General features: G+C 43.8%; 1 protein-coding gene across 1 annotated transcript; it reads right to left on the reverse strand.

The window, feature by feature from the left end:
• Positions 1-669: 669 nt before the first annotated feature.
• On the reverse strand, positions 670-52,736 carry SHMT2 (serine hydroxymethyltransferase 2). The gene is made up of 12 exons (XM_069972277.1): positions 52,600-52,736; positions 42,162-42,335; positions 40,142-40,221; positions 38,615-38,815; positions 37,000-37,081; positions 26,286-26,408; positions 22,337-22,476; positions 15,665-15,830; positions 6,871-6,970; positions 3,907-4,062; positions 2,852-2,959; positions 670-868 (listed from the first exon to the last, which is right to left on the reverse strand). The coding sequence occupies exons 1-12, from the start codon at positions 52,630-52,632 to the stop codon at positions 741-743; spliced, it is 1,491 nt and encodes a 496-aa protein (XP_069828378.1). The 5' UTR covers positions 52,633-52,736; the 3' UTR covers positions 670-740.
• Between the last annotated feature and the right edge of the window lie 19,353 nt (positions 52,737-72,089).

Genomic DNA, 72,089 nt, shown 5'->3' on the forward strand with positions numbered 1-72,089 from the left:
AAATGAAAAATTTGATTGAAATCGTCCACTTTCATCAACTTTAAATCAAAGGTGTATATGCACCTTTAGTCACACAGCAGTTTATTTAAGGTGGTTGCAAACAATGTTGCATGCATCCGGCTGAAGCTATACTATATCCGTAACATGATAAATATCTATTAGTAAGGAATGAAACGTCTGCAGCACAAGGGGCTGAGCTTTCAAGCATTTCACAATGATTCTGTACATGAGGCTTTTTAAGCACTGTTTTCATTTTCCATTGGAGGTACGCTATATTTTCAATAATAGTAGTCAATAATGTTTTTCATGACTGATCATATAAAATACCAAAATAATGCAAAAAGCCTTATTGAAGATCTTAAAAAAAGACTATGGCTATGTCGTACATAGCAAAGTCTAAAAAAAAAAAAAAAAAAAAAAAAAAAAATGACTGAGGTGGTACTTGTTGACAGGTCTTCATTTCACATAGGATGGAGTTCACACAATAGAGGTTATTGCTTTTATTCAGTCACTAGACATTGCAGTCTACACAATCTGTCCATACAGTTCTAAATATTTAGTTCTTGCATGTTAAAGTGAATCTGGTGGAAAAAGTCTGCGTCAGAAAAAAGCAGAAAAGTAGAAAAAGATTTAGAGTATGAGCAATGCATAGTAAGTAAGGGAAAAGCATGTCCAAAGTAAAAGGTACTGACAAGGTACAGACAGCTGAATGAAGTAGCCTTCTTCCTAGAAACAGATAGTTAACGTTCCTCAAACCCTGGCATAGGGAAGGCACGGGCAAATTTCTCTACACGCTGACGGAGGTCAGCTATGCGCTGTACTGTGTCTTGGTCTTCTAAAAGGAAGTTCTTGAAGTCTTGCAATTTGGCTAAAAGAAAAAAAAATGTTTATAGAATATTGGTGCAATGTCGTAGGCTTACAAGGCTTACCCATGTGCAGTAAAACATTTCCAAATGAGAAGCTCTTTGAGAAGACAAGAAGCCCACCTCTGATCTCAATCCCCTCCAAGAAGGCAATTATCAAGTTCAAGCAAAGCCACAAAGTATCACGTAGATACTGGGAAACACAGGAAGGCAGACCATAAGAGGTCACTCGTTTTATTAATCTCTTAACCTCACGTGAAACATGCGTAAAGTTGTTTAGTTTCCCACAGAAGAATTTGTTATTCCATGAGTTGAGAAAGTGGCTTTCAATGACCCGCAGGAACCTAGGAACTACATGTTGGCTACAGAAGTGTTTAGATTTGCTACTAGTAATCTTCTAAATGATTTATTTTCCCTAATGTAATATTCACACACTAGCCACCCCAGAGTATCTATTAACTAATGTTAGATACAATAACACCAGTAGTTATACAGTATAATTGTTTATACATGCACACCAATTACTTAGCTCAACCATTGTGTTATGAATTATCTTAATTAAAACTTTGTACAACAAAAATACTTTAATAATAAATCCCAGCTAGAGGTTAGCGAATTTACAGTAGGAAAGAAGCCCTTTGTTCCCATCTGCATTCTGCAGATCTGCATTCTGCTCATCAGGCTGCGGGTTTTGAAGTCTGCCCTGCTCCATGCTGCTCCTCCCCCAGGTGCTGGGAAAAGATGGATCTAGTCCTGGGAAACGTCTCCCAGGACTGGATCTATATTTTCCCAGCACCTGGGGAGGAGCAGCACGGAGTGGAAAAGACGTCAAAACTCGCAGCCTGATGAGCGGAATGCAGATAGGAACAAAGGGCTTCTTTCCTACTGTAGATTCGCTAACCTCTAGCTGGGATTTATTATTAAAGTATTTTTGTCGTACAAAGTTTTAAATTAACAGACTTCAAACATGTAACACTGCAATGTAATCAATCACGGTCATTAAACAAGGGTCGTTGTTGCAACCTGCAACAACAGCCATTGTTTAATGCTAAAATACAGTGTGAGCGTGGCCTTATAATAAATCATAAAAATACACGAACTGAGTATTGTCATGATTGTACTGACCCAGCAAATCAAGAAAACAATTTTGACAGCACCCTTAAACAATGTAACAAAGAAGCCCTCACATTTCCAAAAGTGCATCTATTTTTTTTATTTAATTTCACCCTTTTCTTTTTAGTTCACAATATATTTTATGGGGGAAAAGTACACATGGTCCTATTAAAAAAAAAAAAAAAGCTCAGCAAAAAAAAAATTTGGCTTCTAAAAGGGGAGGAGGACAAAATGAAAAAGTATGCAGTGCATAAGAAGTAGAATGATCTGTGATATGAACTTACATATTACAAGTGCATTGGTTACTACTAAAAACAGGCAGCAGGTTTGTTGGCAGACAGCTCACAGTTACTACTACTAAGATCCCGTAATGTAGTGAGACAGCTGGTATTTCCCTGCATGAAATGTCAGAAGTACTTGGTCTAAAGACTAAAATACATAACCCCATGAGAGGTTGTATCTCAGGATCACAGCAAGGTAATGTTATGTAAAAGAAATGGTTCTGAACATTTTATTTACAGAAATCTATACATAGACTACAAAAAAGTTTCCAAAAAAAATTAAAGGGGAAGTCCAGGATAAAAAAAAAACCCTGATAGTCTATCCACAAGATAAGCTATCCATAGTTGATAGTTGGGGAGCCATTACCTGGGTACCCTGGAGATCAGCTGTTTGGTGCAAGCACTACAGTGAGAACAGCGCTGGAAGCAGTTGGCTCTGTTCTTTGTGTAGTGGTGACACCAGGGTACTGAAGCCTCAACTCCTATTTACTTCAATAAACAAATGTTGGGACTGGGCAACACGAAGGGGGATTGTTTTCAGCCCAGCCACAAACACCTTTTGTACAGTGTGCCATTATACCACATATCACCCACCTGTCTTGCTTTTCACATCAAGACCAATCTTGATTCCATCATCAATAAAATCAACCACTTTTTCGAAGTCCGCCTCTTTGAAATTGCGGGATGTAAGAGCGGGGGCACCTTAAAAAAAATAAATATGATAAAAGATTCCTTAAAGCTTTGAATAATGCATACTTAGTTTTATGAAAAAGATGCAAATCTAAAGCATTTCTCATTATACACTTTAGGAGGACCATGTGTGAGTTCTGAGGCTGCCATCACTCTTGTGTTTTGGAATAAAGCAGCTACTGTACATTTTTCTAATCCTCTGGAGAATTAAACTGGCCATGTCATCACCATGAACGGTGTCATGTTTCACAAATAATTACAAAAAAAATGTATTGCTCTTTGAAAAGAGTATCAGACCAGGATTCTCTCTTTGATTGCTCCATGCTAAAGTTCAGATGCCCTTGTGCCAATAGGCATTTTCAGCAGTGCACAGGGGTCAGCATTGGTACTCTGGTCAGCAGCTACAGAATGTCAAATACAGGAAGCTATCAGGCCCTGTATGTTCTCACACCTATTACAACCACAACCAGTAACACCTTTTTCAAATATTCGTCCTACAGTAGCTTCTGTGAGGAATCAGATCAGACAGGCTATGGTCTACTCCCCACATTCAATAAGGAGCGTTCAGTACTCCATGTCCTTGTCAGTGGTTGTCCTTCTTGGACCACAGGATGGGCTGCATATAAGTAAATGGTCATTTGTCTCTTGGCTGAGCACCACTGCATGCCTTCAACTTCTCTCCAACCCTAAGGAAATGTACTCAGAGGTCACTAAAAAGACGAAAAATAAGGAAACAGAGTGTCCAGCTGATCAATGCCAAGAATCAGTGGGGTCTCCATCAAAGTTATAAACATGCAGGATGCCTCTATGGCACATCAGAACTTTACAGAATGTCAGGGATTCCTCATCGCACTCTGACCCTTCTTGGACATTGTAACGCAAAAGGTAAATTCTGTTCTATATAAAAAAGAAGACCTGCAATATCTGGTGTCAGGGAATTACATAGAAAGCACACATACCCAGCCGTAGGCCACCAGGAGTAAGAGCACTCTTATCACCAGGACATGTGTTCTTGTTGGCAGTTATAGAAGCAAGTTCAAGCACCCTCTCAGCTCGTGCGCCATCCAGACCTTTGGGCCTCAGGTCTACTAACACCAGATGGTTATCTGTACCTCCTAAAAGAGAAGAAAACACTCATCACACTCTCAATAATTAATTTAAAAAAAAAAAAGTTATTCAAAGATATAAATAGAAAAATAGCAAGGGGAACAGATTGTAAGATTGGAAACAATTAGGGTCCATTTACACTGAAAGATTATCTGACAGATTATCTGCCAAAGATTTGAACCCAAAGCCAGAAACAGACTATAAACAGAGATCAGGTCATAAAGGAAAGCCTGAGATTTCTCCTCTTTTCAAATCCATTCCTGGCTTTGGCAGATTATAATCTGTCAGATAATCTTTCTTTCTGTGTAAATGCACCCTTAGGAATTACTTGCATCCCATTCACCAATGACGCTGCTTTGGCAGTGAAACAATTTGGGATAGGCCACTAAGATTGAAATAATATTTTAAAAGTATCATTGAAAGTAGTGCTTTCTTCAGCTGGCTGGCAAGTTCAGACCCTAACACAACAACAGTTAGTGTTGTGTTCACAATATTAAATATCTTTTGATCCACTCACAAATTTAATGTTAGAATTCAATAATTTGATAATAAAATATTAGTTTTATTAACCTGACAGAAAAGGCTGACTCACTAGTGGAAGAGTTTTACTAGGCTCTGCCCTCAGCTTTTCAGCCAGCTGCCTTCGAACTACATGCTGCCCTGCTCCAGATGTCTGGAAAAGCTGGATCCAGTCCTTGGAACCTGGAAGTTGTTTCCCAGGACTGGATCCAACTTTTCCAGGCAACCGGAGCAGAGCTTCAAGGAGTTCAAATGCAGCTGGCTGGCAAGCTGGGGGCATAGCCTAGCAAAGGACTTTGCTAGTACTGTAAATTTGCTCATCCCTACATTAGACCCTTATGGTTAATTTGCTAAACAGAATGCAAAAGTCACCACTGCTGTCTGTTTTGGTAACTACAGGCAGTGCCCACAAATAAATTCTAGGTCATCTACTTTTATTGCTCTGTGATGTCCTGTTTTTCTGCTGTTCTGGTTGTTTGCAAATCAGTTTGAAATTACTGTCTCTCCCACTTTATAAGTCTCAATGGACAACCCAAGCCCTGGAGACAAGTATAAGCTCAGTAGGGGGTAAAGATTGGAGGATAGTATCCTTGCACTTGCATAGGCCTGTTAGCAATCTGCTTAAGGCCCTATTCCACAGAAAGATTATCGTTCATAAACTCGCTCCAACGACCGCTCCTTAACAATAATCGCTTCGTGGAAGAGGTGTAAATAGGCAAATAACAAAGGTGGAATCGTTATATTGTCGTTCAAAATTGTTTTTCAGCATGTCGAAAAATTTGCTTATCAGTTCGTAAAATTAGAAATCTTTCAGTCGTTTGTAAAAAGGTTAAAAACAAGTAGGTGTGTCATATGGTCATGATCACCCCGCAAACGTTTTAAACGACCATGTAACGACCACAAAATAATCGTTTAACTACATATATCGTTTACATTTCCACGTGTGTTATGTGTTATCGTTGGCTAAAAAAAAAAGTTTAGTGATCGTTAACGAGCGGTCGTTGGAGCGAGTTTATGAATCGTTCTGTGAAATAGGTCCTTTATTCGGTGAGTTAGGGCAAAAGATTTTGGGGTAGATCACTCTATAGTAGCGGATCTACCATCCAGGCAAGTTGGAGAACTTCAACTCAAGTAAGTAAAATCAAAAGACCGCTTTAAAGAGGAAAGGAAAAAAAAGATGAAAAGGAAGTAGGAGGGAATAAAGAGAGGAAGGAGGGAATGGATGAATGCGTGGACTGTTTTTTTTGTTTTTTTTTTTCCCTCCTTCCTGCTTTTTTACCTCCCTCTCATTAGCAATAAGAAAAAAAATAAATACCCTCTAAAGCCCCTATTCCACCAACAGATCTGACGACAGATTATCTGCCAAAGATTTGAAGCCAAACCCAGGAACAGACTATAAACAGAGAACAGGTCATAAAGGAAAGACTGGATTTCTCCTCTTTTCAAATCCACTCCTGGGTTTGGCTTCAAATCTTTGGCAGATAATCTGTCGTCAGATCTGTTGGTGGAATAGGGCCTTAAAGCTCTGTAGATCCAACTGACCCTCCATAAGATATGAAGTAACTCTAGCCTGAAAGTGGAAGGGGCAATGAATAGGAATTGTAAAACTGACCGACTTTGTGGAGTATTGGTTGACCCTAAGGACTCTTAAGAGCCCCAGCCAGAAAGGTGTTAGTTGTAATTAATAAGAATTTACCTGACAGATCATGTAATTATCCCTATAACTAAGATAGGGATATTACACTCGCAGCTGGTAACCCATGGGGGGGTTATTCAGTCAGGTTTTTAGTAAGAATAACACAGGGGCACAACACAGAGCTATAAGAAAAGATATCCCGGAACTAGTATTTCATGAGAAATACACATATTTACTAAAACAGACAAGTAAGGAGAGGTAACAGGTAAGGATGAGCAAATATACAGTACTAGCAAAGCTAAGCTCTTTGCTAGGCTTGGCTATCAGCTTGCTGCCTTTGAACTCTGTGCGGCTCCGCTCTGGGTGCCTAAAAAAAAAAAAAAAAAAAAAGAAGAAGATGGATCCAGTCCCGGGAAACTGGGAGAAGTTTCCAAGGACTGGATCCAGCTTTTTCAGGCACCTGCAGTGGAGCGGCACAGAGTTCAAAGGCAGCAGGCTAACAAGCCGATGGCTGAGCTTAGCTAAGCGATTTGCTACTACTGTAAATTTGCTCATCCTTAGTAACAGGTCTTCTTAAAAAAAAAAACAACTAGATTTCTTGATGAAAATTGTAAAAATACTTTCAGGACAACATGATCCACCTTGTCCATATTTACTGTACCTGAAACCAGCGTGTAACCCTTCTTGAGCAGGGAGGCAGCCATGGCCTTAGCATTTTTCAGGACCTGCGCAGCATAATCACGAAACATCGGAGAACTGGCCTGCAGTGTCAAAGAAAGATTGGCTTTTATCATTATTTATTTACCATATATAATGCAGAATTATGCAAACAGATGCTTAAAGTCAATCTAGCTGCAGTTTAGATGGATCTAACTCCAATACTGATCAACCTTTGGTGCACTGAAGGTGGACCTATACCCCTAGTGCACTGATCTGTCCACCCACCGGCTGCTGTAGCACGCTTCCTTGTGAATATTAATAAGGTGCTCTGCAGTGAACGGAGGCAGAGTGACATTTATACACAATTATATGTTTTCATAAGAGGCCATGCTGCTGCACCAACCTTCTTGCACCAAATCCCCTCATTCACATATTAAAGTGAATCTGTCAGTTTTAATTCAGGTTTCAAACTGTTGACACTGTGAGATCAAGGAGACACATGGTACCCTTCATATATCCAGCTGTGCTTCCAAAACATGCTTTGATTGTCTGATGCAAAGACTCAAAAAGGAGGGGAAGGGGGAAGGGGGGGGCGGTAGTACGGAGGTGTTTCTTTCTGCACTTAAGGAGCTCAAAATAGCCTCTTTGCAACTTTAGTACTATAGAATAAAATAATTTTTCTAGACACAAACAACAGCCAGGTCTCCTTAACATAACTCTAGCAGGTTAGATCCTTCTAACCTGCTTATAGATTTACTTAGACAAAGTTCATATGAATGTCATTGACATAATACAGGTGAGAATGGAGGATAAGGCATCATTCACACATGCACAATTTTTTCCCTTCTGGTCCATACATTATTATCTGCAATCTTGTCCCCAATGCACAAAACAATTGTCCATATTTGTACCAAAAGTTGTACAGTGCTACTTAAAAGTCGAACTGGTTAAAAAAAATGCGTAACCCCTAAAACGTCCATCCTTTTTGCAGATGTAACGCATGTTGCAGATACCAGACTTCTATTGGCCAATCCCTTCAGCAATTATGATTCATAATAGGACATTTCCAATTCATGACAGATGGATCCATAAAACTATGGATAGTATGAATTGCCCTATATAAATCAATGACCACTAATTTTGTCCACAATCCTGGACCCGCAAAATATGGACAAAATTACGGAACTAGTGAATAAGGATTAAGATTTTTAGCTGAAACTCCTAGGCATGGTTTTTCAACAATATGGGAATGCTTGCACACCTAGGTACAGTTATCTCATGGGTCACTAGGAAAGGTACATTCCACCAGCAATATTGGTTTTTTTTTTATGCAGAAATGCCCTTTAACCATTGCAGTCACTACTATGAAATACATACATTGCATCGTTATATAGGTTTCTTTAATATCATTATTAAACTGGAACTCCTTCCTCCTTCACAGGTATTCTGCTTTACTAGTATATCAACATAGTAGCCTAAGATTGTGTCTTTTACATCTATGTATTATTCTGGCCTCTTCATTAAGACACGGGTTGTGCCTGTACCTGCAGTCAGCAATTAATGGTTTCTAAGGGTGAGGCAGTTGTCTGGGTCCTGCAGTATTCTCAAGCGCTGTCACTAGAAGATTAATAACTGCATTTTCAATTGGAGTCACCTGCTCTGTGGTTATCGGTCAGCAGGTGTTTCACGCACAACAAAACCGCTATCCCATTCAGCATAGAAAAGGGTTATTAAAAGATGTGTTTGTGTGTGTGTAAAAATTATGTTATTTATATAATTTATTTATATTATTTACTTACTTATCTAACACACACATTATATATTATATATATATTATATACACACACACACACACACACACATTATATTAATATATTTGAATGTAATTATATATATAGGAGAACACTTTAGTTTAAAATTAAATGAGTTAATCTTCAGCTGGGTCAGCTATTTGCACAAGCATTGAGCCTTTTTAACGTTTACACTGGTTCAAATAACCAAAACTATTTGTAATGCAGTCCAGACATTAAAGGGGTTTTCCGATTAAAACTTATTTGTCCCCTAGGGGGGCAATGTATTAATGGAGACTCTTGGAGTGCATGGAGTACTTCATTGAAATTTTTTTCACGGATATCCCTGAGCTCAGTAATTACTGTGTTTTGTTGGTCTACTTTTCATTGCCCCCACTAGCCAGAATCTTGCTCCACACTGATGTGGGGCAAATACCCTGAAACAGCTGTCTGTGGATGGATGCCTGGCTTTGGTAAACCCTTGTCATGTCAGATTACTCACAACAGAGTTATACTTTGACACAAAAGGGGCCACCCTGGTGTGTCCTTATTTATGTTCCAATACTCACAACCGAGTGTGGCTACCTATCAGGGTGGTTTGGTGATCTCCCCATCTGGAGGCAACCCTTGGCAACAGGCTAGGGATATCTGGCAATTCTCGTGTTTTGAGACTCGCAACCGAGGCTCCACTGACCCCTTTTTTGCATATCCCCTAGGGGACGAGTATGAGACTGCGGGTGGCCCAACCTCTGTACCCCCTTGTGGATCGGTACCTGGCTCCTTTAGTATGAATGGAGCTGCAGGTCAGCCTGCGACCCACAGCTCCATTCATTCTCTATGGAGCCACCAGAGAGAGTCAAGTACAGCATGGCTCCATAGAAAAAGGAGCCGTGGGTCACGCGCAAACTTGCGGCTCAGTTCATAACAAAAGAGCCGGGGGGGGGGGGGGGGGGGGGGTGATGGTGGTTGGGGGGTTTGAGATCTAAAAAAAACCCCAGGGAGCATGGAGGTCTCCACCTCGCTATCCCCTATCCCGTGGCTAAGTTTAAATCGGAAAACCCTTTTACACATGCTGAAAATCCCTAAATCAGTGTTCTTAGTAACGTTGAGCGTTTTTTTATCCAGCCGGTGAAACCATCATCCGCCACACGTATCTTTTCCTAAACAGGAGATGTGCGGCCAATAATGTATTTAAATGGCTGCTCAAACAATACAGAAATCAATCATGCGGCCCAGCCATGCATTTAATGGTGCCTTGTAAAAAAGGCACAGAAAGCAAATGTCGAGCTTGCTGGTCTGGCTTGAGAAAGGCACTGATGGATTGTAGTGCCCAAATGCGTCGCTGTTTTTAATAAATTTATTTTTTGCTAATATTATCCTGGCTGGGAGTCAAAATTACTGGTAGCCATTATTCATTCTACCATTGACTACCCTGTCTATACCTGCGCCGCCATTGTGGAGGATCTAGTTTGGTTCCTGAAGTTCACTAAGGACCTGTCTGTTGCTGAGCTTGCTGGTCAGCACTAGTTTGCAACCATACTTGGCCGCATATCAGCGTGTAAAATAGCCCTTACACCTCCCCTAAAAATAAAACAAACCTAAACACTGAGGAGGCTACTTATTCTTTTTAACTGATTGCAATCAGATACTAAAACAAATTTTTATTTTTTCTAATCTCTATTTTCTAATCGGAATTAGTTTTTTTTCTTTTTTATTAGTAGGGGAAAGCCATTTTACCTAAGCGGTTTTAACAGAATTTAGTGATAAGCTATACTGCAAGCCACACAATGAACATTGCCAGACCCTATTCTTTGTACAGGACAGGTTTCTAAATATGCTCTGTGACCTGTGCAGAACCCTTCCTACATCGGAGGCTGAGCTGTGGAAATCATTTATTGTCATCTCTATCTACTGGTATCACCTTTCACTATAATGCTGCAGACGTGACTTTCCAGCAGTCACATCTGCATCAATACTCAAATAATTCTCAGAATTCACAGCTTAGTTCTAAGCCTATTGGTCAGAATGGAAATTGCAAGATTTTAGGATTATTTTACAGACAGTAAAATGGAAAAATCAGAAGGAAAAAAAAAAAAAAAAAAAATCAGTAAAACAAAACAAAAAAAAAATTATATACACACACACAAACCATTTTAGTTAAGGTTTTAACATTTTTTGGGAAAAAATATATTTTAAAATGTTTGTAAACACCTTTAAAAAAAACAAAAAAAAACAAAAAACACACACACACGACACATTAAAACGCTAAAATTACAGTGTGGCAAAAATTATGTATGGAATTGACATAGAAAGGCAGCAAAATTTAAATTCTATAATTAACCTATAGACTGGAACACAGATCAATCAAGCAAGTTAAAGATTAGTCATCCTATAGATAGTTTTAGATGAAAAGAGACACAAACGGCAGCACATATATGATGTAGTAATTGAATTCAAAGGGGAAAGTGATGCAGAGTGACAAGAAATGAAATAGAATGGCTGTCACTTATGCTCTGTTGGTTATGACAAGTATTAAATACAGAGGTAGGGAGAAGCAACTCAATCAAGGATCAACTTAACAAGTTATACAAAGTATACATAGTAACATGGTTAATAAGGTTGAAAGACGACAAGAGTCCATCAGGTTAAACCTAGGGAAACCCTACTGTGTTAATCCAGGGGAAGGCAAAAACCCATATGAGGCAGATTACAATAGCCTCATCACAAGGAGAAAATTCCTTCCTCAATCCAAATGGCAATCAGAATAATCCCTGGATCAACATATCACCAGAAATCTAATGCCCATAACTTGTAATATTATATTTTTCAAGAAAACCATCCAGGCCTCCCTTGAACTCATTTAATGAATCGGCCATGACAACATCATGTGGCAGAGAGTTCCATAGTCTCACTGGTCGTACAGTAAAAGAATCAGAGTCTGTGCTGATGATAAAATCTTCTTTCCTCTAGATGTAGAGGATGCCCCCTTGTCATGGTTATAGACCTAGGATTAAAAAGACCACTACAAAGATCTCTGTACTGTCCATTCATATATTTGTACATTGTAATTAGATCGCCTCTAAGAAGTCTTTTTTCTAGCTTAAATAACTTTATAACCTGTCTTGGTACTGTAACCCACCCATTCCCTTAATGACCTTTGTTGCCCTCCTCTGCAGCCGCTCCAGTTCAGCTGTGTCCTTATATACCGGTGCCCAAAACTGTACCCAGTATTATATATGTGGTCTGACCAGTGATTTATAAAGAGGCAAAAACTATGTTCTCATCTTTAGCATCTATACCTCTTTTGATGCACCCCATTATTTTATTAGCCTTGGCAGCTGCTGCCTGGCACTGATCACTAAAGTTGAGTTTACTGTCCACCAATACCCCCAGGTCTTTTTCGGAAGCAGTTTTAACCAGTGTTTTTATTATTTAGCACATAACTGTACTTATTATTTCTACGGCCCAAGTGCATAACCTTACATTTATCCACATTAAACTTCATTTGTCATTTCTCCACCCAACCCTCCAGCTTCTCCAAATCCCTCTGCAATATGATATCCTCCTCCTCTGTGGTGATAACTTGACCCAGTTTAGTATGCACTCATGCACTCTCAAATAGTAGGTTGTTGAGCATGAAGGTACTGGCCCCTGGATGCCGGGGTATCCATAACAAAGAAAAGCAACAGGATGCCTTCAGCTCATGTAAAATTGTTCAATTTTATTGTAGAAACTTCATTAAAAGAATCAGCCGACAAGTTTGAAGCCAACCTGGCTCTTAGTCTGTCTCTATATATGTGTTGTACAGATGCCATGACTAAGTGTTGATATATGTTTTTTAACCTTGTCTATGTATTGTGATTTATATTAACGTCACTGAAAACATACAAGCTTCACACTGGCTTACATGATGCAATATAACCACTATATCACTTGTGTTATTGTAGAAAACTATAAATGTGTGCAGAACTCGTACTTGGAAAATCAAGAACACCATTTTCCAAGTACGAGTTCTGCACACATATTTATAGATTTCTACATTAACACAAGTGATATAGTGATTATATTGCATCATGTAACCCAGTGTGAAGCTTGTATGTTTTCAGTGACGTTGATATATGTTTTAACCTTGTCTATGTATTGTAATTTATATTAACACTTAGCCTGTTTCTATATATGTGTTGTACAGATGCCATGACTAAGAGCCAGGTTGGCTCGAAACGCGTCGGCTGCTTCTTTTAATGAAGTTTCTACAATAAAATTGAACAATTTTACATGAGCTGAAGGCATCCTTGTTGCTTTTCTTTAGTGTCATCTGCAAAAATGGAAATTCTTTTCTGTAGCCCCTCTACAAGGTCATTAATAAAAACATTAAAAAGAAGTGGACCCAACACTGACCCCTGTGGTACCCCACTAGTAACTAAAAGCCAATCTGAATATGTTCCATGAAGACCACCCTCTGTTTTCTATCACACAACCAGTTACTTACCCATTTGCATATGTTTTCCTTCCCCCCTAGTCCCAGCATCCTCATTTTATGGACCAACCTTTCATGCGGCACAGTATCAAATGCCTTTGAAAAGTCCAAAACCACATCCACAGCCTCCCCCAGGTCCAGTCTATAACTGACCTCTTCATAGAAGCCGATCAGATTAGTCTGACAAGACCGATCCCTCATAAATCCATGCTGGTGCGGTGTTATAAGATTATTTTAATTAAGATAATCCAGTATAGCATCTCTTACAAACCCCTCAAATACTTTACCCACTATAGATGTTAGAATTACGGGCCTATAGTTTCCAGGATCACTCTTTGGCCCCTTCTTGAGTATTGGTACCACATTAGCTATGCGACAGTCCTGTGGAACAATCCCTGTCATTATAGAATCTTTAAACATTAGGAATAAGGGTCTGTCTAACACAGATTCTTGCAAATCTCTAGGATGGATACCTACTGCAATTTTTGCTTCTTTTATTTGTTTTTTTACACATTCTATTCTTCTGTCTATAGTTGCTCAATGCTTCCCCACTACCTTCTTCTCGTCTTAGCAGTCTGAATGCTTGTTTCTTATCATTTATTGCACCCCTTACAGCTGTAGTTAACCACATTGGTTTTCTCCAATTTCTATTACTTTTATTCCCATATGGTATGTGTCGTTTACACACTTTACCCAGGATGCTCTTAAATATGTCCCATTTCTCTTGTGTACTTTTACTTCTGAAGGCATTATCCCAGTCTATGTCCCCAAGGTCCTCTCTTAGTTTTTGGAAATTAGCCTTCCTGAAATGTAATGTTTTTGTAGCCCCTCTACTAAGCAATTTATTGAAGGATAATTGAAAACTTATTATGTTGTGGTCACTATTACCTAGGTGACACCCCCCCCCCCCCCCCACACACCTCTATTTTTTATATTTTGTCTGGACGATTGGTTGAAAACAGGCCCAGAAGTGCCCCCCTTCTTGTTGGTTCCTGCACTAGTTGGGAAAGGTAATTATTAGAGATGAGCGAACCGGGTTCGGCTCGAGTCGATCAGAACCCGAACGTTCGGCATTTGATTAGCTGAGGCTGCTGAACTTGGATAAAGCTCTGAGGTTGTCTGGAAAACATGGATACAGCCAATGACTATATCCATGTTTTCCACATAGCCTTAGGGCTTTATCCAACTTCAGCAGCTACCGCTAATCAAATGCTGAAGGTTTGGGTTGGGATCGACTCGAGCATGCTAGAGGTTCGCTCATCTCTAGGAATTATCTTTTAAACGCTTCCTTTGCTGGAGTTGAGGTCTCCGCTTTCCAGCTTATATTTGGGTAGTTAAAGTCCCCCATAATAATGACGTCACCCTGCTTCGCTGCCACATCTATTTGTCTTATAAGGAGATTTTCTGCTTCTTCCACTATACTTGGAGGTTTATAACTCACTTCTATTAGAATTTTATTATTCTTCGTCCCTCCCCTTTTTTCTACCTAAAGAGAATCCACATTATCATCACTTATATCCTCCCGCAGAATGGGCTTAAGGCAGGATTTAACATACAGGCAGAACCCTTCCCCTTTTTTTTATTTTTATGGTCATTTCTGAATAGACTATAACCCTGGATATTACCGGTCCAATCATAGCTCTCATCCAGCCATGTCTCGCTTATGCCCACTATATCATATTTCTCTTCCACCATTATGAGTTTTAATTCCTCAGCTTTATTAGTGAGGCTTCGAGCATTAGTATACATACATTTAATGTTTGTCCATATTTCCTTTCCTCTTATCACTAGTGACTGTTCTATCCCCTCCTGCCGCTCCATCCCCAGCTCCATAATCTAGTCCCAGCTCTCCATCTACTGTCTCCACTTACTATATTGCAGTTGCCCTTCCCCGTCCCTAGTTTAAACACTCCTCCAACCTCTTAGCCATCTTCTCCCCCAGCACGGCTGCACCCTCCCCATTGAGATGCAGCCCGTCCCTACCACAGAGCCTGTAACCGACAGAGAAAGTCGTCCCAGTTCTCCATGAACCCAAATCCCTCTACCCTACACCAGCTCTTCAGCCACTTATTTACCTCCCTAATCTCCCGCTGTCTCTCAGGTGTGGCTCGTGGTACAGGTAATATTTCGGAAAACATCACATTGGAGGTCCTAGTTTTAAGCTTCCTGCCTAAGTCCCTGAAATCGTTTTTACGGACCCTGCACCTATCTCTAATTTTATCATTGGTTCCAATGTGCACCATGACTGCTGGGTCATCGTCAGCCCCTCCCAGTAATCTGTCAGCTCGATCCGCAATATGACGAACTCGAAAGCATTCTTTAGGCACCCCTCAATGGATTAGTGCATATGGACATAGAAGGTTCCTCTGCCTAGTAATAGTTTCATGTAAATTGGTGTTCTGTCATACCAAATAACAGCTAACAGCCAAGGGTTTTGGCAGAAGATTAAAAAATGTTGATATGTGCACAAAGTCCACAATGTTCTGGTGTCCTTTTCAAAGTAAGTGTTCAATCAGCTTAGGTTTTACCTGTTTTAGTGCTATGGCTACTGCTGCTATTGCATGGTTATGAGGACCTCCTTGGATTGAAGGGAACACTGAAAAGTTGATTTTATCTTCAAAGTTGTAAGGAATTTCTTTTCCGGTTTTCTTATCCACTGATTTCACACCTTTACGGAAAAATATCAGTCCAGACCTAGAAAATAAAAAATAAAAAAAATACATTGATAATAAAAAAAAGTTGATATTCTATTGCTTACTAGACTTTATATATAGCTATTATGGAGGTGGGGTGAGGGAGATAGGTTTGTGTGTATAGCAATGTTGTGCAGCAGCTTTGGCCAGGGAACTGGCAGACATGCTGTAGGAGGGGAGTAGGGTGGGAGAGGATTACACACAAGAAATATCCAGCATACTGCTCTTACATAATTTCTTTAGGGTGTACTCACATTGCATCTGCAGACTATGTCAGAGACATACACCTAGAACTCTATATAGAATAGCATTGTCAGCTATAAGGTTCTAGGTAACTGTATACCAAGGGAGCAGTCTTTTGGAACAGGACAGGTCAGTAAAGTAAAGTGTTATGCATTTGTTCAGTGGATGTGTGGTTATGATCTTAAAAAAAGGGGGGTAATCCCAGGAATAACACCCCATTAACTTATGGTTCTCTTGAAGATAGCCTTGTCCAAGACTTCTCTCTCTTTATAATTGGTTTGGGTCCTAGTGGATGGACCTCAACTAATCGAATAATCATCAGCTATTCTGTGGAAAGGTCATACCTTATATTCTTGGGATAACCCCTTTATAGAGGATAACTAGTATTAGAAACAAATGTCCTATTATGTAAAAAAGCACCAGTTTTGCCCTCAGTGTATGTGTGGTATTGCAGCTCAGTTTTACTGAAGTGCATGGAGCTTAGCTGTGATACCACAAAGTGTGGAACTGTTTTGGAGTAAAGCAGCTGTGTGTCTCTAATTCTGCATAACCCCTTTAATTTCTGCTAGCCATTGCAGGAATGAGGAAAAAGCCCATATAAGATGTATATATAGTCATGTTTGTTATCACTCAGCTTTCCTGAACACCTGAGTAGCACCATAATTTAAATACTTTATAGCCATCTTATACACCCCGTAAACAGTGCAGCATTATTATAAAAAAGTTTCATAAACTATATTAGAAAAAAAAAAAGTTACATTTCACATAGTTTCCCAGAATCACGTATAAAATCTAACTTTTATTAGATATGCATTAAAAGTAAAAAATGTATTAAAACAAGTGTTCTACACATATGAAATCGGCACTTCACAACAGATCTAGGGTGTTGACCCTCTGATAGACTGGTATACTTAGGGATAGATTAGCCCAGATGTATAAAGATAAAACCAGACTTCAGAAAAAAATTGCGATAAACAGGTATCTCTATCTCAATCCAAGTCATCAGGAGACCTTCACAAAACACAGTGGTTACTGTTTAGAGAATATATAGAATTGTTGTGTTTAAATAAATAGAAAAATCAGATAAATATAGAAAAGGGTAGGAGACAAGTGGGGATATAGTGTGTATACTCTGTGTGTGCGTCGGGTGTTCACCCTGGCCCGGCCTCCGATAAGCACTTGGAGCGACAGGTCAGGATAACCCCAAGACACAGACAAACCACACACAGTCAGGAGTACACTTTTATGGCTGCAGTATTACACGTCAGAAACTGTATGTATGACCAATAGGGACAGCAATGACCCTCAGAGACAGTCCTTTGGGGTTCAGGTTAGATACCACTATCCTATTATGTCACAAGCCACATGCAAGTACTAGAGGAACATCCAATCCTGGAAGATGAAAAGTCTCATACAGCAGGTACAATCACAGAAACTGGCAAGTGCATGAATCATATATACTGACAGTGTTTGCCAAGACAGCCATGATGATAAAAAGTCACAGTGCAGATATGGTGCACTCATCCCCACAGGAATTACTCACTACCCCCAGCGTGCCCAGGATGGTTATTCTGGTGCCCATTTCATATGTGTAGAACACTTGTTTTAGTACATTTTTTACTTTTAATGCATATCTAATAAAAGTTAGATTTTATACGTGATTCTGGGAAATTAAATATAATTTACACGTATTTGGACCGTGGTTATTGCATGCCCATACGCATGTGCATCTGCATCTGTGATTTCTACATTTCACATAGGCAGCTGTGCTGGTATATTCTTTTGATTTTTTTTTTCAGGCTTCATAATAAAGGCTTTAAGTTAAAAGAAAGATCTACAGGAGCCTAATGACAAGTGAAAGCATGTACAGCCAGTCACTTTATAATATAACACAAAGAGGCCCCATTTTACTACCTACATATTATTTAGATCAGGGATGGGGAAACTTCAGCCCTCCAGCTGTTGCAAAACTACAATTTCCATCAGGCCTGGACAGCCAAAGCATAGCTTCGGCTGTCAAGGCATGATGGGAATTGTAGGTTTGCAACAGCTGGAGGGCCGAAGGTTCCCCACCCCTGATTTAGATCAATAATAAAATTGCAAAAATAGGACCTGACCCCAGGTTCATTTTACGTCAGACAATGATAAGAGAAGGCTTTGACCACCAATGCAATGCACTCTATATATAAGACCGTAAACATTTTCGCTGCGGCTCTTCACTTTTCAGACATAAGGCATTTTGTAAAAGCAGTGGGTTGCATCCATAAGATCTCTGGAGCAGAGAAAGGGTGAATGAAGCCCAGCGTGAGGATTAAGGAGTCCTGCTGCTCAGTTTCACAGTGTTTCCTGCTTCACGCTCAACTCCAGGGTGTGAAACTGACGGAAGCAGAAGAGGTGGCAAAAAATAATACAAAAAAAGAAAAAACTCTGCAGATCGGGAGCAAGCAGGGGAGGTGAGGGCAGTGATGTACGTGAGCCGGGTCCCTGTTTGTTAATTGCTTTGATTGGAAGGTGAAGAGAGCAGCATGAAGAAATGCTGGCAGTGTTCTCACCACTGCGCAGACATTATAATAACTGAAACTACCGGGCAGCACACAGCTGACGGCAATATACTGCTACCTGTTATTATTAGAATCCACTCTTGTTATAAGACTGCAATTAAATAAAAATACATATACTAGTGGCTCGCCATAGAAAAATACAGAGAATAGGTGCGAGAACTGCTATTGACTTCCATGAGAGATGATGATGATCCAGCTGACTATATAAAACTAAATATATCCTTATCCCATGAGAAGCCTTACATGCCCAGTTATCTAGTGTCCTGCACCCAAGCTCAAGGATGGGAATGCTACTGACTTGTTATGCTCTAAAGGTTTGCATTTCGATTCAAAATTCTAAAAATAATTTTTAGGTGTGCTCCAAGAAGTGACACTATCTAGTGATTTTCTCTCTTTTAAAAAGGACAACTCAGGCGCTGATTGTAAAAAAAAAAAAAAAAGAAATAAACTGAACTGAAGCTCCAGTTGGTGTCTTCATTTTTTCTTCACTTCAAGGTTTGGGCTGTCCCATGATGCACTTTGTCTCCTGTGATGTCTAACTGACTCTTTAGAACTGTTAGATGGATTACGGCTTGCTCAGCCAATCAGAGCTGAGCAACCTGAGTCATTTGACAAAGGGAGGCTGGCCTAACAAGGCTTAGACCAGTTTTCCTCTTGATGATGTCATGGTCACAAAATGGCTGCCACAGAGCAGCCTGGGGTCAACAGTCATTAGGTAAGAATGAGCTCACTTCACTTCCTGGTGGGGGGATGAGGGGGAAAAAGATAGGGAAGGGGGGCAGATAGGTCATTGAAGCATTTTACAAAGTTATATAACTTTGTAATGTGTTTCAATTACTGGGAAAAAGCTTTTCACCGGAGTTGTCCTTTAAAAGGGAACCAATCACACAAAAATTGGCTATAAAAGCTAAGGAAACATGCTGGTAGATCAGCCAGCACGCTTCCTAACCATCCCCCTGTCCCCCCGTCCCATGAACATACAGCCCGCAAAGTTAGTTTATTAGTCTACCGGGCTCTATGCCTTGCCGACGCCTTTACTAAGCTGCGCATGCGCAGTGCAGCCGGAGAAGACGCTGCGGTACTTCGCCTGCGCTGCGTAGTACAGCAGCGGCTTCACCCACAGTACTGCGCATGCGCAGCTTAGTAAAGACAGGCCAGGCCGATGTGCAATGCCCCCCTAATGACGTCACCATGCGGCGCTTTCTACACACGCCCAGAGGGGCGTGATAACAGCGCCGGAGCCAGCCCAGGACAGTGACTACTTGAAGAAGCCACCCGCCCACCGTGACTACTTGAAGAAGCCACCCGCCCACCGTGACTGCTTAGATGGTAATTTGCATAGAGCCCGGGAGACTAATAAACTAACTTTGCGGGCTCTATGTTCATGGGACGGAGGGGACAGGGGGATGGTTAGGAAGCGTGCTGGTAGATCAGCCAAGTTTCCTTAGCTTTATAGCCAATTTTTGTGTGATTGGTTCCCTTTAAGGTCACGTTGATAGATTACAAAAGGGCCAGTGCAAGATTCCCCACATGATTTTACACACTGAGATTCTGTGCATAGATGGCAATCCACTCTTTACTCCAGGGTAGAATCCCCAGAAGAGGTTAAAGGCAAAAGCCCAGGGTTGGGCAAGAGTGAATGCGGTGCGACCGACTGTGCTGTCTCCGGGCCCCCTGTGCCACTTCTGAAACCTACTTGACTTGGTAGTGACAGCCCGCTTCAGTCATTGATCAGTAGAGTGGGCTGTCACTGACCAGATGAGTCAGGGACGGAAGCGGCGGCGGAAACGTTCAGCAGGCGGTCCAGAGTCGCCTGAAGAAGGACCCAGGGGCTGTGTGGCAAGGTAACAATAGGTTCTTTATTTTTTTTCTATACAAAGCAACAAGGTGATAAGTGCCTTTTTTATTAAATGGCTTTCAAAAAAGGACTGTAAAAGAAGTACTGCGGTTTATTGGATAATCTGGTTATGCCAAGTCTATTGGGTGTTTCTGGGCACATCCTTACTGGTTTATAATGTTCCAGCAGCACAGGCTCACAAAGTGTCTATGGTGAAAGCATTTTATTGTATGGGTTACACTGGGTATACCTTTCAGCATGACAAAGGGTAGAATTTATTAAAGTGATATGCCAGTTTACCATTGCATGAAAATTATTTTTCCCACAAGAAATATCCAGCACAAAACTGTGTTGTACTTTGCTTACACTATATTTAGCATAAGTTATGCTACAAATCTACTAGAGCAGGTAGATTTCTAAGTCTGCTTCACAGTGGCACTGTAATATGGCAGCCATGCCACTGTTTTATTACACTGCAGCAAAGATTCAAACACTTTTACCGCTCACGGCATCATATTGATACATGATGCCAGGCAGGGATAGAGTCCACTAGAGCACCTACAAGTCCATAGGTTCTGTGTTTTACTGAACATGGGAATAAGCCCTAACAGCTTTCAAATATAACCAAGTATTGCAGCCAAACCAGAATCTCCCTCCAGTTGTCTACAGATGGTAGATTATGGTTTGGATGATTATTATTATTATTATTATAAATAACAACAACAACAACAACAACAACAACAACAACAACAACAACAACAACAACAACAACATAAAATTAGTAATGTTTCAAGGCTTTGTAAGGGGTCGAGTATTGCCTCACAGAGAAGCTCTCTAACAGCTGCCACTAGAGAGCCAGGTCTTTAGCTTCAGGAGGAGAGCTACTTTGCTTATAGCTATTGATACAGTGTCATTGGAAAAATAATACTACTTAAGTAGTGCTAGCGAAAGGGGTTGTTAACACTAACTTGCATCTCACAGAGAAAAAGTACAATGTTCTACATTCCTGCACTTTTCCTTGAATGGTCATTTGTAAGGGGCACAACTTACATTACTCTTAGGGCTCATGTTGTGCCATGTGAGATTGTTAATGCCTTATTTTGACTCTGTTTACCAGATAAAAAAAGCAAATGAAAAATGCCCATTTTCTTAGAAATACTGACTAAAGAATACAACACAAATAGACTTACTATTTCACAACCATTATGTGAAGACTGAGCATAAGTCAGATGGTCTAGGACAGTGCTTCTCAAACTTTTTCTATTGGAGCCTCACCTAATAGATTAAATGATGCCTGAGCCTCAGACTGACCAAGAGGATGCTGGGCCTCACCATCTGTGATGGAAGTCTATGCAAAGATTAAAAAAAAAACTATTGCTCAGTCTACCCTTCATTTGTCTTCTAAACTCTTTATAACATTAAATAAGCACAAAATGAGTCAATAATGTTCCTTAACCAGAGATGGTTAGGGAAAGAACTGTGCAGCTTATAGTCACTTTTGTGAATACTGACACCTCAGCTGCGCCTCACCAACAACTAGGGGGCGCCTCATTGGTGAGGCTCGCCTTACAGTTTGAGAAGCACTGGTCTAGGAGGAACAAGCATTCAGGGCACTGTAAGAATGTAATGTAAGGGTGCGTTCACACCTACAGGATCTGCAGCAGAAGTGCAGCAGATTTGATGCTGTGTTCAGTTATTTAAATGAAATCTGCTGCAGAAAATCAGCTGCAGATCCTGTAGGTGTGAACGCACCATAAACTATTATAGAAACCTGAAGATCACTTTAACACCACCACTTAACTTTGCCAGTGCACTATATCTTAAATTTTATATGCTTGATTCTAAAGACATGTAATTCACTTTTACCTGGCTCCTCGTAGAGTCTTGTGAGTTGTTGTGGTGACCACATCGGCATGATCAAAGGGAGATGGAATAACCCCTGCTGCTACAAGACCACTGATGTGTGCCATATCAGCCAGTAGGTAAGCCTTCACCTCATCACATATCTGTAAGCAAGAAGAGGTCATGAAAGATCTGCCTTATTATCATCTTACCTTATTTCTGAAAGCATCTGTATGTGGTCAAGATAATGTGCAGTACGAGAACATTTATATGGCTGCCAATGTTCATACATGTTGCTATGGCTTATATAGAAGAATGGATTATTGATGCCACCGCTATACATCTTAGATGTATACTTGAGCAACAATGAAGTAGGCCCTTAGAAGGAAATCTGTCAGCTGCAATTCTTAGAAGGGAATGTGTCAGCTGCACGCGAGCAGAAAGGAATCCGTGCGTGGGGGTTCTGCACGGAATTTCAGTGCCGATTCCGCAGTGTGAATGGATCCCAACTAGAGATGAGCGAACCGGGTTCGGGTTCTAGTCGATCAGAACCCCAACGTTTGGCATTTGATTAGCTGGGGCTGCAGAACTTGGATAAAGCTCTAAGGTTGTCTGGAAAACATGGATACAGCCAATGACTATATCCATGATTTCCACATAGCCTTAGGGCTTTATCCAACTTCAGCAGCCACCGTTAATCAAATGCCGAAAGTTCGGGTTCGGATCGACTCGAGCATGCTCGAGGTTCGCTCATCTCTAGTCCTAACAGTGTCAGTAATTTGGAACTTGAACTACAGCTAACAGTTTCTCTTTAAGGGTACGTGCACACTATGGAATTGCGACGAAAAAAACATCACAGATTCCACAGTTCGCACCCACTTGCGGACTCTGGTGACCGCGCACCTCCGCCTGTGCCATAGACTCCATTCTATGGGCGGTTTTGCACTATAAATTACATACTATCTATTTTCTCAACGATATGTACGGTATATTTATTTGTAAAAAGTGCTCTTTGTTTTTTTAGCCTCACATACAATAGATCACTATACCTGGATCTCTGCACTTTATAGCTACTTTGTAAACTTTCTGCTCTGACTGGATTGTCTAGCTAAGTATCCTTGATTTCAGAATTAAGATCAATTCTGCTTCCATAACAATTTAGTCTTAATTCGGTCTTCTGAGAGATGTAGTCTGGGGGTTCTCAGATTGAGACTTCTCTGGTTTTCCCTGTTAAAACCTCAGAGATTTTTGTGCCCAGGCTGGCAATACGTTACTTAAAATAGCTAAACATCTTTTTTTCTGGCCTATGATTTATACCCAAAGGGTCTGAAGGAAATGAAAGACTAACACAGCCAAGATGCTGCACCTTCTGTCGTCTTATTCAGATCAGAATTTTAGCACAGACTTAGTGCAGCAGTCTACAAGCATGAATCAGGTCCCTCAGGTACTCACTGCTGATAAATACGCTATATTAGCTTGAAGATACCATCAGCACAGTCTTACTAACAGGATCACAAAGAGTTTTTCCCACAAAGGAAGAAACAGAGGAATACACTCTACTTAACACAATGCGCCATATATACATGTTCATAATATGGAAAAATAAGAAATCATATGGCTACCTTAATGGGAAAAATAAAAAGTCATGGTTTTAAATAGCAGTATCCTCAAAGGGATATTTCAGATGAATAAAGAACGCTGTCATGCTGAAAAATGAAAATCAATCTGCAGGCCACATGTTATAGAGCAGGAGGAGCTGAGCAGATTTATACATATAGTTTACTGGAAAATAATCCCAGGATAACTTTTCATTTAAAGGACAAGTGCCATGAAAAACTTTTTCCCAGTGATTGAAGCACATTAGAAAGTTATAACTCTGTAATGTGCTTCAATCACCTATCTGCCCCCCTTCCCTGTCTTTTCCCCCCTCCACCCCCCACCAGGAAGTGTCCTGACTCACACAGACCTGATTACTGTCGTCACCGTCACCAGGCAGCTCCTTCTTGTGAGGAGGAGTCATCAGCAGGAGGGCTGCTCTAGGTCCTGTTACACCAGCCTCCCCCTCCCCCTCCTTGTCAGGTGACTCTGCTTGCTCAGCTTATCTTCTCTAGTGACATGACTCCTTCACTGAGTCCATGGCAGCAGGAGAGAGGGGAGGAGGGGAGGAGGGAGCTGCCTATGTGCCGGAGTCAGTCAGAGGGAAGATAAGCAAGTGAGATGTGACAAGTTATGGCTTGCAGTTGTTCAGCCAATGGGAGCTGAGCAAGCCTGTCACCTGACAAGGCAGGGGAGGGGGGAGGCTAGTGTAACAGGAGAAGGAGCTGAGAGAAGAGCTTGGTGACGGTGAGGACAGTAATCAGGTCTGTGTGAGTCAGGACACTTCCTGGTGGGGGGTGGAGGGGGGAAAAGACAGGGAAGGGAGGCAGATAGGTGATTGTAATGTGCTTCAATTACTGGGAAAAAGTTTTTCATGGCACTTGTCCTTTAAGTAAAATAGTCACAGGGGAGGTCCTAATAATTAATAGCTCTCACTATATACAGACATGTTGACAAAGAACTGTCAATCACTCACATGACTACTTAGAGAACACGTACATGTGTGTCTCCAATTACCTGTCAGTGCCATTCCATCTGTGCCAAACAGGCAGAAAATGCCCACTCAGCCAATTACTAGCTATTATGGAGACATGTCAGCCAATGACTGGCTGAGTGAGCATTTCCTAGGTGTCGATAGAAGAGCAGTAATAAGTTGGGAGAAAGGGACAGTCACAGTCAGAATCAGGGCAGACGAGTACTGTATATGTTCTTAAATATGTTCCTGCTCTATAAAACCTTTTAAAGATTAAATTAACTACCCAGAATACCCCTTTAAGACATTACATTACTACAGCAATTTATAACACACTGAATCTGTGATACCCAGCAATAATTATGACCTCACTAACGCAAGCTATGAGGAAGTTCATTAGAAGTCCTCCCCCCAAATATGCATGTGATGCCCCTATGAGAAGCCAGTGGATGGATTGTATCCAATCATAATTATTATTATTGTGACAAAGGGCAACACTGATTCGTAATCTATAAGTTGTTTAGTGTTACCGTCTTTTTAGGTTCTCATTAGACTGATTTAGTGAGGAGATACTAAAATGTGTTGTAGAATATTACCTTGTGTTAGAGATGCGTTAGCTTTAACTATGTTATGATATAAACTCAGCAGTGAAATTATTTAGCTGCAGGGATGGTCATTGATAGATATCTGATGTTTGTTTTTTGTTTCAGGATATTAATAATATCCACTGCAACAAACCTTAATAAAAAGGAGAAGAACACCGAAGATCTTGGAAAGGTCATGCACATAAAAACCCATAAAACCAATATTGCATTAGCAGGAGCTATATGTGACACAAGTGTGGAAATAATGGTGATTAAAAGACTTCTGGTGGGCTTGCCTTTTTCCAGAGATATAGATATTGCGGTCTCACACTTATGCCATGTTCACATGGCGTAGGAGGCCGGTCCGTGATGTGACCGTTACGTTCCATAGATAATCTTCACTGCTGTTGAATTCGGATGCGGGCACATCTGTGCGGACCCGCATCCGAATTCGCCGCCGCACCCTCCGTTGTGTGCACTGACAGGTTCTCTGTGGCCGCTATTCATTGAATAGCGGCCGCAGAAAACGGACACGTCAGTTTTTTGCGGTGCCGCTAGGGATCCCGGCCAGAGTGTATACTAAGTTTATACAGTTCGGCTAGGATTCCCTTAGCCTGCAGCACAATGTAGGTAAAGGATTCATCATTGCCATGAAAACTGCCATGATTAATAATTTACTTACGTTGTGAGAACATAGCGTAAAAGTTATACGAAAACTATAATATACATAGAAAGCAACAGGTTAGGTATAACATTACAACTGTACAATGTCAATTATAAAGTAAAGCACCTTCATACAAGAGACATATGTTCTGCATACCTTCCTCATCCGGGCGTAATCAATAAGTCTTGCATAGGCGCTAGTCCCGGCGATGACGAGTTTTGGGCGGAAGAGTCGAGCTGTCATCTCCAGTTGGTCATAGTCAATCAACCCAGTAGCTGGCTTGAAAAAAAAAAAATAAAATCGTCACATTTTTACTCATTACGTAGGTTTCATAAATATTGTACAGTGTAAGCTTATGGATGCTGCATTCGTTTGGTTGGCACCAACATTAGTGACATTATTACCATATTTGTAAGCTGTAATTCACAGTACTGCATAAGTCTGTTACACACCTCAAACAGTTCCTAAGATACGTCCTATAAGCGGCCATTGCTCCTGCTGAGGACTGCACCAGTTGCCCAAATAACTGGACACCACTGCTACTGGGCCCAATTTAGCATTGTTCTCATTGCCTATAGTCCCAGCTTTCCTCATCTCCACAAATTTAAAGTGCGATCTCCAGGACTATGTCTGGTACCTCTTTGTGTCTTTGGCTTCGTGACATAATAATGGCATTGTTCCTAACCAAGTTCCTACCTCCTGCATTAGATTGTTGTTCTAGTGCTATTTTCTGATCTTTTCCTTTATTTATGACCATGGACCCATCCTGTCCTCAGGCCTGTCACATTACTGCTGCCGTTGACACTTGGCTCGGTTCCTGACTACGCTACTGCTGTATCACCACTTTCTCCTCTAGTCTAACTGCTCTGGAGATTGCAACCTGGGGATCCTTCTTCTGCAAAATCCACACCTCCTTGGGGAGGATTAAACTTTGCACCAAACAGATTGCTGTTTAGCGTCTCCGCACTGTTGGGACACGATTGGGGAAAAAAAAAGAAAAGAAATATGATCACTATTCAACAAGACAGGTGAGTGATTACATTATGGCATATCTGATCATCTGCAGTACAGAAGCCTGAATCCAGAGGTTTAGGAGGGCTAATGAACCCAAGGACGGGGAAGGCATGTCAGCTTCAACCAAGATATACTGTTTTTTATTTATGGAGGCACAAATCAAGTAGTGAAATAAATGAGTTAACATTACGGCTGGAATGCTGCAAGTCACACATAATGTCAGGAATGAGTTGTGAATGACATCACGGAACAAAATTGATTTAATAGTCTTATACGAGAAATGATATTTACTACCTGAGAATACACATCACTTATTTTGAAGGAGAAAACTCATAAGCAACAATGTCTCATACTACTCAGACAGAAGCTAAGAGACCCATAATCAAAAGAAATAATAACTGCTAATAAGTCTTTGTATGTAAAAGCACATGACATTAAAAGGGTTTTCCAGACAAAATAGACTGATGAAATATCATGAAGATAAGTCAGTCACTGATCAGCGGTGTGCAGACTATGGGCATCCCCACATATAAGATGTTTAGCATCTTAGCAGAGCTGCATTAACCAGTTTGAACCACTACACAGGATACATAGTGTGCACATACCCTTACTGCATCATAATAAGTTATAGTAAGCAACCAAGCAGCCAGTGTGGACAAAGTTGTTAGGCTGGGTATTATTCTGGCCATTTGGCAGCTCACTGCATCATAATTATGATTATATAGCGAGTCCTAGTTACATTGATGCGCTCAGTCTGTGAAGTGCGGTCAGCATGTGGACTCTGTTCCACAGACTGAACACAGCAGTGTACAAGGGTCCTAATAAAGGCACAGCTGAAAAACAGAGGACCGGGGCAAAATTTAGAGTATAGAATCGGTATTCAATAAGAGGCATACATCTTTATTTTGGCATGCACTTTCCCAGTACACATACATATAAATACTTTTAGTAGTGGTCTACATTGCTGCTCTATAAAGAGGAAATTTTAAAAAAGCCTATATTATGCAGTATATCTATACAGCAGCATACGTCAAAGGCATATGTCAAAATATTACTGGGATATATCTCCAACAGCCCTAAAAAAGAAGATGTGAACAGAGTTTTATGTGTATCATTCACTTCTAGAGTTAAATAGGAGATAAGGGATAAGTGTAGGACCATCGCTATGTATGGCACACCTGAATCTGACACATACGGTCACATCTGTGTTGAATACTAATTTTATGTTTCACTGCAGCTACTCACCTATGGCGCCACTAACACAAAAACACATCACACACACTGATAATCACAGATCTAGAAATAACATTAACACCTAATAGCATATCCACTTTGGCGTGTTGAACGTCTGTCACTGATTCTATTATTTCAGTGCTAGTTTATGGTTTCAGGAGGGCAAAATATAGAACACAAATAAATACAAACATTTGCTAACAATCAATGTGCTAAAAGACTATGAAGAACAAGTAGAGATGAGATCAGCAGAAATTCCAACAATGGGAAGGCATTGCCAGGAAGGATCTCACCAAATACCTACACAGCATAAACTACATAGAACCAAAATTAGCGTGCAGAGAAGACAATACATAAACATAAAACTAGGCTCTACAGACTGTTAAATGTAGCCATAAAACCAGTCTGTGTGGCAAACATGGCTGAACAGCCTTGCCTCTTGGTCTGAATACTCCCAATTTAAAGTCCAAGAGACAGCACCTACAACTTGGAATTGATGCATTAGGGTCTCATTACTTTTTACAGTCAAAAGAGCCTAAATAGTGAGGTTATTGGTGTAGACCAGAGATTGTCAAATTCTTCTTACCTAAGAGACAGAAATTTATGATGTTTGGGGAAAATAGGGAAATGAGGTATGAGAAAATTTCTAGAGCCTTAGGGGGTGATTCACAGACTCCGTGATTTATGTACCCTACGGAGCGTGAAGTGGTGCAGTGGAATAATCAACTTCCTGGCATTATGTATTAATATGATGCCAGGAGAGCTGAAAGTTAAAATCTTTGTGGGACTTCACTAAGACAGACACTTGGAGGTGTCAGTGAAATCCTGCAAAGACTGAAACATTGTCAGCTTTCCCAGCATCATATTAATACATAATGGAGAGAATGGAACGGCTGCACATCCCATCTATGGCTGATACTAATGCCGCTTGGCCTATATTAAAAATCAACACCAGAGTGTCTGTATATGAATTGATCAAGCCATATTGCCCCGTGTACCACCGCGCAGGTCCTCTGGTCCACACGGGTCCCTACGCTAACTCCACACAGTGTCTGATGTGTTTTTTATTTAGCCTAGGGGCACTAGTATCAGCCATAGGTGTGAGGTGCAGCACTCTTTTTCTTCCCTGAACCATATTAATACATAATGCTGGGAGGTCCGTAATTCCACTACACAGCTTCCCGCTTCGTAGGGTCTGTAAAGAACAAAACAAAAAAACAAACAAAAAAAAACAAAAGACAGAATGCTTGAATTACCAATTAAATATGATATATATTTATAGGACTGATTGATATAACTAATATATATTGGTGGGAATCTGTCAATGTTTTGTAACATTGCCACAAATTTTTGAGCAATTGCTTATTTGGTCAAAAATCTGTGACATTCCTGATCTCTATGACGCTGTAAAAATTTGAAGCATACAATACTCATCTGCCCCAACCACCCACAGCTGCTGTCCCATTGACTCCCAGTGTCATCCGTTTCCTGTTACTGTGACATGTCTTCTCTTCAAGAACACACAGCTCAGACAATTACAGGGACCAGGACCAGTGTTCTTGGTTGGGACATTTGGGTATAGACTGAACAGAAATAACGTTTTCAAAAGATGTGTCCATAAACCGGCTACTGAATAACAATCCCAATTTACATGAGCTAGCTGCCACAAACGGCCAAGCGTGATCCACAGAATGTGCGGCATACAAGGTTAGAAATCAATTGCACCAGTGACAAAAGTTTAAAATGTGAAAATAAATAACTACTATATACTCTTTAAAATAAATGAAACCCAAACCCACAGAATTACTATGCTCTGTGCAATCATATTTTACTGTCCGCAACATAAGGAAACCTTATCAAATAAAGAGAAAGCTGACACCGGGGTTTGGAAAAGGTTCAATTCCCCTAATGTGTTGTTATACGTGGATATTACATATATTGTGTGTGTGCAAATATGTAGCCCTAAAGAAAAAATTATGGAGATGAAGATCGATAAATACACAATGATTGTCAACCATCTTTTCTTGTTTTGAACAGAGCAGCAAAAAAAATAAAAAAAATCAGATGTTAAATTTATTTTTAAATGGAAAGGAAGAACATTTAGACTTTACAATATGTGTCCACATGCAGTCAGTGGGCCCAGGGTGCTTCAGGTGTGAAGAGAGATTTAAGCTTTTAGAAACTAATAAACTCAATTTTATAATATTACTGTATTATAATATAATTCCAGTCTACTAGCTTGGCCATAAATACTCTTAGTATTCACTCGTACGTCAGCTTCTACAGATTAAACAAGAAAGCTGAACATTGTCCTCTACTGTTTTTCTTAGAACCTTACATATAAGAAGTGATCACAAATGGTTTTCCCAATATAGATAGGAGAGGGAGAAGGAGCGTAAATAATACAAAGGTCTCATATCGAGGTCCCACCTCTGGTACCGACCGCTCAAGAAAGAGGTTGCGAGTCCAATAATAGTAAATGCTGTGGGTCCCAGAGGTAAGGGTTGTTAAAGGAGTGTCCCAGAAAAAACCTATTGGCCTATATTTAGGATAGGGCACCAATAGCTGACATGCAGCACCACTAATTCCGAGAACAGTGAAGCAATTGTGACACAGTGAATAGAGTGCTTAGCTGGGGACCGCTACTCCATTTTGTTTTCTATGGGGCCGCTGAACGCCTCTGAGGGCCGAATTCAGAAGTATTTGGTAGCTTGATAGAAAATGAATGAAGTGTGCTATTCACTGTGGGTGATTACCCCCCCCCCTTCTCAGGATAGGTACAGGTCAGGGGAGTCAGACCCCAATGATCAGCTTGTTATCCCCTTTCCTATGTACAGGGATAACATGTCCCAATAGGACTACCTCTTTACAAAAATATTTTTTAAAAATCCCACTTTAAAAGGAGTGTTTACCCCAACATTTTGCCCACAATGAAGCAAACCACTCTTTTGGACAAAATATTTTGTTTGCTATGGTACCCACATTCTTCTATTAGCATACCTTCTAATTTCCTTACTCCTTATGCCTTACACATGCCAGCTTTATGACTGTATTTTTCACTTCTTTATTTGGCAAAGACTGCATCTAGTGGTGTTCCAACTGCATACAGCTTCATAAAGAACAGCTGGGTGCTGAAACCTGTGCCTGCCTGATGGTGTCACAACTGAATTACAGAAACTTTTCAACGCCATTGAAATCGTTTCAACATTATTTATAATCTGAATAATTTTTTTTTTCCTTCAGTTGTCATCTTCAGTTTAAAAAGAAACTTTCTAAATACCTTGCATTTGTGTTCTGTAATAAAAGACTCAAAATAGCCGCAGGAAGCAGAAGCAGCGGGAGAACAAACACTACATTATAAGCTGGCATGGAAGAATCGTGTTTATGCTTAAGAGATTGCTGCAAAGACGATTATTTCTTTACACTTATTACAATGACCATAAATGATCCATCACCACCGAGGCGGCTTTTTTCCCCTTTATTTTACATAATAGTCCTTGGGTTGCATCAGTGAACTTTCCTTTTAGTAGTAAAATGAGCGTGCGTGGGACGGCAAGTATGATAGTCTGCTTTCAGTTGCCAACTAAAAAAAAAATTATATGTATGTCTCATCTCTTTCCTTCGTACCAGTGTAGTTTATTTTTATTGATTCTGGACAGTGTTTTTCTGATTTTATGTGTATAAGTCTGCTTTTATGACTATTGATACGGTTTCACCTCACTGTGCTTCTCGCTATTCACACTTTATTACTACTCTTTGTTTTCCTGTATGGTTCGGCTTCATTTTTTGTAAGGCAGCCTTATACACATACAGCGGTTTATTAGAAGCAGGGCAACCAAATTAAATGGACTGAATGTTGACGACTAATGACAATGTTTGGTTCATTTCACAAACATATACTTTTATTTTGCGGGACTCAAAAGCACAGTCTACTTACAAGAGTATAAATTCCAACATAGTGGACACAGGGGTCAGTAACCTGTCTAATGCTTATGGATCCCATTTGCATGCCAGCTCCATTTCCACTTGATCTGCATTCTCAGGGTGAACAAAACCAAGTCTGTTATACAAGAGCCACATGTATTGTTGGGAAAATATTAAAAGACGAAGGGCAAGATGCAAGATGGCTCAGTGATCACAAAGATAATTAGATTTTGCGAGTACTCACCGTAAAATCTTTTTCTCGTCGATGTCCATTGAGGGACACAGACACAGTGGGTATAGGCTGGTGCAACTAGAAGGCGACACTAAGCTCTGAAAAGAAAAGAGTGCTAGCTCCTCCTACAAGCCTATACGACCCCACAGGCAGTAAGCTAAGCCAGTTTGTACGAAAGCAGAAGGAGAAGCATGCAATATAAGGAAAAAAAAATTAAAAAAAAGGAGCACACCCAGATAAAGCACACGGCTCCAAAAAAATAGGAAAAAAAAAATGGAGGACAGAGTCCAGAGATTAACTCCACCGAACACAACAAAAACAAGACACCAAGAAAGGCAAAAAACAGGGCAGGTGCTGTGTCCCCCAATGAACATAGACGAGAAAAAGATTTTATGGCGAGTACTCACAAAATCTAATTTTCTCAGTCGTGTATTGGGGGACACAGACACAGTGGGACATCCCCAAAGCAGTCCCCAAGGGTGGGAAGCGCCAAGGAACCCAAAGTGTTAAAGAGAAATGGACAGCCAGACAACCGCGGTCTGTAAAACCCGGCGACCCACTGAGGCATCCACAGACGCAAACACATGCATCTTGTAAAACTTGGTGAAGGTCTGCAAGGAGGACCAGGTGGCCGCCTCACACACTTGAAGAGCAGAAGCCCTATGTCGGACCGCCCAAGAGTCACCCACCGCTCAAGTGGAATGAGCGGTGACTCGGAAAGGAGGCGTCTTACCTTTGGCAGGGTAAGCCTCGCCAATCGCCAAATAACCAAATCGAGCGATCCAAAATGGCCTTAGAGATCACAAGTCCCTTGCGTGGACCCTCTGGAACGACGAACAGGGAATCATGAATGTCAAAAAGAGAACGTGACAGACAGATACGAAGAGCTCAAACCACATCAAGTTTATGAAGGAAGCGTTCAATCAGATGAGAAGGGGACGGGCAAAATAAAGGCAACACAATGTCCTCATTGAGATGGAACACAACCTTGGGGAGAAAAGAAGGAACAGGGCGAAGAACGGCCTTGTCCTGATAAAGGATCAACAACGGAGATCGGCAGGAAAGAGGTGCCAACTCAGACACCCTACGGAGAGAGGTAATCACCACCAGAAGGACCACCTTCCAGGTCAGAAACTGCAATGAAATGTCTCGGAAGGGCTCAAAGGGAGCACACTGAAGAGCATCCAGAATGAGATTCAAGTCCCAAGGGGGGACAGGAGGCTGGTATGGGGGTGGGGCATTCGCCACCCCCTGCAGGAAGGTGCGAACATCCCTAATTAGAGGCCAGGGAACGGTGGATAAGTACAGACAGCGCAGAAACCTGCAGCTTTAGAGAACTCAGGCTGAGCTGGTGCTCCAAACCCTCCTGAAGGAAGGCCAGAATCCTGCAGAAGGAGAAACACAGCAGCTGAAAATGCTGAGCCTCACACCAGGTGAAAAAAAGTCTTCCACGTATGATGGTACAAATGGTAAGATGACTGCTTCAGGGCCTTCAACATAGTCTGGACCACACGCTCTGAAAGGCCGCATTTCCTCAAGACGGCGACCTCAACAGCCATGCTGTCAAATGTAGCGGCCTTACAAGAGCAAGAATCTGATGGAGATACTCACCTGTCAATGTCTTCTGCTCCCCAGGACCAGCAGGGTCACAACTTCAGCTTGCCACTTGCTCTGAGGGGGCTGCTGGATAGGGGGGGGCGTGGGGGGTGTCAGGCAACAGGCTCTGTCCATGAGCCTGGGTGACCCTTAAGCTGGTGGGCATCAGAGGGGTCCACACAAGACCCATGTCCTTCTTTCTTCTGGAGCTAGGGTATGGCGAAACAGCACCGCTGTTAAACCCTGCTCTTTAGCTGAGGAAGCAGGGCCACTAGGATCCCTGCTTCCACCTAGAAGGGAAACGTTTAAATAAAATGAAATGAAATGTAAACCTGAAGAGTACTGCAGGAGTGTCCACCTACTACAGACACTAAGCTGAAACTGGCTTAGCTTACTGCCTGTGGGGTGGTATAGGCTGGTAGGAGGAGCTAGCACTCTTTTCTTTCTTTTCTTGTGTCGCCTCCTAGTGGCACCAGCCTATACCCACTGTGTCTGTGTCCCCCAATAAAGCGACTGAGAAAGCTGGAGATGAGGGATGGAGACACAACTTAAGCTTATATATATTTACTGTTTATTATACGACTACCTGTACTAGCTTCAGTGTTTATAATATTCCTTATAGCCTCCACCCTTTTCCTTCATAAGCATTTATTCTGAAAGTGCTTCTCTGGTTTAGGATAAATACATTAGGGTGCGTTCACAAGTACAGGATCTGTAGCAGATTTGTTGGCGCAGATTGGAAGCCGCAGATTTGCTTTGAATCTGCAACTCAGGTTTTTAATGATGGCCTAACAGCAGCAGGCCATCGGCACACACACCAATTAGATATTTCACCCAGCCTTGGGCTTCAACATAAACAGCCAGAATCAGACAGCTCTACATATTGTGTAGAGGCTTTATTGGTTGTTAATATTCAGCTCCCACTGAAGTAAATGGGAGTCGGGCTGCCATAACCCAACATGGCTACTGCATAATGTACACACCTGTCTGCTTTCATCTCTTTACTGTATATGTGGGTGCTGCAGTTAGGGCCCCACCAATCAGATGTTGATAACCTTATTACTCTTTATTTCGGCGGTGGACAGTGTCAACTAGGCGGGACTTCCCTGCAGTTGGTCTCGACCTCCTGCCTGGGGAGAGGGCTCAACTGTCAGGAAGCCCAACCTAGGTGACGCTGTCCACCGATGAAATTAAGTGATTTTAGAGCAGAAAAGTTTTTATACAGGTATTTTTACCCAGGCTTGTGGATGGTGTGGAGAACCACACAGAGTAAGGACTTTAAGGTCCCTATACACCTTCAATGATGATGACTAAACAATCAGTTATATCTCCCACATGCCACCTGTCCTCCCTATACATGGGAACCTTTGGCTGAGGGGTGGGGTAAGCCACAGTGAGAGCTCTCTCCCCAAGCAAATCACACCCAACCCATATCTCCATTGGCATCTGTTGGTGGAAGGTCAGGAGAGTACCATACACCTTAGACTGTCGGCCGAACCCACCACAAGCAAAGTCTAAGGTGTATGGCAACCTTTATCCTTACAATAGGGCATCAATCAGAAAGTTCTGGAAAATGGCTTTAATCTAAATTGTACAATCTCCGCAATCTTTATAAGAACAAGAAATCCCAGTCCAACCACATGTTTAATGACATAACATGATAGAACTCTGTATTCCTATGATATTCAGATCATTAGACCCACAATTAGGCCGAGACTTATGGCTGTAATACAGACTAGAAATATGCTGCAATAAGTTTCATTTAAAGCGACTCTGTACCTACAATCTTACCTCCCCCCCCCCAAACCGCTTGTACCTTCAGATAGCTGTTTTTAATCCAAGATCTGTCCTGAGTTCCGTTCGCTAGGTGATGCAGTTATTGTCTTAAAAAAACAACTTTTAAACTTACAGCCCCGTGCCCTAACTTTGCACCACCTATCCTTCTATCCTCCCCACCCTCTCCATCATTAGGAATGCCACAGGAACATTTTCTCCATGCTAAACATTTGCACAGGTGTCTTAACGATCCAGCCCATGTGCCGGGCTGACACAGCTGACGAATAGTAGGCAATCTGCCTGGAGCATTCCTAATGATGAGGAGGGTGGGAAGGAGGGACAGAGAGGTTGTGCCAGCCTAATGCATACACAATCTAGGCCACGGGGCTGCAAGTTAAAAAAGTTTTTTAGAATAATAACTGCATCACCTGCCAAACGTACCGCAGGACAGATCTCGGATTAAAAGCAGCTATCCGAAGTTACAAGCGGATGGGGGGGGGCAGATTTTGGGTACAGAGTCACTTTAAACTCACTTTTCTCTGTGGTCACTGGGGTCACACAAGTAAACACCCCCGCTCACACACGCCATTCAACCAATCACACCCAATACCCCCGCCCGACCGATCACGCCCAATAACCCCACCGACACACCTTATTCCTCCAATCACGCCCAATATCCCCACAGCCACACACCCCTTCCACCAATCACGTCCAATACCCCCACCCACACACCCCATTCCACCAATCTGATCACTGCAGCTACATACTGAATCTTTACAGCACAACAGCTGTGGTAACAACCATCATGCTCAATTGCAATTAATAGGAAAAGAATTAATGTGTAGATGCCATGCTCTTAAGATTTTTTATGCAACCAATACATCAACATCAACACATTAGAATTATCAAAACTGGTGCTATGAAGAACAAGTAAACACTTCTTTATCTGACCCTTTGGAAATAAGACCAACAAAGCCACTGGATGTCACTTTTCATTGACATCCGTTTAGAAAAGTCTCCCCCATAAAGTGAGGTTAGCGGGCGTTTATGCATTTACAAATGAAGCAGAAGTTACTTTCCTTTCTTGGTACTTACATTTAGCTTGTAAGGCATGGATTCAAAGTAAATAGAGGTAGCAGAAATGCGCTTCACATCAGACATGTACCCATGAGTTAAGCTTAAAAAGATAAAAAAGTCAATATAAGATCATCTAAAAGGAAAGCCTTCTGTTATATGAACTTTGACTATACTGATACCTTCAGAATGTTTCATTTGACAAAACTACAAAGAGATACATATATATATATTCAGGCTGGTTTCAGGTAACTTTTCAGGATAGGCCTATTTATATTTCTGGTTATTACATACTTTGTGTATGGCAATTTTATTCCTGAGCTAGTGGGTAATGCCAAACCTCTATAAAGTCTACCATACTCTACACACACCCACAAGAGGGCATTCTGCTCTTCTATGTGTTTATATTTCACCCTAAAAAGAGCAGAAGCATGGAGGACATTAGCAAGCAGTGCTTAGCTGTCTAAGCTGATAATCAGAAATACAGAAATATCAACTGCACACCAGGGGCCAGTGTGCAGTTGATATTCCTGTACTTCTGATATCTGCTTCAACTGGCACCCCCTCTTCTGAGTGCGTAGACATAGCATCAACTAGAAGCTGATAATCAAGAACTGGGGTGAGACCTAATACACTAAGCTTGTGTCTTCGTGCTTTTGTCTCTCTCCTGTCACCCCCACCCCTCCAATAGATTTGTATAGGCAGCATGTAACACCTGATCTCTCAGTGAGCTGCTACTCTTTTAAGACAGACTTGAGCAGTATTTCAGAGTGTGAAATTTTGGAAGGGAGAAGGAAAGCCGTCTGAAATGAGGAGAAAGTAAAATGTAAGCCTATGGGACCGTCATGGGTGAAGGGAACCATTGTGCACACTGCGCATTTGCCCATAGCACACGGCTATGGGAGGGGAACCATTTTGCACAAGACAAATGAAAAGTACCAATTTTGAACAAATAAGTGAATATTGGCAAAAATTTTACATCAAAGTCTACACAAAACCCATTGATAAGTCCCCTTTAGAGCAGATAAAATGAGAGGGCATGCTTATCCTTGCTAGTACTGGAATTCGTGGTGTGAACACACTGACCTCTAAACGATGTATGAAATGTTAACCATTTTTTTTTTCTTTTCTTAAAGCAGGTACACGTTACTAACCAGAAGACTTATTTGTAAAACACAACCTCTACGGAAGTTAAAGCTACATGTGACTTATGCATGCACAATATTTGCTAGCTCTCATGCCATAGAATGTAACCTGTCTTCTCTACAACCAATGGTTAAAATGTATCTATTCAAAGGCTAGACATGTCTCATTAACCAGATAGCCACATTAAACATCTTGTTTATATTGATGTCTATAGAAGATCCTGTTGGCTCACATCTACAAAATTTAACCTGGGTTAAAATATGCAAGTGTACAGTAATTTCTCTTATTTTCGCTTGACAGACTTTATAAAAGTCTTGAAGGACTGAAACGTTCCACAAATATCACTCAAGGCAATCATATCAGCTGATATAGCTATAGGATTCTTTTCTCCCTGATACAGAATCATGCATAAACAACATATTGCATTCCCCCCTCCCCTTACGTTTACATATGAGACAATGTATTCAGTATTCAGGTATAATATACTTACTGCCCCCCATCTGGAAGATCAAGCCCCATGAGACGCTCATGTGGCTGCAGCAGGGCTGTGTATGCTGCAAAGTTGGCTGGAGACCCAGAATACGGCTGCACGTTCACACCCCACTTTTCAGGGTCCAACCTGAAAGCGTCCAATGCTCGTCTCTGACACAACAACTCTATCTGATCCACCACCTCAGCCCCTCCATAATACCTGAGGAAAAGACACAAAAATAGAGGCATAACTGTAGATTGGAGTTTTAGGCCATGTTCACATGGCGTAAGAGAAGATCAGAGAAAATCATCCCGGCAGGTACTGCAGTATCAGCTGGATAATCTTCACTGCTGCCGAATTAGCCGCTGCACACAATGGAGCGCATGGCTCCGGCCGCACACCCCATTGTGTGCAGCGGCTAATTTGAATGAGCACTGATAAGTTTCTGCGGCCACTATTCATTGAATAGCGGCCGCAGAAAACTGACATGTTAGTTTTTTGCGGCGCCGCTAGGGATCCTGGCTGGAGTGTATACCATCTGTATACACTCCGGCCGGGATTCTCCGTAGCCTGCGTCACAATGTAGGTAAAGGATTAATCATGACCATGTTGCAAATCTTCAACAGCGGACGTGATTAATAATTTACTCACGTTGTGTGAACATAGCCCTCAACTGCATTGTCAATATGTGTACAATAAAAGCTGTCCATAAAACAAAGGATGCAATTATAGACTGATTTCATTACTTCAACTAATCTGCAATACTGCAAGCCAAGGGATGGTGGTGACGTATATCTGGACTAGATGCAGACTGTCATTTCTCTTTTAAACAGCCCCATCAAGGTGGACTTGTGGCCAATCCAAGACAACTGGGATATTACACTCAAACAGCATTTGACTGGCCTGATCAAACACTTCACAGTTTCTTGATGCACCCTTTAGTTCCTAAGTTATGACGGTTAAATGATTGCCTGAAAATTTAGTATATATAACTTTCAAAATCTAAAATCAACAATACATGTGATATAAAGCAAGTTTGCAATTAACATTAATATTTTTTTTTTTTTTTAAAGTGAGAGTGGGGCGTAGTGATGCCGAGCTGTTTCAGGCAGGTAAGAAAACCCCTTTAGTGTTTTTTTAATTGAATGATGCTAATTCAATTAGGACATAGTAAAACCTTTGATGTTTTTATATTTTACTTAGTAAAAAGTATAATGTTTTATCCTTATGGAGGGAATCTTACATGTCCCCTTTGTAATGTCCACCCTATAGTCTAGTCTCCAGACTTAATGCAAATAGTGATCAGTGGGTCCCTCTTATCCAATACACAAAGTAAAATATAGTGACTTCCAGGCTGAAGAAGAAATTAGAAATATCAACTTGAATATCGTAATATCAACTACGTCAAGGTGGGATATTATCCAAGTTATAATTTTTGCAGAGCTGGGCACCATAATGTTAGCATATTACAACATAATAGAGCTAAATGTACTACTAACAGAGAATAGAAGACAAACAGCAATATTGTTGGGTGCTGAATCTCACCTCTTCCCGGGATAGCCCTCCGAGTATTTGTTGTTGAGGCAGGAACCAAGGGCTTCCAAAGCTGCTCGACTGCAGAAATTCTATTTTAAAAAAGTTACCAGAATTATTTACACATCCTGTATTGTATGTAACCATTTTTGGAGTTTCTCATAAATGGGAATGTGTGACACAGGAGTGCCCATCTTTCAGGAGATTATACTTGAATATAATAAATATAGTATAGTACTATATGAGTATAGTAAATAATTAAAGGAGTACTTTGGACACTTAGGGTACGTTCCCACTTACCGGATCCACAGCAGATTTCATTTAAATAACTGAACGCAGCATCAAATCTGCTGCAGATCTTGTAGGTGTGAACGCACCCTGAATAAATATTTTTTTGCTAATACATTGCTTTAATACTTACTTTGTAAAATGACTAAGATGAATGTATCGTTTTTTGTTTACAGATTCACTTTTGTTGACTGGCAGCAGTAATAAGCGACAAGGCCCCCAAACTTTGGATCAGAAACTGCAGGGCTGTCCAAGCTTTGCAGTTCCCAGTCTACTGCCCTGCTCAAGTGGTGCAGTACAGATCAATACATAGCAGGGTTCCATTACCCCCCATGTACTGTATTTTTGTTTGAGGGGGGGGGGGGGACTTTGCTCACTGTAGAGAGGCTGCACTAGATTAGAGCTGAGGGTCGGGAGCTGCAGTTCCTGACACAAACATTGGTGGCAGCAGAGGGGGTTGTGTTGCCCCTTACTACTGCTAGTCAATAGAAGTGAATATGTTAAATAAAAAAAATATTTTTTTACTACAACTATATATATATATATATATATATATATATATATATATATATATATATATATATATATACACACACACACAAATTTTAATGACCTTATATTACAGATTAATGTATTACTTATTAAAGAAACGTATTAGAATTTTTTATTTTTTTTTTTGGGGGGGGGGCTTTTACTGGGGAATAAAGGGGGGGAAAAAAAAAAAAAGTACCAATAAGCCGCAATCATCCAACGGAGGCAAACAGTGTAATGTTTGCCTCCAAGCGGATGGTTTCCATTGTGGCTTGTATTCTTCTTCTGGATGGAACAGCGCAACTTGATGGTGGGGGTGTTAGTCAGCAAATCCCCTGACAGATGCCATTAAATATGGTGTGAAAAGAACTTTTAACCACATTACCTCTCCTTAGAGCCAATTCATTTTCTATATTCATACAATGTACCATGCATGCTTTTGTTACATTAAACTACAGAGTGGTGCTCTCATTTATCGAGTCCCTAGAAGCCCCGTCCATGACACACAGCTATTTCTCATTGTCCACATTTAGACTGCAGTACCAGAGCTGGACAGTTTAAAAATGGCACATATATAGGGCCTTCCTTTCCCTTACTTCTCTGGCCAATCAGAGCGCTGCATATTCTCCTCTCTGCTATACCATGACATAGTGCTGAAGAAAATGCACTGCTTACTGGACAGGAACCCACCTAGAAAGACACAGCCTACTGCGCTCAGAGAACTGCACTCGCCCTGAATCTCAGGACTAGCAAGTTCTGCTTTCAACTATAGATAACATGATTGAAATAATAATAATAAAAAAAGTTTAACTTTAAAAACATGCTTAGAATAATATGCCATTTTCTTATGACATGTTCCTTTTCAACTAAAATAGTTTAGGAGTTAGTAAGATGCATTTGTTTTGCATAAAACTGATATTTGAGACAGCACTGAAACATTTAAAAACAGACAATTGCAGCCAGATGCGACGTTTTGGCTCAATGGCCTTTCTTTAGCATGCTTGAGAAAGACCACCTGGCCAAAACATCAGAATCGAGATACGAGTGCAATAAACGCCACTTTTTCATGTTTGAGTGCTGTCTCGGATATCTTTTTTGAGTAGAAACAGACTTTGGTTAAGTCTGGTGAGGCGTGTACTGCACGATTTGCATGATCCTGATCTGCTATACCTTGTTTCTATAACGCATTTGTGTTGCAAAAAAACCAGCTTACCTCAGAGGCAATCATTTCCAGTCCACGACATTGTCTGTCCTTCTCCTTCTGTACAAGGTCCCACATTTCAGGGTCGTTCTCAGCCAAGCTTTCCTGTCCATTCCAAAACGGATTCCCAGCTTGAGAAGCTGGTTTTGTATGTTGGGCTCGAACATGGCTGCATCTTCTTAAAGGCTGGTATAAGAAGCAAACAGTCAGTCGTGTTATGGCTGCAAGGTTTCTGCATTTTCAGTGAAAAGGCTAACAGACTAGACAATGATACCGGAATATTCATTAGAAGCCTTACAACACAACAGGAAAGCGGCACACTGCTACATGGAGCTCAGATAGTAGTTTTTTAAATTGATCTTATTTTCGGTTCAGTATATTGAAGGTTTTAAGGGTAAAATACCAAGTATCAACTTATGATAAGTGTGTGCCACATCCCTTCTATTCCTGTTGGCAAGAAGCAGGTGTCTCCAATATGTGACATTGAATTTCAGCAGGAGATGCAACGATGCCCTACTTGTCTATATCCAATCCAAAGAGATTTCTACTTCCCTATGCCATGCGGTGTGAGGAATTTTGGGGAACTCTGAAGTAGATAAAGAAGAGAACATGGCCATTGCAGAAACTCTAAGAAAGTCTATAAGCACACCAGATTTTCCCTTATGATTATAGCTCAAGGGAACATTTGTGGGGAAGCATTGGTCTACTAGAAGATCGTGCTGAAAGCTACACACAGCAGAAAAACGTCAGTCAAAATAATTTTGATAGGATTAACTGATGTGTAAGTAGAGGACCTTTAAAAGCTTTGATACAATCATTTGGCATTTTGGATACCGGTGCCTGGAGAAGTTAGATGCAGCCCTAGGCTATATCCATGTTTTGAAGTGACAGTAAGCATTTCAAGGGGTATCCCCATCACCTAAATTTTTGTTAGATAAGGAAAGCAACAGAAAGCCATAGGGGGGCATTTATTAAGTCCGGCGTTTTTTACGCCGGACTTATAAATGCCCCCGCAGCTCCAGCGCTATGGAGATTTATGTAGAGGCGGACTGCCTCTACATAAACCCCGTGTGCGCCGGTGCGCACCGCCGAAAACCTACGGCAGCTGAGGACTGGAGTAGGTTTTTGGTGTAATTTGGGCAGAACGGATGGTAAATCGCGCAGACTGAGTCCGCGCCCTCCGTTCCGCCCACTACACAGCCCCTTTCCGCCCCCTGGCGTACTCGGCGGAAAGTGACGATTTGCAAATATTTTATTCGCAAATCGGCCATTTGCGAATAAAAAAATACGCAAATCGGCACTTTTCGCCGAAAATCATCTGTTCGCCGGATGATACATGTGGCCCATAGAGTTTACATCAGCTGCCTAGGTTCCCGACCACCACTCTCAGCTCAGTAGTAACTGGGCTGTGATGCACTCGGGTGGCAGCAAACTTTTACTCCCTCTCTCCCACTGAGCTTACACACCTCTCAAGGGCTTGGATTGTACCTGCAGACGTGTGTAAGCTCAGTGGGAGACAGTGATGCCGAGCTGATTAAGCTCTGCAATGCTGCTTCCTCGTTTCCCCTGCAGGCCTCCAACCGTCTTGAACCAGATAGGGGGTGAAGACACAGTGGTGTATGGCTGAATTCTCACCAAATGGCACAACCCCTTTAAGTGTATGAAAACCACAAAGGGTAGGTTCACACATACTTAAAAGGGGAGTATCAGCATGTTAATTTCAGAACAAACAGCATGGTACAGAACCATGTGCCCCATGCACAAGGGAGCTATCAGCAGGTTAGAATTATCTAACCTGCTGATAATTCCCCTTTAAGCCCCGTTCACACTGAGCAAGAACGTCAGAATCCCGCTGTCTTCAGTGTCTCACTGTGGGTGAAGGAGAGGGTGAGCGCGTCCGCCGCCGCCGATCTCCGCTCAGAGAAATGACATGTAATTTCTTTGAGCGGAGGCAGTGGAGGAGCGCGCACTCTCTCCTTCGCTCAAAGCAGGACACTAAGCACAGCGGGAATTCTGACGTTTTTGCTCAGTGTGAACGGGGCCTTAGAGGAGCTCCTGGCTCCGGTCCCGCTCAGCCAATCAGTGATGCCCTGCACTGATTGGCTGAGCGGGACCAATGGGAGCCTCACATGCAGGCGCAGCGCCGAGCAGGTAATGTATGCTCTTTCCTGTGGGTGGCGGAGGGTTAACTCACCGATGTAAATCCTGCTGCGAGTATGCGCTCCCATAGGGATCAATGGCACTGGATCTGCAGCGGATTTCACTGTGAATCCGCAGCGTGAAAACAGCTGCGGATCTGTTATGTGTGAAGGCACCCTTAATCTGCTGCGTATTTATTGGTGCAGGTTTCAGCGATTTATATTGGGTGCTGAATGGAGAAGCTATGGTGGAGAGAAGATTATTAGTAATGCGAGGGACTGTAATGCATAAAACTATAGAGATATGTAATCACCTAAATAAGAATTCATACCAGAAAATACTCATCTATACTTGGAGCTTTACTACCATTATTTGAAACGAAAGCTGAGCAAGCGCAGTGGGAAAGGCACATGCAAGGCATTATGCAACTTGTAGTACTTTCAAACATCAAATGCGTCTTTTTCTCAAGGACTCCTACAATTTCTACCCTTTAGTGGGAGTAAATGGGGATACAGAAAAGATAAGTAATATCTTAGCAATGTGTAGATTTTAAATAGTTGCTATGAACATTTCTACAATTTTAGAAGTTTTCTGGATAAAATAGCCTTCCACTTTATGTGAAAAAGCTATTTAGCTCCATTGTTATCCCTGGATTTAAAGCTATTATTTTCTCTGAACATGTTATTTTGTCAGAGTTTTTGGAGCTAAATGACAACTAACCCTGCAGATCAAAATCACAAAGAGACGAAAAACAAAACTCATAAAAATATATAAGAATCTAAAACTTTATTGGTGGAGTGTGCCTGCAGCTTGTCATCCAGCAGCTTACGACCCAGACCAGACACAAAGGCTTAGTGTTACACGCCACGCATGTGCTCGCTCAGCATCCACCTCAGCTTCCTCCCCAGCCCGAGATCTGTAGAGATGATGAAATCACCATTCCTAAATTGCATCAGCTGAATAATATCTATATTCTTTAGAACTCACTGCACTTAATTCCATCTATAGAGCCGTAATCCGAGAACAGAAATATAGCAAGGACATTTGCAGCTGAAACGTTACATGACTGACACTTTTAAAAGCTGCCAAAAGTAGTGATAGGAGACAAATGTCAGCTTTAGGGTACAAACACACACACCGTATATGCAGCAGATACGCAGCAGATTAGATCTAAATAACTAAACACAGCATCAAATCTGCTGCGTATTTGCTGCATATATGGTGTGTGTGTTTGTAGGGTACAAACCCACTTGACGTATTTGCTGCGTGAATCAGTCTTAAAAATAAGCAGGCAAAACGCAGGTTGGCTTTATACGATTGTTCTGCGTTAACATACGCAATTGCGTATTTTTGAAGCGTGAAGCTTGTTGTTAGCAAAGCATCAGTTGTTAACAACCTGTGCGAAAAACGCATGTAGCTTCACGCTTCAAAAATACGCAAATGCGTATTTTAACAACTGATGCTTTGCTAACAAGCTTCATGCTTCAAAAATACGCAATTGCGTATTTTAACGCAGAACAATTGTATAAAGCCAACCTGCATTTTGCCTGCTTATTTTTAAGACTGATTCACGCAGCAAATACGTCAAGTGGGTTTGTACCCTTAAAAACAAGATAAGAAATTAAACCAAAACAGAAAGAACTATTACCTCACAAAAGTACAGATAACAGGCCAGACATTTCCATTCTGATCTGACCAGTCAGACACAGGCACTAGTGGCTTTTCATTATTCATAGTTCCAAAAAGTTGAGGATGGACAGCATTACTAACCTTTAGGCTACGTTCACATTAACGTTTTGACCATCCGGCACCATTCCGTCTACCTTTTCCGTTTTAGAGTAAGCAAACTGGAAACTGTCGGATAAGTTAAAATCCCGATAGATTTCCATGATATTTTAGTGTGCTCCGTTTGCCCTAATTGTGCTACGTTTGCATGCAATCCGTTCAAGATCCGTTTTTTTTTAACGGAAGAAAAAATAGTGTTTGCAGTAGTTTTCTTTCCGCTTAAAAAAAAAGGATCACGAACAGAAAGTGCACTTCTGTTTTTTTTTTACATTGTAGTCAATGAGGACGGATCTAAAATGGAAGGTATTTCCGTTCACATCGGGAAAAAAATCCATCAGGGTAAAATTTAAATTTCAAAGTGCTCCGAATTCTAGACAGCAGTGCTCTCTCTTTATGTACCAGTCTGTCATGTACTTTATGTCTTTTGTACTTAATTTTTTATTCATTCTATATGTTACACCCCTTAGAATAAGTCTCCATTAGGTTATTTTTGCAACGCACGCTGTCGTTTTTATTGGTAACGTTTCGGGCTAAATGGGACTGAGGGGTTTAATAAGTTTTTAATGGTAACATTTTGGGGAAAGTGAATGGGCCCACAATGGGAAATGTCAAAATGCTGTTATCCTGATATACACTCGTGATGTTACAGAGGTGAACACAATCTTCTTGTTCGCCCAGCCCTGCTATAAACGTCAGCTTATGAACAGAAAAGGACACGATAAAAAATATCCAACTATAATACCAGAAACATTGAGAACCATAGATGGCACACTGTAACTTGGAATGATACAGCTGTAGGTTACTCTAGTGTAGATGAAGCCTTAGTCTGACACATACAGAATTTAGTGCAGTAAGGGGACGACCTACCTCAGCTTCTAGTCAGAAACATCACAAATACAGCTTGAAAAGGCCACCTGTTCTACCGCATCCCCTACATATTGTTTTGTGCATTTTTTAGAGCAACAGTTTTAGGTTCAAAATGTAGGGCCCATTGTGGACTAATTTAGGGTCTATTCATGTTGAGGTGCAGTTTTTCCTCTGGAGGAGAGAACTGTGCGGTATAGACTGCTGAAAAACCTTAGGCGTCTTTACAAGAACCACACCTCAAGTCTAAACGGACCCTAAAGGAATTGGCTGTAACTTACCAAATAAGAAAAGCATACATTCGCAGAGACCTACGGAGCGTCGTCCAATCCCATGAAGCCTGCAGGTCACACACCATTATTGATCACTACTTATTGACAAAACGCCTCTGTAAACAGGGCACGTTTCAACATCAGCAAATCCTTTCACTTCAGCCGTAACAGAGTTCAAGTCCAAAGAATAATAGCAGGGCCTGTGTTTACTTCTTCAGCTCAATGACTTGGTGCAATGTCTGCTCCGCTATCCCCCCCCCCCCCCATTACAAGGACCATGTACTAACAATCAAGGTCCAACGCTTCCAGATAATAAGAAAATAGACACTCAGAGCGGTTGGACTGGGGCCGGCCAGCTGTGGCTGCTGGAAAATGACTTTTATGCAAGAGATGTGCAGACATACATACACAGCTGCAAGGTACAAAGCCAACAAAATTGGGCTATAAAGTCAACGGAGCGTGCAGTGTCTCTGAAGAGATCATAATAAACCCATTTCCAGCCACTTACTCCAGCATATAACACTACGCCAATTCAGCTTGTGCATGCCACCCAGGTATTATCACTATTATTATTAACCCTTTCAGGCTAACTGAGCGACATGGCAGCTGTGGAAGACACACGGCTCCCCGGAGGTGGAGGAAACGTTCATTAAACTTCCATCATCACATGCAGCCTATTTATTCACCAAATGCTCTTCGTGCAGGTTATGAGCAAGCACAGACTACTACTGTGTGGTGGTATAGCGGACGCATATTACCAAGCGCTATGGGTATATATTGTCAGTAGAAGCCGACACTAGATGTGAGCATTGGACTGTGAACAGGAGGTGTCAGGGTCGCTGCTCCCGCTCATTGACAAGGCCTATAACTATATTTCCTATGCAGAAAATGGACATAATTATGCAAACCATACACAATGCCATTGATTTTTATTTTTTTTATTTTTTTTTTTTCAAAATCCTGCAGGAAGATCCACCAATTTGGTGCAAATGTCCCACTGGAGCGCTCACAAAATGATCCACAGCAATGATCACCCACAGGAGCTTTTAAGATGCAGAAAAATGCACAAATACAACCAGAACAGGATGGATTCTCTTCATGTAGGATCCTAGTGACAATTCGCGTCAGAGCATATGGCAGCTGCTCCTCTAATACACCACCTCAGCCGTGATGAACAGGAATGGAACAAAGGCATTCGCCATTTTCATTGTTGATGGAAATATTTCTACCATAAAAACTATAGAAATATGAGCCGGTTAATAATACTATAGGTACAGAAATCTATACTGGGTGTCTTCCACTTAGCTGGCAAGGAAAACATTTCATCTTACTAATACTCCTAAAGCAGGCAGGGGTAGCAATGGTTAAGTTAAATTACATTACTAAAATTCAATTAGAAGCCATTAAACATGTCCGGTCACATGTACCCACACATGCTGAAACACGCGGAAAAGCTGAGACAAATCTCTAGGATTCTAGAGCAGACTTCACATTTGATTTTTAGTGCAAAAATGGTAAAGATAATATTCATAATAATAAAACAAAAGAACTTCCAACACTTCAGATTTATTGCAGGTTAATCCACCAGTGAAGTCAATTCATGTTCACATGTGCAGAAAACACACAGTGATTCTGCTTCAAAACAAAATCAATGTATATACACACCAATGCAGAAAATCTTCACGCATAGACGTGGCATCTAGATACATAGGATATGAATATTATTTATTATATATATACACACATACACCTGAGAGATGCACTTGTCTCTATATCTGCTTGTGGCTAGCGGAGATGATCGGAGAGCTATAAGTAGCCAAGCCGGCTGCTTTACCCAGTTGGTGTAACTCTCATTGACTCTACATGGAGTTGTACTGAATATGTAACTCTATGGAGACTGCATAGCTAATGTTGTGAACAAATGTCATGCTGAGTATATGAACATAGCCCAAACTCTTACATCCTGGGCTCTTTATACACCATGTTTGCTCTATATGTTTGCTATATTCATTGAGAAAACTGTTACATATGGCAAATGTATCCACTGAACCTCATCATTTAACAGTTGGCAGTGTGATGGCGCACATCATGGCCTGTGTTTCCGAGCTGGTTAAATCACTGTAGACCTCTGTCCTATCCTACAGAACATAAATAATATGTAACAAGGGTCTTACAGAGCGACTGATGCCTCGTGTGTTGAGAATCAGCGCTATCCTCGGCAGGTATAAGACTATTACTTTGCTTGGACCCTGGTTTTCTACTAGATACAAAACTAGCAGCAAAATTCCCTCCTTTCATATGAGCGTGACGAAGCACCTACATGTCACACCAAAGCATTAAAATGCTATCACTTTTGCACTAAAACAGGGTTAAAGTGACTGGACCACCAGGCCCAGGCAGAAGCACTGGAGGCGGCCCGACCCACCCTTAGTGGGAGGAAACCCTAGCCCCTCCATGATAGGGTTCCATTGATTTTAATGGAGTCACATCATGGAGGGGCTGGGGTTTCTTCCCACTGGGGGTGGGTCATCCCGCCTCCAGTGCTTCTGCCTGGGCCTGGTGGTACAGTCACTTTAAACCTTGGATACAGAAGGATTAGCAGCTGCTTCTTAATGGGAAACTGGAGCACAGGTATAGCGGAGCAGCTGTACCACCTCTTTTAAAAATTAAAAGATACCCGTTATCATGTCTCCTGACCCGCTTGGCGCGCAGTCACTCATTCTACCAGAAGTTCAGGTAACTGTGGGTATGAGAACATCGGATGGGTTCCGTGCACAAGCCTTAGGTCCCTTTACACAGAGAGATCTATCTGACAGATTTTTGAAGCCAAAACCAGGAATGTATTTGAAAAGAAGAGAAATCTCAGTCTTTCCTTTAGGACCTGTTCTCTGTTTGTAGTCCCTTCCTGGCTTTGGCTTCAATGATCTGTCAGATAAATCTCTCTCTGTAAAGGCACCAATAATGTATTAGAATAGGGCTTGTGCACAGTACCGACCTGGCGTGGTCCTATCCAGTTATCTGAACTTGTGTCAGCAAGAGCGAAGTACAACACCCATCATAGCTCACATGCAATACATGTGACAGTTTCAGTAATTTACTGCTGCAGCAAAAGAATACATCAATGCTATAGCACCAACACATCCTGTGGAGCAGTAAAAGGAATACATCAAGCTGCAATTTGTAAAATAATTAAACTACCCATCACGAGTTGTGTCTCTAATCGGATTAGATCACAGCTCCATGGATCACTAACATTCTCAGCTAGCTGCCTGTATAATGCATGGAGAGCAGCACCCTGACAGGCCAGCAGTATACAGAGAGGGGCACCCTGACAGGCCAGCAGTATACAGAGAGGGGCACCCTGACAGGCCAGCAGTATACAGAGAGGGGCACCCTGACAGGCCAGCAGTATACAGAGAGGGGCACCCTGACAGGCCAGCAGTATACAGAGAGGGGCACCCTGACAGGCCAGCAGTATACAGAGAGGGGAACACTGACAGGCCAGCAGTATACAGAGAGGGGAACACTGACAGGCCAGCAGTATACAGAGAGGGGAACACTGACAGGCCAGCAGTATACAGAGAGGGGCACACTGACAGGCCAGCAGTATACAGAGAGGGGCACACTGACAGGCCAGCAGTATACAGAGAGGGGCACACTGACAGGGCAGCAGTATACAGAGAGGGGCACACTGACAGGGCAGCAGTATACAGAGAGGGGCACACTGACAGGGCAGCAGTATACAGAGAGGGGCACACTGACAGGGCAGCAGTATACAGAGAGGGGCACACTGACAGGGCAGCAGTATACAGAGAGGGGCACACTGACAGGGCAGCAGTATACAGAGAGGGGCACACTGACAGGGCAGCAGTATACAGAGAGCAGCAGTTTGTATACAAACTGAGAGGGCAGCACACTGCCAGAGCAGTATACAGAGAGGGCAGCACACTGCCAGAGCAGTATACAGAGAGGGCAGCACACTGCCAGAGCAGTATACAGAGAGGGCAGCACACTGCCAGAGCAGTATACAGAGAGGGCAGCACACTGCCAGAGCAGTATACAGAGAGGGCAGCACACTGCCAGAGCAGTATACAGAGAGGGCAGCACACTGCCAGAGCAGTATACAGAGAGGTCAGCACACTGCCAGAGCAGTATACAGAGAGGTCAGCACACTGCCAGAGCAGTATACAGAGAGGTCAGCACACTGCCAGAGCAGTATACAGAGAGGTCAGCACACTGCCAGAGCAGTATACAGAGAGGTCAGCACACTGCCAGAGCAGTATACAGAGAGGTCAGCACACTGCCAGAGCAGTATACAGAGAGGTCAGCACACTGCCAGAGCAGTATACAGAGAGGTCAGCACACTGCCAGAGCAGTATACAGAGAGGTCAGCACACTGCCAGAGCAGTATACAGAGAGGTCAGCACACTGCCAGAGCAGTATACAGAGAGGTCAGCACACTGCCAGAGCAGTATACAGAGAGGTCAGCACACTGCCAGAGCAGTATACAGAGAGGTCAGCACACTGCCAGAGCAGTATACAGAGAGGTCAGCACACTGCCAGAGCAGTATACAGAGAGGTCAGCACACTGCCAGAGCAGTATACAGAGAGGTCAGCACACTGCCAGAGCAGTATACAGAGAGGTCAGCACACTGCCAGAGCAGTATACAGAGAGGTCAGCACACTGCCAGAGCAGTATACAGAGAGGTCAGCACACTGCCAGAGCAGTATACAGAGAGGTCAGCACACTGCCAGAGCAGTATACAGAGAGGTCAGCACACTGCCAGAGCAGTATACAGAGAGGTCAGCACACTGCCAGAGCAGTATACAGAGAGGTCAGCACACTGCCAGAGCAGTATACAGAGAGGGCAGCACACTACCAGAGCAGTATGCAGAGAGGTCAGCACACTGCCAGAGCAGTATACAGAGAGGTCAGCACACTGCCAGAGCAGTATACAGAGAGGTCAGCACACTGCCAGAGCAGTATACAGAGAGGTCAGCACACTGCCAGAGCAGTATACAGAAAGGGCAGCACACTGCCAGAGCAGTATACAGAGAGGGCAGCACACTGACAGAGCAGTATACAGAGAGGGCAGCACACTGCCAGAGCAGTATACAGAGAGGTCAGCACACTGCCAGAGCAGTATACAGAGAGGGCAGCACACTGCCAGAGCAGTATACAGAGAGGGCAGCACACTGCCAGAGCAGTATACAGAGAGGGCAGCACACTGACAGAGCAGTATACAGAGAGGTCAGCACACTGCCAGAGCAGTATACAGAGAGGGCAGCACACTGACAGGCTGATGTTATACACAGACATAACAGCTGGATAGTGTCCCAGGCCCCTGCAGCATAAGTGTCACTGCTGTGTACGTGTCCCCACCACTCACCTGGGCCAGACGCCGTAATGAGAACGGTAACATGTTATATATGTGCACAGGACCCAGGAGCCGGGGCCTCCCGCTCACCAGAGATCTGCAGCAGCACCGGAGAAACACGTGTGACAGAGCATGCGCACTAGAGACCTGCCACGCATGGGTAGATGCTAGAGTGTATCCTCTCTTTGGAGTGTGACGTCGCCGGTGGGGCGGGGCCTCGACCAGATGGGGCGGAGTTGTGTTGAGCTTACAAGCAGGAAGTAGGAAGCAGTGAGCAGATACAGACAGAAGTAAGCTCCAATGTCCACAGTAGCATGGGATAGGATGCAGGGGGACAGGACGTGTGTGTGTGTCTGTATACAGGGGAGAGGACTGGTGTGTGGGGTCTGTATACAGGGGGAGAGGACTGGTGTGTGTGTGTGGGGGGGGTCTGTATACAGGGGGAGAGGACTGGTGTGTGGGGTCTGTATACAGGGGGGAGGACTAGTGTGTGCGGGGTCTGTATACAGGGGGAGAGGACTGATGTGTGGGGTCCGTATACAGGGGGAGAGGACTGATGTGTGGGGTCTGTATACAGGGGGGAGGACTAGTGTGTGCGGGGTCTATACAGGGGGAGAGGACTGGTGTGTGTGTGTGTGTGTGTGGTCTGTATACAGGGGGAGAGGACTGGTGTGTGTGTGTGTGTGTGTGGTCTGTATACAGGGGAGAGGACTGGTGTGTGTAGGGTCTGTATACAGGGGAGAGAACTGGTGTGTGTGTTCTGTATACAGGGGAGAGGACTGGTGTGTGTGGTCTGTATACAGGGGGAGAGGACTGGTGTGTGTGGTCTGTATACAGGGGGAGAGGACTAGGGTGTGTGGTCTGTATACAGGGGGAGAGAACTGGTGTGTGTGTTCTGTATACAGGGGGAGAGGACTGGTGTGTGTGGTCTGTTTAAAGGGGGAGAGGACTGGTGTGTGTGGTCTGTATACAGGGGGAGAGGACTGGTGTTTGTGGGGTCTGTATACAGGGGGAGAGGACTGGTGTGTGCGGGGTCTGTATACAGGGGGAGAGGACTGGTGTGTGTGTGGGGTCTGTATACAGAGCGAGAGGACTGGTGTGTGTGGTCTGTATACAGGGGGAGAGGACTTGTGTGTGAATGTGTATACAGGGGGAGAGGACTGGTGTGTGCGGGGTCTGTATACAGGAGGAGAGGACTTGTGTGTGAATGTGTATACAGGGGGAGAGGACTGGTGTGTGGGGTCTGTATACAGGGGGAGAGGACTGGTGTGTGTGTGTGTGTGTGTGTGGTCTGTATACAGGGGAGAGGACTAGGGTGTGTGGTCTGTATACAGGGGGAGAGAACTGGTGTGTGTGTTCTGTATACAGGGGAGAGGACTGGTGTGTGTGGTCTGTTTAAAGGGGGAGAGGACTGGTGTGTGTGGTCTGTATACAGGGGGAGAGGACTGGTGTTTGTGGGGTCTGTATACAGGGGGAGAGGACTGGTGTGTGCGGGGTCTGTATACAGGGGGAGAGGACTGGTGTGTGTGGGGTCTGTATACAGAGCGAGAGGACTGGTGTGTGTGGTCTGTATACAGGGGGAGAGGACTTGTGTGTGAATGTGTATACAGGGGGAGAGGACTGGTGTGTGCGGGGTCTGTATACAGGAGGAGAGGACTGGTGTGTGTGGGGTCTGTATACAGAGCGAGAGGACTGGTGTGTGGGGTCTGTATACAGGGGAGAGGACTGGTGTGTGTGTTCTGTATACAGGGGGAGAGAACTGGTGTGTGTGTGGGGTCTGTATACAGGGGGACAGGACTGGTGTGTGTGTGTGGTCTGTATACAGGGGGAGAGAACTGGTGTGTGTGGTCTGTATACAGAGGAGAGGACTGGTGTGTGGGGGGTCTGTATACAGGAGGAGAGGACTGGTGTGTGTGGGGTCTGTATACAGGGGGAGAGGACTGGTGTGTGTGTGGTCTGTATACAGGGGAGAGGACTGGTGTGTGCGGGGTCTGTATACAGGGGAGAGGACTGGTGTGTGCGGGGTCTGTATACAGGGGGAGAGGACTGGTGTGTGCGGGGTCTGTATACAGGGGGAGAGGACTGGTGTGTGCGGGGTCTGTATACAGGGGGAGAGGACTGGTGTGTGCGGGGTCTGTATACAGGGGGAGAGGACTGGTGTGTGGGTGTGTGTGTGTGTGTGTGTGTGTGTGTGTGTGTGTGTGGTCTGTATACTGGGGGAGAGGACTAGGGTGTGTGGTCTGTATACAGGGGAGAGGACTGGTGTGTGTGTTCTGTATACAGGGGGAGAGGACTGGTGTGTGGGGTCAGTATACAGGGGGAGAGGACTGGTGTGTGGGATCTGTATACAGAGGAGAGGACTGGTGTGTGTGTGGGGTCTGTATTAGTGATGTCACGATACCAGAATTTTGAGTTCGATACCAATACCAACTTTTTTTTTTTCAATGCTCGATACCAATTCGATACTTAATAAATTATATATTTTTTTTAAAAACACAAGAGTAGAGATCCCCCCCCCCCCCCGACTGTCGGGTCTGTACGAACCATATTACTTTATAAATAAAGTTTCCATTATTTAAAATAAATGTTCTTAAAAAAATAGCCCTATTCTGATTCTTAACATGGCTATGGGGCAATCTGTAGTTTTATTTAGTAGCACGTTTTTATGTGGTACTGAGTTTGGTGGTTTCTCCGCTTGCACCATTTACCGTGCGTTATCAGGAAGGTGATAATCTTATAATATGCACAATAACACTTCAGCTATCAGGGGGGATGATGGGAACTGTAGTCATGTGATACACTTCAGCTATCAGGGGGATGATGGGAACTGTAGTCATGTAACACACACTTCAGCTATCAGGGGGGATGATGGGAACTGTAGTCATGTGATACACTTCAGCTATCAGGGGGATGATGGGAACTGTAGTTATGTAACACACACTTCAGCTATCAGGGGGGATGATGGGAACTGTAGTCATGTGATACACTTCAGCTATCAGGGGGATGATGGGAACTGTAGTCATGTAACACACACTTCAGCTATCAGAGGGGATGATGGGAACTGTAGTTATGTAATACACTTCAGCTATCGGGGATGATGGGGGTTGTATACATGTAACACACACTTCAGCTATCAGGGATGATGGGGGCTGTAGTCATGTAATACACTTCAGCTATCAGGGGGGATGATGGGGGCTGTAGGCATGTAACACACTTCAGCTATCAGGGGGGGATGATGGGAACTGTAGTTATGTAATACACTTCAGCTATCAGGGGGGATGATGGGAACTGTAGTCATGTGATACACTTCAGCTATCAGGGAGATGATGGGAACTGTAGTCATGTAACACACACTTCAGCTATCAGAGGGGATGATGGGAACTGTATTCATGTAACACACACTTCAGCTATCGGGGGGGATGATGGGAACTGTAGTCATGTAATACACTTCAGCTATCAGGGGGGATGATGGGAACTGTAGTCATGTAATACACTTCAGCTATCAGGGGGGATGATGGGAACTGTAGTCATGAAACACACACTTCAGCTATCAGGGGGATGATGGGAACTGTAGTCATGTAACACACACTTCAGCTATCAGGGCGATGATGGGGGTTGTAGTCATGTAACACACACTTCAGCTATCAGGGATGATGGGGGTTGTTGTCATGTAACACACACTTCAGCTATCAGGGGGATGATGGGAACTGTAGTCATGTAACACACTTCAGCTATCAGGGGGGATGATGGGGGTTGTAATTGCACTATTCCAGCTGGATTCGGGCGGCAGAGTAATGTGCAGGCTACTGCCCCCCTCCCACTTCCCTTCACAGTCGCAGCCAGGCCGACCTTTTGTTCACCCCCCACATTGCTGATGCCGGCCCCGGGGATGTCCTGACGGCCCGGCCTCACAGCTACCTCCTGTCAGATCTCCTCCTCGCCTCCCCCACCTCCAGCCTTCTCCTGCGTTCTCCTCTCCCGGACCGTGCAGCTCTCAGCCGCTCTCCTCCCTCTCCTGCCGCCGACCCTGTGCTGCCCCTCTGCCCTTGTCAGACACTCACCGGCCCAGCTGTGTCTCATGCTCGGTGCCTGTCGAGGGGGGGAGGGTCCTCATCTTAGCCCATAGGACCCGCAGTGACACACACGTGTCCCGTGGCTGGCGATGTCAGAGGCAGGAGCGGCGACCTAAAATTTGCCGGCGGCAGCTGCATGGTAGGTGGATGATCTGGGCCCGAGTGAGCGCACAGGGTCCCGGGTCTGTGTTCGCAGGGGTGGCACAGAGAGAACATGACAGGCGCTCAGGTAGCCGCCTGTCATGTTCTCAGCACTATATGTTAAACTACGCTATTTTGTAGTTTAACATAAAGTATCGATACCAGGAAATCCTGGTATCGAACCGTTTTTTTGCCCCGAAAATCGATAGTAGTATAAATTTTTCGGTGCATTGTGCATCCCTAGTCTGTATACAGGGGGAGAGGACTAGGGTGTGTGGGGTCTGTATACAGGGGAGAGGACTGGTGTGTGTGGGGTCTGTATACAGGGGGAGAGGACTAGGGTGTGTGGTCTGTATACAGGGGAGAGGACTGGTGTGTGTGGTCTGTATACAGGGGAGAGGACTGGTGTGTGTGTGGTCTGTATACAGGGGGAGAGGACTGGTGTGTGTGTTCTGTATACAGGGGAGAGGACTGGTGTGTGTGTGGTCTGTATACAGGGGGAGAGGACTGGTGTGTGGTCTGTATACAGGGGGAGAGAACTGGTGTGTGTGTTCTGTATACAGGGGGAGAGGACTGGTGTGTGGGGGGTCTGTATACAGGGGAGAGGACTGGTGTGGGGGGTCTGTATACAGGGGAGAGGACTGGTGTGTGTGTGTGGTCTGTATACAGGGGGAGAGGACTGGTGTGTGTGTGGTCTGTGTACAGGGGGAGAGGACCAGTGTATGTGTGGTCTATATACAGGGGAGAGGACTATTGTGTGTGTGTGGGGTCTGTATAGAGGGGGAGAGGACTGGGGTGTGTGGCGTCTGTGTACAGGGGGGGGGCTGGGGTCTGTATACAGGGGAGAGAACTGGTGTGTGTCTGTATACCAGTCCTCTCCTCCTATATACAGACCCCCTACACACCAGTCCTCTCCTCCTGTATACAGATCCCACACACACCAGTCCTCTCCCCCTGTATGCAGACCCCACACACACCAGTCCTCTCCTCTGTATACAGACCCCACACACTAGTCCTCTCTTCCTGTATACAGATCCCACACCAGTCCTCTCCCCCTGTATACAGATTCCACACACCAGTCCTCTCCCCCTGTATACAGACCACACACACACTAGTCCTCTCCCCCTGTATACAGACCACACACCCCAGTCCTCTCCCCCTTTATACAGACCCCACACACCCCAGTCCTCTCCCCCTTTATACAGACCCCACACACACCAGTCCTCTCCCCCTTTATACAGACCCCACACACACCAGTCCTCTCCTCTGTATACAGACCCCACACACTAGTCCTCTCTTCCTGTATACAGATCCCACACCAGTCCTCTCCCCCTGTATACAGATTCCACACACCAGTCCTCTCCCCCTGTATACAGACCACACACACACACTAGTCCTCTCCCCCTGTATACAGACCACACACCCCAGTCCTCTCCCCCTTTATACAGACCCCACACACCCCAGTCCTCTCCCCCTTTATACAGACCCCACACACACCAGTCCTCTCCCCCTTTATACAGACCCCACACACACCAGTCCTCTCCCCCTGTATACAGACCCCACACACCAAACCTCTCCCCTGTATACAGACCACATACACTCCAGTCATCTCCCCTGTATAACGACCCAACACACCAGTCCTCTCCCCCTGTATACAGATTCCACACACCAGTCCTCTCCCCCTGTATACAGACCACACACACACACACCAGTCCTCTCCCCTGTATACAGACCACACACACCAGTCCTCTCCCCCTGTATACAGACCCCACACACACCAGTCCTCTCCCCCTGTATACAGACCCCACACACACCAGTCCTCTCCCCCTGTATACAGACCCCACACACCAAACCTCTCCCCTGTATACAGACCACATACACTCCAGTCATCTCCCCTGTATAACGACCCAACACACCAGTCCTCTCTCCCAGTATTCAGACCCCACACATACCAGTCCTCTCCCCCTGTTTACAGACCCCACAAACCCCAGTCCTCTCCCCCAGTATACAGACCACACACATACCAGTCCTCTCCCCCTGTATACAGACCCCACAAACCCCAGTCCTCTCCCACAGTATACAGACCACTTACACACCAGTCCTCTCCCCCTGTATACAGACCCCTCACACCCCAGTCTTCTCCCCCTGTATACAGACCCCACTTACCAGTTCTCTTCCCCTGTATACAGACCCCACACACACCAGTCCTCTCCCCCAGTATACAGACCCCACAAACACCAGTCCTCTCCCCCTGTATACAGACCCCACACACACCAGTCCTCTCCTCCTGTATACAGACCACACACACACCAGTCCTCTCCACTGTATACAGAACCCCCACACGCCAGTCCTCCCCCTGTATACAGACCACACACACCAGTCCTCTCTCCCTGTATACAGACCACACACACACCAGTCCTCTCCCCTGTATACAGAGCCCACACACCAGTCCTCTTTCCTGTATACAGACCCCACACACACCAGTCCTCTCCCCCTGTATACCGACCCCCCACACCCCAGTCCTCCCCCTGTATACAGACGCCACACACCAGTCCTCTCCCTCTGTATACAGACCCTACACACCAGTCCTCTCCCCTGTATACAGAAGGTATACCCTGCAGTGAGAGACTCAGAGGAGAGGATACACTAGACATTTCAATACTAAACATGCTAGAATGTATACCCTCTCAGAAAAGAGGATACAGTCTAGATATTTTATACTTAATATTCTAGAGTGTATACCCTGCATCGAGAAACTCAGAAGAGAGGATAAACTCTAAACATTTTGATCCCGATGTATCCTCAGAGGAGAGCATACATTCTAGACTTTACAATAGGGTAAATGCTAATGAGTAAATGAGTGTATCCTCTCCTTTGAATGTGATGTCAGCAAAGAAAGGTGGACCCTCTTCGAGAAGGCGGCAAAGTTGTGTTGAGGGTATGAGCACAGAGATTGGTACATTCTAGACCAGGGGTGTAAAACTCAAATACACAGTGGGCCAAAATTGAAAAATTGGACAAAGTCGCGGGCCAACCTTTCATAATAATTGAAGCGTGAATGCCACGGTGCTGGCACTGTCAGAGCAGCGTGCGCTGTTCCTCGCACTGTTTTTTTTTTTTCCGTTGGGGATTTATTTTTTTTAATTATAATGTTTTATTTTCTCATAACAAGGATGCAAACAGACAAATACAATCGTCACAAGAAATAAAATAACCCTTCCCATCCACAACCACCCACCCAACCCCGAGGAGAGAGAAAAAAAAAAGAAAGGAGAAAACCTGCAGAGCGCTTATTCGGCATCACTACACGGCCACGAGTCCCACATTGCGTTAAAGATCTTAATACCATTTTTTTTTATGTTGAAAATGTACCCTCTCATACCTTTTCACCTTGCAAACCGCCTCCCACCAACATTCCCTGGCAGGAGGTGCTGTTGCCATCCAATTACGTAAAATCTGCAATCTAGCTAGAAACTAAAGTTTGGGTATTAGGCGCTCATACTTTCCCATTTTGACAGTACAACCCAAGATTGTGTACAAGGCATTGTAAGGGAATGATACACCAATTACGGATTTTATAGTGTTAGCTACATTCTCCCAGTACGTACATAACTTCCCACAACTCCACATCATGTGAATATAGTTCGCATCCCGCTGACCGCATCTAGGGCATAGGCCACCTACGTTTCTACCCATTTTGCTTAGCACAACCGGGGGAAAATGCAACCTGTTAATAATTCTAAATTGTATCAGTTGGTGATCTTTATTAATAGATACCCCGCTGCCACTAGCTAAAATATTTTCCCAATCTTCTTCGGCAATTGGCCCTATTTCCCTTTCCCAGGACTGCCTCCTAATAAGCAACGACCTGCGAGCCTGTACGGCTCTCAATTCATTATAAATATTTCTCATCTCTCCTCTTTTAAAGCCCAATGTGTTCTTAACCCCTTCAAGACCAAGCCTATTTGCACCTAAAAGACCAGGCTCATTTTTCAAAATCTGACCTGTCTCACTTTATGCGCTTATAGCTCAGTGATGCTTTAACGTATGCTAGCGATTCTGAGATTGTTTTTTCGTCACATATGGCACTTTATATTAGTGGCAAAATTTGGTCCCTACTTTGTGTGTTTTTTGTGAAAAACATCAAAATATCATGAAAAATTGAAAAAATTAGCATTTTATGAACTTTGAAATTCTCTGCTTCTAAAAAAAGAAAGCTGTATTACATAAATTAGTTACTAAGTCACATTACCAATATGTCCTCTTTATTCTGGCTTCATTTCATAAACATATTTTACTTTTTTAGGGTGTTACGGGGCTTAGAAATTTATAAGCAAATTACCACATTTTCGTGAAAGTTTCCAAAACTGTTTTTTTTAGGGACCAGTTCTTATTTAAAGTTGATTTAGGAGTTTTGTATACTGGAAACCCCCATAAGTGACCCCATTTTGGAAACTAGACACCTTAAAGAATTAATCTAGGGGTATAATGAGCATTTTAACCCTACAGGGGCTGGAGGAAAGTATTCACCATTAGGCCGTAAAAAAATGAAAAATTAAAATTTTCCAATAATATATACATTTAGATTAAAGTTTCTCATTTTCAAAAGGAACATGAGAGAAAAAGCACCCCAAAATTTGTAACACGGGTTCTCTTGAGTACTACGGTACCCCATATGTGGGCGTAAACCACTGCATGGGCACACAGCGGGGCTCAGAAGGGAAGGAGCGCCAATTAGCTTTTCCATTGCAGATTTTGCTGAAGAAGTTTCCGAGCGCCAGGTGCATTTGCAGAGCCCCTGTAGTGTCAGCAGAGAGAAAAAACCCCATAAGTTACCCCATTTTGGAAAGTACACCCCTCAAAGAATTCATCTTCGGGTAGGATGAGCAATTTGACCCCACAGGTGTTAGAGGAAAGTATTCAAAATTAGACAGTAAAAATGAAAAACTCTAATTTTTTCCAATAATATGTTCGTTTAGTTTGAAATTTTTCAATTTCACGAGGAAAAAGAGAAAAAAAAGTACCCCAAAATTTGTAACGCAGGTTCTCCTGAGTAAAAAGGTACCTCATATGTGAGCATAAACCACTGCATGGGCACAGCAGGGCTCAGAAGGAAAGGAGCGCCAATTAGCTTTTTCAATGCAGATTTTGCTGAAGAAGTTTCTGAGCGCCAGGTGTGTTTGCAGAGCCCCTGTAGTGCCAGCGGAGTAAAATCTCGCCATAAGTCACCCCATTTTGGAAAGTGCACCCCTCAAAGAATTCATTTTGGGGTGTGGTGAGCATTTTGACCCCACAGGTATTAAAGGTAAGTATTCAAAAGTAGACAGTAAAAATGAAAAACTCGTATTTTTCCAATAATATGTTCCTTTAGTTTGAAATTTCTCAATTTCACGAGGAACAAGAGAAAAAACTTACCCCAAAATTTGTAACGCAGGTTCTCCTGAGTACAACGGTACCTCATATGAGGGCATAAACCACTGTATGGGCACACAGCAGGGCTCAGAAGGGAAGGAGCGCCAATTAGCTTTTTCAATGCAGATTTTGCTGAAGAAGTTTCTGAGCGCCAGGTGCGTTTGCAGTGCCCCTGTAGTGCCAGCGGAGTAAAATCTCGCCATAAGTCACCCCATTTTGGAAAGTGCACCCCTCAAAGAATTCATCTTGGTGTGCGGTGAGCATTTTACCCCACAGGTATTAGAGGTAAGTATTCAAAAGTAGACAGTAAAAATGAAAAACTCGAATTTTTCCAATAATATGTTCCTTTAGTTTGAAATTTCTCAATTTCACGAGGAACAGGAGAGAAAATTCACCCCAAAATCTGTAACGCAGGTTCTCCTGAGTAGAACGGTACCCCATATGTGGGCATAAACCACTGTATGGGCACACAGCCGGGCTCAGAAGGGAAGGAGCGCCAATTTGCTGGAGCAAAACCGCAGCTAGTAACAGTTATTAGAATAGCGCAGTTACTAAAATACAATAAAAAAAATTAGATTACAGGTAATGTGGGGTGGTTACGGACAGTCTGGGGTGGTTCCGGGTAATCTAGAGGTGGTTACGGGCAGTCTGAGGTGGTTACGGGCAGTCTGAGGTGGTTACGGGCAGTCTGAGGTGGTTACGGGCAGTCTGGGGTGGTTACGGGCAGTCTGAGGTGGTTACGGGCAGTCTGAGGTGGTTACGGGTAATCTGGGGTGGATACGGTCAACATGGGGTGGTCACAGGCAACCTGCTGTGGTTACGACAACCTGGGGTGGTTACAGGCAACCTGGTGTGGTTAAAGGCAACCTGTGGTGGTTAGAGGCAACCTGGGGTGGTTACGGGCAACGTGGGGTAAATACGGACAACCTGCTGTGGTTACAGACAATCTGGTATGGTTACAGGCAACCTGCTGTGGTTACGGACAATCTGGGGTGGTTGCGGACAATCTGGGGTGGTTACGGACAATCTGGGGTGGTTGCGGACAATCTGGGGTGGTTACGGACAATCCGGGGTGGTTACGGACAATCTGTGGTGGTTACGGACAATCTGGGGTGGTTACGGGAAACCTGGGGTGGTTACGGGCAACCTGCTGTGGTTACAGACAATCTAGGGTGGTTACAGGCAACCTGCTGTTGTTACGGGCAACGTGGGGTGGTTACGGACAATCTGGGGTGGTTACGGACAATCTGGGGTGGTTATGGACAATCTGGGGTGGTTACCGACAATCTGGGGTGGTTACGGACAATCTGGGGTGGTTACAGACAATCTGGGGTGGTTACAGGCAACCTGCTGTGGTTACGGATAAACTGAAGTGCTAATAGGTAATCTGAGGTGGGTACCTGTAATCTGGCTTGGTTACGGGCAATCTGGAGGGGGTCACTGGCAATTTGGGGTGGTTAGAGGCAAGGTGCAGTGTTCAGAGGCAAGGTGCGGTGGTCAGATGCAAGGTGCGGTGGTCATAGGCGACGTGCGGTGGTCATAGGCGACGTGCGGTGGTCATAGGCGACGTGCGGTGGTCATAGGCGACGTGCGGTGGTCATAGGCGACGTGCGGTGGTCATAGGCGACGTGCGGTGGTCATAGGCGACGTGCGGTGGTCAAAGGCGACGTGCGGTGGTCAGAGGCGACGTGCGGTGGTCAGAGGCGACGAGCGGTGGTCAGATGCGACGTGCGGTGGTCAGAGGCAAGGTGCGGTGGTCAGAGGCAACCTGCGGTGGTTGCGTGCAATCTGGGGGGTTACATGTAATCTGGCATGATTACGGGCAACCTGGGGTGGTTACGGGCAACCTGGGGGGGGGTTACAGACAATCTAGAATTGTTACGGATAGAGTGAAGTGCTTATAGCTAATCTGGGGTGGTTACATGTAATTTGGGGTGGTTACAGGCAATCTGGGGTGATTACGGACAATCTGGAGGGGGTCACTGGCAACGTGCGGTGGTTACGGGCAACGTGTGGTGGTTACGGGCAACGTGCGGTGGTTATGGGCAACGTGCGGTGGTTACAGGCAACGTGCGGTGGTTATGGGCAACGTACGGTGGTTACAGGCAACGTGCGGTGGTTATGGGCAACGTGCGGTGGTTATGGGCAACGTGCGGTGGTTACGGGAAATCTGGGGGGGTTAGGGGTAATTTGGGAGTAAACTGCAATTATTACTATAATAAAAAGTGTGTGTTTTATTTTTTGTATGTTTGTCACTTTTTGTACTTTATACATTCATGTTCACTGTATTACTATGATTACTGTGATATTTTCTATCACAGTAATCATAGTTCAGTGACAGAGACCAAATTGGTCTCTGTCACTTTAAATTTTCCAGAGTTGGCTGGTTGTGAAGCGCATGCGCACTTCATAGCCAGCCAGGACACGGAAGAGGAAGGAGCTCCAGGAGCAGGTGAGTATATGGGGTAGGGGAGGGTGACTCGGGGACGGGGGTGACTGGGGGGGTGGGGGGGACATCACTTTTTATCCCCTGTCACCAATCATACATGGTGACAGGGGATAAAAAGTGCCGACGGCACATGGCAGAAGCGATCAGCGGTATATAGTATATACCGCTGATCGCTTGTACCGGGACCCCACAGGGGGGGTCCCGATGACTGCCCCATGCTCTCCGCTACCTCCGGTGGCGGAGAGCATGGGGCTTTCATTCATTTTTCTTTTTTGATCACTGTGAACAGACATTAGTCTGTTCACAGTGATCGCGGCGGCCATCTTGGATCCGATGGCCGCCGCGGGAGGGGGGGTTAGTGACTGGGGCACTAGGGGGCTGATCTGGGGTCTGATTTTTACTTATTTCATCTCCCCCCACCGTGGATTCACGGTGGGGGGAGATGAAATACAGCGGCGGCACCGGCCCATTAGTGACCGCCGTTTCGGCGGTCACTAAGGGGTTAATGGGGGTCAGCTGCGGAATCGCAGCTGATCCTCATTATCTCCGGTGCTGTACACAGATGAGAGCGGGATCGCTGTCCCTGCAGCGATCCCGTTCTCATCACAAAGCCCCCTCAAGTCAGGAACGTATATACACATTCCTACTGCACGGGGCATGTGCAATAGTAACGTATATATACAGATGGCTGACGTGAAGGGGTTAAAAGTGCGAAATAAATCTAAATCTACCACTCTAAGCCTATCCCTCTCTATGGTGGAAGCAGCGTGTGCTAACTGATAATGGTAAAATCTAAAATTGTTAGAAAGTGCAAATTCCCTTTGTATATCTGTAAAGGGCCTAATTAAGCCATCTAAAAAAAGTTGTGCGACCTTAAATATACCTTTATTTTTCCATATTTTAGAGTAACCTATTTCGTGAAAAGCCCAAAAATTATAGTTCTCCCATATTGGGGAAAAAATCGTGCAAGCGTCAATACTCAACAAGCTACGTGTAGAAGCCCATATTTTATCCCATGCCTTTAATTTAACCAAAGTGTAACCCCTTCTAAACTGTTATCTGTGTCCATCCATATATGTGAGAAGAGACTCTGGGCTCCCAGGTCGCCGCTCCAAGAGAAACGCGCCCAGCGGGGAGCTTTCATTCTTAGAAATCTGCAACAGATTAATTGCATAGAAGTATAACATAAAATCCGGAAGGTCAAACCCTCCTCTCTGTCTAGGCAAAGTGAAAGTAGAGTAACGTGTGCGGGGTCTTTTCTTCCCCCAGATGATTTTTTCAAAACTCGTTCTAAGGCTCTAAAAAACCCCACGGTAATCCAGGTCGGGGCAGCCCTGATAAAATACAAGATCTGAGGCTGAATAACCATTTTTATCAGAGCTTCCCAATCTGCCATCGTAAGGGGCAATCTTGACCAGACATCTGCTTTCCTTTTGAATCTGGCTAATAGAGGCCTTAAATTATAAAGAGGGTATTCAGAAATATCTTTAGTGATAGTAATCCCCAAGTATTCCATCTTATCTTCCACAACCTGGAGACCGAAATTATTAGCTCCGTCCCTTGAGGGACCTCGCAAGTTCATCAATAGGGACTTTGAACAATTAATTTCAAACCCGGAGTCTTTGCCAAATGTCCGCCAAGTTTCTAAAACATAAGTCAGTGAATTATCTGGGTTTTTAACAAAAACTAATAAGTCATCTGCATAAAGAAGCAGTTTATCTTGCTCCCCCTTTAACCCGAACCCCTGTATATTATTGTTTGTTCTAATTATATTGGCTAACGGTTCTATATACAGTGCGAAAAGGAGAGGAGACAATGGGCAGCCCTGGCGCGTACCGCGCGACAGCTCGAACTTAGGTGACAACTCCCCATTCAAGAACAACCGAGCTGTAGGGTGGGCGTAGAGCATCCTTATCCATTTAATCATGTTGCACCCAAAATTGTATCTATCTAAGGCCTCCCATAGGAACCCCCACTCTACCCTGTCGAACGCTTTGACGGCGTCAATCGACAGGATAGAGCGGGGGGCCTCTTCCTCCATCTCTACATTCAGCAGGGCCCTCTCCAAGTTGGTAAAAATTTACCTAGAAGGAACAAATCCGGTCTGGTCTTCGCACACCAGACCGGGGACTACCCTCTTAACCCTCGCTGCCAGCAATTTGGAAAAGATCTTTGTAACCGCATTTAACAAGGAAATTGGGCGGTATGCGCCCATGTCTAACCTGTCCTTATTCTTTTTTGGTATTAAAATAATAGTGGCCTCACTCATTGAGGGGGGAAGGATACTCGTTTCACAGGATTCATTGATGACCTCAGCTAACATTGGTAATAGCACTAACTGATATTTTTTATATAGCTCAAATGGCAACCCGTCTGGGCCAGCAGCGGAGCCATTGGGCAATGAACGGAAAACAGCAGAGAACTCCTCAGTGATGAAGGGTTGCTCCATCCCCTCGCTGTCTCCTTTCGATAGTTTTGTCGTAATGGCTGACTCCAACAAAGATCTAATACAATCCCGGGAAGTCTCAACTTGAGCCCTATAAAGATCCTCATAGAAGGAAACAAAATTCTCATGAAGTTCTTTTTTTGTATTAACAATATGCCCGTCCTTATCTCTTATAGCCAGAATATCTCTCCTCTCCTCCTGTGCTCTGACAATAAATGACAACAATTTACCGGGCTTGCCCCCCTCATTATAATATTTAGTGTTCTGAAATAGGATCTTATTATGGGCCTTCTGCAGCAAGTATTGGGAGTACTCTTCTTGGGCGTTTTTAAGAGCGTGAAGGAAGCGATCAGTAGTGTTTACATTATACTGTTCTTGGGCTAACTCTACCCGCAGCTTCAATTCCATTTCCTCCTGTACAAATTTTTTCTTAGTGTATGCAATTTCCCTGACAAGCAATCCTCTCACGAAGGCCTTCAGGGTGTCCCATACAATCTGTATTGAGGCAGAGCCACGGTTTCGTTCCCAAAATCCCTTAATCTCAACACCCAACCTGTTATCCTTATCTTATCCTTATTAGTGAGCGTCAACCAATGTGCGTTGAGGTTAAAATGATTTCTATTATTTCCGGGTCCAACCCCACCACCGCAATTTATGGTAAGTGTTACCGGGGCGTGATCGGATAGAGCTCTAGGCTCATACACCATATTCCGAACCCTGGCAAGACCAGATCTATTTGCCAGAGCAATATCTATCCAGGATGCAGTTGAATAGGAAGTGCTAAAGCATGAGAAGCACCGCTTACTTGGGTGAATAGACCTCCACACATCCTCCCAGCCGACCTCCCGGGCAAAGTTCGCCAGGGGGGTCGGAGAGGAAGAGAGGGAGGCCATACCCCCAGACCTATCGAACCCAGCGTTCATTACTGCATTGAAGTCCCCAACTACATAGACCGGTATATCCATTTTATCCTTGACAAATGATAGCAGTTTAATCAAAACAGCCTGTGAGAAAGGAGGGGGAATGTAGACTGCCGCAATAATTAGTTCTGTGTCATAAAAACGCCCATGTAGGAAAATATACCTCCCCCTGTGGTCTATCTCCTCCCGTAAACGAGTAAATTTCATGTTTTTATGGATCAACACTGATACTCCAGCTGCATAATTTGAGAATACCGTATGTGAATCATATTGTGCCCATTGTTTCTTGAGCCTACCAACAGTCTTATCTACCAGGTGCGTCTCAGTCAGGCAGACCACTGCAGGGAGATATCTTCCAATCAAATCAAACATAGCCTTTCTTTTAATTCTGTCTGCAGTCCCCCTCACATTCCAGAACAGAACCTTAAGACAATTCATCGAAAGCTAGAAAGAGAGAAAAAAAAAAAAAAAAAAAAAAAAAGGAAAACCTCTCCTCTCCTCCCCTCCCCCCCCCCCCCCCCTTCCACTCCTTGGCCTATACACATGATACAGGCCTCTGACTACCACAAATCCCACATCCCCCCCCAACCCCACCGCGTTTATGAACCCAAACCCAACAGAATATTAGTAAACAGATATGCAGGATACTCCCCTATCAGGTTACTACTCCCCAGCAGGTTAGTCACCCTTGACCAGCAGGATCATAAACTATTATGGAAGGCCCTGTTGCTCTAACCATTCATTAACCTCCGGGGCTGACTGGAAAAAATAAGATTTATCCTTGTATAACACACGCATCTTAGAGGGGAACAAGAGGGAGAATGGTATGTTCAGTGTTTGTAACCTCTTTTTAACTTCCTTAAATGACTCCCTTTTCTTCTGCGTGGCCCGTGAGTAGTCAGGAAAAAAGGCTATTCTGGCCCCATTATACATAATGTCCCTTTTAACCCTAGCTACCTGAAGGATTTTATCTCTATCTCCAGACAGCAGAGTCTTAAAAAGAAAAGTCCTGGGTGGAGCCCCAGGCTGGGGCTTCTTAAATGGAACACGGTGGGCCCTTTCAATTGCAAAGTTAGAAGATACATTATCTGCTCCCAGTATTTGTGTGACCCAATCTGTACAGAACTGTATAGGGTGTTCCCTCTCTGTACCCTCAGGCAAGCCCACCACCCTGACATTAGCACGGCGCGAGCGATCCTCCAAGTCCGTCAATCTATACTCCAGTGACGCATAGTTTTTCTTGTATGAATCCAGTTCCAGGGAAACTGATTTCATCTGTGTTTCCAGCTGAGGGACAGTTTTCTCCATCTCCCTCATCCTGGTGCGTATCTTATTAATGTCTTCTCGAATAAGAGAAACATCTGTGGCGAGGCCTCCCATCTGAGCCTTTACTTCTGAGAGACCGGCATTGCATTTTTGCACCTCTTGCTAACCATGGCTCATACCAAGCGCAGCAGCTACCTGAGCAGGAGAGGTGTAGTAATCAACGAGTGCAGCCCAGCATGGTTGTTTAGTTCACTGGATCCAGGGGCTGAAATTAATCAACAGTAAGGTGTCATACACAAAGTGCAGAAATTCATGGCACTTGCCTAGGCTGCAAAGGCAGCTACATATAACCCCCACTCTCCCCCTGTGTTATAAGGCCGTAGCAACAGTTAGTTCAGCCTGCCAGGTACAGACAATTACATGTAGGGTGCAACACAAATGTCCATAGCCCATATCTGGGCCTAAGTCCTTGGGAGAAATCCGGCCACTTTGAAAGGGAAGCCCCAAGGGTCCGCATTATATACCACAGCGCATGCCACTAAGAAACCCAAAGTCACTGGAGCATTCCACACAGAGTCAAAAACAGCACCCAGGTTGCTTCATACCTTCAACCTCCATGAGTGGCCCGAGCGTCCGGTGCCGTGCCACGGCTGCCGCCACACCAGCGTGCCTCAGCAGCCTCATCCGATACCAGCCGGTGAAAGAAGTTCAAGAGGAGGAGGGTTCTAGAGCAGCTGGCGGAGGGATACGGCAGATTGCTTCGGTGCCACGGGATCCAGCCACTCCGAGCCGACCGCACATGCCAGGTGAGCACACGCACTCCGGCCAGAGTGCGTCTTCCATCTTCCACTGTAACCTGCCGCGTCCACCACTCTCAGACCTGCCTGGCCACGTGAAGGCATGCTTGGGGAGGGTCAATCTAATGGGTCCCTGGACGTCATGGAGCCGGGAGATGCAAGAGCAGCAGCTAGCACATGCTGCTACGTGGCTCCTCCCCCCCCCCCCCCGTTCCTCGCACTGTTACTGGTGTGTGCGTCTCCCAGCCCCGTGCACTATGATAAATGACATGACATGATAAATTGCTATGATATGATTAAACCCCAACCCATATAATAGCCAATCCCCCTAAAATTGCCCCACATATAAGCCAGTCCTTCCAATAGTGCCCAAATAGTAGCCAGCCCAAGTGTCCCATTAAGTAGCCAGCCCTCCCCCATAGTCTCATAAAGTAGCCAGCCCTCCCCCATAGTCTCATATAGTAGCCAGCCCTCCCCAATAGTCTCATATAGTAACCAGCCCTCCCTAATAGTCTCATATAGTAGCCAGCCCTCCCCAATAGTCTCATATAGTAGCCAGCCCTCCCCAATAGTCTCATATAGTAGCCAGCCCTCCCCAATAGTCTCACATAGTAGCCAACCCTCCCCCATAGTCTCATATAGTAGCCAGCCCTCCCAAATAGTCTCTATTATAGTAGCCAGCCTTCCCCATAGTCTGTTATATAGTAGTCAGCCCTCCCCCATAGTCTCTTATATAGAAGTTAGCCCTCCCCAATAGTCCCATGTAGTAGCCAGCCCTCCCCAATAGTCTCATATAGTAGCCAGCCCTCCCCAGTAGTCTCATGTAGTAGACAGCCCTCCCCAATAGTCTCATATAGTAGCCAGCCCTCCCCCACAGTCTCATATAGTAGCCAGCCCTCCCCAATAGTCTCTTATATAGAAGTTAGCCCTCCCCAATAGTCTCATGTAGTAGCCAGCCCTCCCCCATAGTCTCTAATATAGTATCCAGCCCTCCTTAGTAGTCTCATATAGTAGCCAGCCCTCCCTAATAGTCTCATGTAGTAGCCAACCCTCCCCATAGTCTCTTATATAGTAGCCAGCCCTCCCCAGTAGTCTCATATAGTAGCCAGCCCTCTCCAACAATCCCATATAGTAGTCAACCCTCCCCAATAGTCTCATATAGAAGCCAGCCCTCTCCCATAGTCTCTCATATAGTAGCCAACCCTCCCCCATAGTCTATTATATAGTAGCTAACCCTCCCCAATAGTCTCATGTAGTTTCCAGCCCTCCCCATAGTCTCTTATATAGTAGCCAGTCCTCCCCATAGTCTCTTATATAGTAGCCAGCCCTCTCCAGTAGTCTCATATAGTAGCCAGCCCTCCCCAATAGTCTCATATAGTAGCCAGCCCTCCCCATAGTCTCTTATATAGTAGCCAACCCTCCCCAATAGTCTCATGTAGTAGCCAGCCATCTCCATAGTCTCATATAGTAGCCAGCCCTCCCTCATAGTCTCTTATATAGTAGTCAACCCTCCCCAATAGTCTCCTTTATAGTAGCCAGCCGTCCCCATAGTCTCTTGTATAGTAGCCAGCCCTCTCCCATAGTCTCATATAGTAGCCAGCCCTCCCCAGTAGTCTCATATAGTAGCCAGTGGCACGATCCGGAAATATCAGAAGCAGTAATAGAGCCCTAATATTTAGCAGCCATGGAGCGGACCCAGCGCTTCTGGATATGAAGGACCCCGTATCGCACCAGGGCAAGATTTTCCAGGTGACGTCCCCCACACTGGAAAAAAGGAGGCCCCAGAAGTGCAGAGTGTGGCGTAACAGGGGGATCAGGAAGGACACCATTTTCCAGTGTGACACCTGTCCTGATCACCCCGGCCTCTGCATACTGGATCGCTTCAAGGCGTACCACACGTCATTAGAGTTCTAAATTTTCTAAATTCTTCCCCTTATTCCTATTTCAGGGGTCATGTTGATCCAGGGATTATTCTGATTGCCATTATGGAGTCGGGAA

The sequence above is a fragment of the Dendropsophus ebraccatus genome, chromosome 5 (assembly GCF_027789765.1).
Source record: "Dendropsophus ebraccatus isolate aDenEbr1 chromosome 5, aDenEbr1.pat, whole genome shotgun sequence".
In the NCBI taxonomy this organism is placed as follows: Eukaryota; Metazoa; Chordata; class Amphibia; order Anura; family Hylidae; genus Dendropsophus; species Dendropsophus ebraccatus.

Bases quoted from the DNA above. Each gene is read 5' to 3' on its own strand.
- SHMT2 (XM_069972277.1), bottom strand. From the start codon at position 52,632: ATGTTACCGTTCTCATTACGGCGTCTGGCCCAG. The intron at 38,816-40,141 runs GTGAGATTCAGC...TCTTTTCCTCAG, and splicing joins GAGGGCTATCCCGGGAAGAG to GTATTATGGAGGGGCTGAGG. The intron at 37,082-38,614 runs GTAAGTATATTA...TATCTTTTTAAG, and splicing joins GATCTTCCAGATGGGGGGCA to CTTAACTCATGGGTACATGT.